The 72,089-nt window shown below is 38.8% G+C and overlaps 1 protein-coding gene across 1 annotated transcript; it reads right to left on the bottom strand.

Moving 5' to 3' along the window:
- Nucleotides 1–44,940: 44,940 nt before the first annotated feature.
- On the bottom strand, nt 44,941–71,354 carry smid (nuclear valosin-containing protein-like smid). Its single transcript, XM_071589966.1, has 17 exons — nt 71,140–71,354; nt 70,910–71,033; nt 70,696–70,802; nt 70,546–70,613; nt 64,393–64,540; nt 63,604–63,771; nt 59,128–59,262; nt 56,665–56,884; nt 55,756–56,038; nt 53,285–53,329; nt 53,122–53,152; nt 52,495–52,755; nt 49,918–50,085; nt 48,890–49,012; nt 46,708–46,914; nt 46,381–46,611; nt 44,941–45,788 (listed from the first exon to the last, which is right to left on the bottom strand). The coding sequence occupies exons 1-17, from the start codon at nt 71,284–71,286 to the stop codon at nt 45,660–45,662; spliced, it is 2,595 nt and encodes an 864-aa protein (XP_071446067.1). The 5' UTR covers nt 71,287–71,354; the 3' UTR covers nt 44,941–45,659.
- Nucleotides 71,355–72,089: the final 735 nt, after the last annotated feature.

Genomic DNA, 72,089 nt, shown 5'->3' with positions numbered 1-72,089 from the left:
AAACTAACAACTAACTCTCCGAACGGATAGTATGTAAATATCTACTTCTCGTTATCCCAGTCATCTCACTATGAAAAACAGATATCGGGGATGAAGAGAGCGAAGGGCGCAGCTCAGGCGAGAGAAGAAAAGAGTGTCTCTAAAAAAATGAGATGGGGAAATGTTTCAAGCCGCGGAAGAAATGCATCCAATCATCAATGACATTGTTTGAAGGATAAATTTCTGAATTGTTTGATAGAGAAGGAATTTAAGAAAACAATTCATTCATGTACCAAGAAAAAAACATTTTCGAAAGTAACAAGGAAGAAGTACACATCCCACCTAGTTAAACACTATTTCATGTAGAACTTGATTCCGGAAGGGGGTATGGTAATAATTCATATATAGCCACCCCTGGAACAGCCGAAAATAATACTAATGGAAGAATTCCACAAAATATTATTGGGTCAGGATTAATCTGAGAAAATTATCAAGAGGATGGACTATTATTGAACAGGGTATAGATTTAAAGGAAAATGCGAAAAAGTTCAACGGGTATGTTATCAGTCTTAATTTAAAAAATTGGAAAACAATGAAGATTGGAAGCCGGCGACATTGAGAACAAGGGGGACTATATTTGACGGGGAGCTGAGTTCGTAAAATTTTAAGGTAGCACTGGAGGGACACAGCGATGGGTAATTGGTTGCAATCGTCTCACGTAGAATACCCGGTTGAGTATTAAGTGGAGTGCGATAACACCTCGTTCACTGGTGCAGCAATTGATACCGTAGGCCAAATATGAATGTTGGATTAACAACCAACTACAAGGCGCGCTGACAAAAGCAATTATTCACATGAAAACATCGATGGGGTAAGTTAAATAATGACCAATTTTGTCCCTGGGATGTTAAATAATACGATCCTGCATCAGGTTCGGGGAATAATGTTTCGGAAGGCCGAGGGATGTGTGGTGTCACAGAATGAATCGCCGCAGTGGAAAATTTTCTTCCCTGGAACTTCACAGCATCAGAAAAATATCAAAATAAATGCTGGGATGATCAAGTAAAATATTTGACCACAAAAAATAGAGTCACCAGAGACCTAGTTCAAGGAAGCCGAAGGGAAATCGGAGCTTTGCCAAGGTGGAAATGCGATACATGGATGAGTGTTGCTCAAAATGCCCGGAAGGGAGCAGCAGGCGAGTCTGTTGAAATACTATACGGGAGAGTAACTGGCGAGGATAGGATTAGAAGACGAACACACGATTATCGCTGAATAATTAGCATAGGACATGTTCTCACAGTTATGATTACAGGGAAACTGGGTATTCATCCAAAATATGGAATTCAAACCGGCGAGAAACATACCCTCACGAGGCGACCTTGTTTTGGAAGACTTCAATTAAATGTGCAATAGATTTTATTAAGGTGTGAAAAAATAGATTTTCAAAATTGCTCACGGAGGAACAATGGAACGTTTAATAGAATAGTCGTGTAATTACAAAGGACAATGTAATCCAAAAAGACAGGAAATTCAATGCCAAAAACAAAAACACGTTTAATGAATGGCACGAGTAGCGAATGAATAAAAATTGAACTCGCTAGGGAAGCGATGACGTAATTATTTCGGATCCCAATGTACTATATTTTCTCGAATGTTGGGGCAACGCCATTTCCGGATAAAAACCAAGATTTTCCCGCTTTGGAATGATTTAAGGATTCATCGGACAAAAATTGACGATACTTATCACGGAAGGATATTTTATATGAAGAAGAGAGATTATCAGCAATTTAAAATTCTTGGTCATTTTCCGAAGGCGTATAAAATACTTGGTGAATTTGCATTCACTTCACGGCACAACATAAAAAGAAACCCTAGAAAGGAGGAAATCATTTCTGTGTGCACTGTGCCAATTCGAACAAAGTCAAGTTGGTCTTCTATCGTTGCACCCCAGCAGGAGCGATCGAGGCAGACATCAGCTGGGAAGTAAGGGACGGGCGACGCGAGAACGCGAGGGAAGACTATGGGGTGGGGGAAGAAGGATTGAGGGGAATGGCGTGATCTCTAGGCGCGAGAGAGATAATAGGTGAAGGGGCGAAGGAGTTAAAATTCTCGCCATGACAACCATAGTGAACTGCAAAGAGTTATTGAATAGGTTGATTCTCCGGACGAAAAGATGCATTTGGACCATGTTGGAGAATTAAGACTGACAATTTAGAATTGATGCAACACTGGCCCCAAAAATCAATATAAATTGAATAACAAATAGAAAAACAAGCACTAATTCACACGAGAGATGGAGAAGCAAATTGATGGTGGATCAGATGAGAAATTACCTTTAAAAAAGGTTTCCCTAAGGATATGCAGGAACTACAAACTGCTTCATCCGCAACGACGACAAATATTTCGGACGGAAAAACGCGCCCAGTTCGATGTATAGGGTGACTCGAGCGAGTGGCAGAGGGTGTAACTGACTATGCAAGTGGGTTAAATGGCGATGGAATAAGGCGTATAAAGGGCACGTTCTGAGGCAAACAGACACCTCAACCAATAACTAAACCACGAAACAGCAAAACCAACTATGACACAGAATTGATAAATGGCAATCTGGTTATTCTGAACAAGAAATGCAATTCATGAAGTGTACGCGGTGTCGTGTTAACGAGGTCATTTCTGACCGAATCCACCCGAGTTACGTAATATTTAAACCAAACTATCTGTAATTAAACAAAGAAGACACCACAACCACTGGTTGATGGAAAGAAACAATATAGACTAGTACTAAACCACGTTCAACAAAAGAATGGATTTAACACTAATGAAAGAAAGATACCCTAGTTTGTGACGAGTGTAAAATATGGTACAAGTGTGCTAGTGATTTGTCACTCCTGAAACAGAACAAATCTCATTTGAAATAACGAAATATACAGATTTTTTAAATATTCTACATAATACATTTGGCTTAGTGAGCTCACGATAACTTTAGTTCTGCCCGACAACGAAACCTTTTGAAGAGTTCTTACGATTATTGACAAACGCGGCATGCGTTTACTTAAATTTATTTTGAAAAATGCATTCAATTGGAGCAAAGAAGCATTGAATGTAGAAATTGTTGGCTTTCATTGAAGACTACTTTATTCCTAGAGACGATGATAATTTGGAATAAAATACAGGCAAATGAATGACTTACATCTTCCTCGACGGATGAAGGCCCCTCCTCGGATGCGATGCAAACGACGACCCTGGACTGACTTCAAATCTTGCTAGCTGACACAGACGACATCCACCACCGACCAAAATTTAGAGACGAAAGAACTACGAAGTCAGCCGCTCGCCCTTAAAGAGGGAAGAGCTAGGAAAAGAGGGTGCGGGCGGGAGGGGATGAAGGGGAAGGGGGGCCGAGTGAAAAACTAAAGCGGCAAGTGGTTTGGGAGTGGGGAACATTTAGGGGGAGGAAGAGGCCAACCAGGATCAAGAGGAGAGCCACACGTGGGAGGAGGCGGAGGGTGGGTAACCGAACGCAAAGAGGGCCGGAGGTGAAGTAAGGATGAGGGAGGAATTCATGAGAAGGAAGGAGGGGCAACCGAATGCCCCAAAGTTAGTGGCATGACCAAGAGGAAGGGAAGGGGGGGGGACGAGGCAATGACTGATGATTGCTCCGAAATATTCGTCACGGGGGTCGAATGGGCGCCGCTGAAGAAGAGAACGACCCCTCGTGCACCCATCCCACTGGTCAGATCACGGCCTCCCTGTCACCCCACGAGGCAACGGCTTGCGGTGACTCCGAACTCGCCGCCAGTTCGAATACCCTCGGCCCGTTCACTTTCCGACGCAATGCATAGTAAAAATATCTTCAGAACAAGAAGAAGTAGGTGAAAAGTTCTAATACTCCCATGTTTAGCTGATGGGTATCAAAAGGTGAACTGTAAATAGAAACAGTTCAATACTGGTATAAGAGCAAGGAGCTTTCTAAAACCAAGCCATGGTTCCATTGGAAAGAATTTCTATGGTAATTTAAAAGGTAGCAAAAGGTGGACTGAAAACTAAATCAGTTCAGTTCTGGTATAAAAGCAAGGTACTTTTAAACCAATACCCTGTTCCGTTAGATATAATTTCTATGTTGAGCTAAAAGGTATCAAAAGGTGGACTGTAAACTAAAACAGTTCAAATCTGGTATAAAAGCAAGGTGCTTTTATAATACCAAGCCATGGTTTTGTTGGATATAATTTCTGTGTTAAGTTAAAAATTATCAAAAGGTGGACTGTTGATAAAAGCAGATGTTCTGGTATAAGGGAAATGTGCTTTCTAATAATTTCACGTTTTCAGTTGCTACATGTTCTATGCTACATAAAAAGGTATTATAAGGTGTACTGTAATAGCATACCATTCCGTTCCTGTAAATAAGAATAGTCCTTTTTATGATGCCACACTACGGTCTGATAATACATCAGAATGGTTTCATGAAAAAGGCACAAAAAAATAAAACCATTCACTATAGTTTGTGCACTGATATAAAAAATGAGACATGGCTATATAAGAACAATAACATAATAGGTATGAAAATTGGTTTAATGACGGTATACAAATACCAGCAAGTGCACAATGGTAACTTTAACCCATTGTGTAAGGCATATGATGCATGCATGTAGTAGTCCGCTCTCTTAACAGGTGGCAAGTCTCCAGTAGAAGAAAAAGAAGAACTGCATATAAAAGGGAGGCGGAGTGTTCGATTTACCTAAGACCCAAGGGTCGAATTTGACTGTGAGTGACGTTAAGCTTATTCTTTCCCTTAGCTTTAATTATCTGATGCGAGTGGCTCCAAATGATCGATTCTAGGTCTTCTATCGCAAGGGTTGGGGTGCGACTTATGGTCGTTCTCCCAATCATGTGATTGTCGAGGAAGTTTCGATTGTTGGAACCACTCAATTCCATTGTATTTATTGTATACACTAATCCCCTCTATTTCAGGCATCATGGCATCAGTGGACCAAGACATCAAATGAAGAAAGAAAACCACGAATCCTAATGGAGAATGGACCTACCACAACAAGCAGCGCGGATGTAGTTTTAGATTTGGACCATTAGGGTCGAAATAGATTGCGATTAAGGTTAGGCGTATTCGTGCGATTAGTTTTAATTATTTCATGTGGTTGGCTCTGAATGATCGATCCTTGCTCTTCTATCGCAAGGGTTGGAGTTCGACTTATGGTCGTTCTCCTAATCATGTGATTGTTGAGGGAGTTTCGATTGTTGGAACCACTCACATCCATTGTATTTATTGTATACACTAATCCGCTCTATTACAGGCATCATGGCATCAGTCGACCAAGACATCAAATGAATAAAGAAAACGAAAAATCCTAATGGAAAATCGACCTACCACAATAAGCAGCGCGGATGTAGTTTTAGATTTGGACCATTAGGGTCGAAATAGATTGCGATTAAGGTTAGGCGTATTTGTGCGATTAGTTTTAATTATTTCATGTGCGTGGCTGTGAATGATCGATCCTTGCTCTTCTATCGCATGGGTTGGAGTACGACTTATGGTCGTTCTCCTAATCATGTGATTGTCGAGGGAGTTTCGATTGTTGGAACCACTCACATCCATTGTACTTATTGTATACGCTAATCCGCTTTATTACAGGCATCATGGCATCAATGGACCAGGACATCGAAAGAGGAAAGCAAAGGACACACTCCTTTGAGGCATCTGTCTTCTTGAAGATTTTTAAGGGCGATGACTTCTATTTGTTGGCTGTACGAAATTGCTCTTCTAAAATGACAGCAAAAGTGAACACAGAAGCAGACGAGTGAAGAGAGAAGAAACCAAAAATGGCGCCAATGTCACCCTAGAGTGAGTGTTCCGATAATATTTTGCTCTTTGCTGTTCCAGTTTTCATAATAAAGTAAGACACTTTTTGTGCAATTTTTCATTTTATTTTCGGTAATATTAGTATCTTTTATGAAGTTATATATATTAAAATTAAATATTCATTCAGGTTATTTGCGTGGAGTTTGCTTTAAAGTTTTATTTCAATCGTTTTTTCCTGAGGGCATTTCCTTAGGAAGACTTTTTTATTCCCTCAATTTTTTAGAAAATTGTTCAACTTTTCCTTTGAGTAGAATTTGCAGTTGAAGTTGAATACTTAAAAATGAACGCATTTAACACTTATCAGAAAATGACTGTGTTGAAATATTTTATATGGAATTTTGTTTCGTGAAAATTAACTGGCTTTGATTTCCCTAATGGTAATTTTACCAAGTATTGATATATTTATATTTGAATAATATATTATTTTCTCGATTAAAAATTTTGGGGAAAGGCAAACAATATGTAATGCCTATTTTTCCAGAGAGGCAAAGCAATCAAAGGTCCAATGAAAAACTAAAAGAAACCTATGTAATTTCAAATTTGAATGTAAATTTTTCAGTTACTCATAAATCAGACATCCAATTTCAGAAATGTATTCATGAAATTGCATTCAATGAAATGTTACTGAGAATCGTGAAATAGATTTAGACTTTAAGAATTATTTCTTTAACCTGTAAGTGATTCATATGTTTCACCCTTGGCTGTTCTTTCACGTGCGATAATTGAAGTAATGTAGCAGTATGTATACGTAGTGATTGAAGGTATGATGTAATTATAGGCCGGGCGCACCAAAGACACGGATGCAGCCTTCCATGGATGCGGTGAAGACGAGCCTAAGAAGAATTTGTTATCGTTTTTGTATATTGTAAACATGATGCTGTAAAATATTCAATTGTAAAGGGTTCATTGTATAACTCATGTAACTACGGTTTCCTTCATACTTCTAATCACTCAGACACTCACATTTTAGGACACTCGCCATCGCCTCATTTTAAACAATCGCAGGATACACATTGTGTGCTTGGATGCGAGTATTGAGTAGTATGTGTGAATGCATTGGTTACTAACTAATGGGTAGATTATTGGGCTTTAGCAGACATAACAACCTTTAGCATATTGCATTAGTATTTCACCTGTGACAACTAACCTGTGTGAATGTGTATGGAATGAGTGGTGCTTGGCGCGTACGAGTCACTATCAACACACTCAGATTTTACAGACATATCACCTGTGTACAATGTTGGTTGTATTTTGCAAAAAATGGAATTTGTGTTAATTTTGTACAAATACTCTTGAGCGAACTTGTGTGGATGTCATGTGAATTAGATTGTAAGGTGGCCTGTGAAGGTTTTGTGGGTTTCCATTCACCCCAGGCGAATGCCGGGCCTAATGCCACTCCCGTGAAAAAAATCAAGTAAACATTTGCAAACAAATATGAGCTTTGAAATTATTCTCCCTTCCATGGTTTAAGAATATTGCTATTTCGATGAATATAAGGCCACTTCGTTTCAAAAAGGATGCCTAAATATATTTCAAATTTTTATTAAAAATAATATCATTTGGTCTCTTTTACATTTTTTAAATAATTGATATCTGCCTCCACATAATAGAACGAATACAGGTGGGGGAAATATGTATAAGTTAAATGGGCAGTTTAAATTATGATTGTTGGAAATATATATAGTTGTAGTGGTAATGGTACAATGGTAATGTCAATGCAGGCAATCAGGTCAAAATCGTTCAGGTTGGAACCAACAAAATACTGGAGAAATTTCCTGCCAAACTATTGTTTGACCATGAAGCATGTGATTGAAAGTTTGATGAAATTGGGGATGCAAAGAGTGATGCTCATTCCCAAAGGACTAATGACCTTAAAAGATGGAGCTTACCAATGTCCGCACAGGACCTGTGCTGAGGTTTTTTCTGGCAGAGAGTTTGCTGAGAAAAGCGAGCAAAAAACCGGCATCAGAATATTCTGTAATAGTTAATTACAGAATTGAAAAAGGGCACGGAGGAAGCCCCCTAGGTTTGTGTAAAATTCATATGAAAAGACACAAAACATCAAATACTTCATACAGAAATGGGGTTGGAACCTTTAGATACGTATATATTCAGGGCTACATTCAACTTAATACAAAAATATAAAGCATTTGGCTTCTAATCCGACATTGGAGATATGATTAAGCCCCCTAATTACATTGGCAGCATCAAAATTTGTCAAGTAATTAAAGAGACTCTTTGATGATAGATTCAAGTATTCGTTTATCCTATGCATTTTTTACAACAACAATGAAAGGGTTGAAACCAATGAAAACAATAAGTGAGTGCTATTGAAGATAGGGGCATACATAATTAAACTCCCACAAAAATCTCCCCAAATCTGGCATCCCAAAGCCGCCACCTATTACCCTTGTGGGCAATAGGTGAGTGAATATAATGTCTATTGTATTTGTGGTTTCTCCATCCGGAATGTGTAGAATACTAGCCGTTCGTATGTTTGAATTGCATGCGTACCTGCCCTCTTTTAACATTTCTTCTTGTCCTCTTTGTGTACACACAGGAATAGCTGCTAACCATATAAATACTTGTAATACACACAGATAATAGCATGAATGGTGATTGGTCACCCCTTTTCCATGCAGTTTTTGAGTGGACCACGGGGTGTCCAGTGCATGAGGAATAAGAATGGCTGGTGCATAACCACCCCCTGCCACACCCCCTTGCAAGGGTATGGTGGTTATTGTTTAAATATAGGTATTCCCTGGCAAAAAGGAAGGGTTGGGGGAACTGCATAGGAATACATTTTCACTGATTCAGCACATGAGAAAAGGCCAATTGACTGAGGTTTAGTAGCAGCTCAAATGTAAATGACTACACAGTTGCAATTGCCCCTCATATTGCCCGTATATGCATGATATCACCCATTGTTTTTGCTTTCACTGTATTCTTCACTCTGCTTGTAATTATCACTCTCTTCATTGACATCAGCATGACTACTCCGCAATCCACCAAAAAGGGGTATGGCAGGGATTGAAAGCACGATCTACGAGGGGTATGGGAAAAGGAAGGAATGGGGAAAGGGATAATATTAGGTAAAAATCTATCAAATAATGTGCAAATTTTTATGCATGCTGGAGGAAGAAATTCAAAAAATGGGTTAATTTGCAAAATAAATTATTTGTTTGTTGCATGAAAAGATTTCATGCATTCTCTTCCTGGCACTCAACTTGAGCGAATGCATTTCCAGATCACTCCTGAGAACTGCTTTGACCCAACTGAGTCTGCTTACCTAACTTTTGATGCTTTTTGATCTAGGGAAGTGTAGTTGAATGTTAACATATATATTGTGATGTTGTTTAGTTTATATAGTTTTGTTTTGTTTATGGCTAGTTATTTTATGTGTAAGGGGGTATGTGTTATGGGGGGGGGGGGTATGTGTTAGGGGTAATTCTTAGTTCTACATTTTTGCTTGTGTCCTGCTATTCTGATTGATTATTGGCGAGTGCTCTTTACTTTTTTCATTAGTTTATCGTGAGACCATCTCAATTAATTTTCACCATTTTAATTTCACAGTAAAAATTGGAGTCACAGGATAATTTGTACTTGCAATGATTTTACCGATACAATAGGGTTTGGCTTTACCCACATTGCACTGGCAAGAATTTAACTCTCATCCTCTGTAAATTTTTATAGCACTCATCCATGGCATCAGAAGGAGGTCCAATTTGAATATGTTTTAATGGATTTTTCTGATACATTTAGGGTCATATCTTCTTCCTAAGGATCATTGCCTTCCTTTTATTAGTACTTTTTACAAAAGGAAAATCTGCACTCCACCTACAGTGAAGAAATATTGAGGAAGACTTGTTTAATTAAGTAAATTATCTATTTTGTCAAAAAATTAGTATGTAAACAGTTTGGTATTGAAGCAGATGTGGAAACTTTGTTCATTCTCAAAGCAATAAATTTTCTTGTGCAGGTATCGTAGGCCACTTTGAAGATGCTTTGTCCAGCTTGGTTTATTCATATAAAGACATAACAAAGAATATCAACAACAGAAACAATATAGTAAGCACTATGCAATAAGTACTTCTTAAGACTCTCCCACCATCTTGGTCAAAACGATTGTTCTTCTTTGGTGTATGTTGAGACCCATACAAGGGATCGCTCACTCTGGATTTAAAAACCTTTTAATATATTTTCATTATTAAAACCATTTTACAGGGAGTGATGCATGATCATTAAATTACATTGCACTGTCAACCTTGGTTGATGAGTAATGCTGCCATTGCCTCACTACCTGCCTTGAATACTATCCTTTTGTAGAAATTCATAATTTGTATTTTTAGCATTGAGTGTATTAAAATAAATCCCTGAAATTAGCATACTATATATTAACAGCAGTATAATAATAGGTGACTATTGAACGTGATTACAGAAATAATTTCAATTAAAAAGAAAGAGTAAATGAATAATTTGAAAATGGACCTTACATTTAATTGCATGTCTTTACAATACATTATGTTGAAAGGCATGCCATTTATTTGCTAAGTAGCACTAAAATCTTTCAGCTATGTGGACATCTTTTATAAACATTGGTTCTTAAATGAACAAATGATATAATATTTTGATGATGGCAGGAGCTCTTTTAATTAATGCTATGACAAATAATGGCTATGAGAATGTAAAGTGAATATAAACATAATGAAATAATATTTCCATTCACTAATGCATGAAATGCAAAGTCTATGACTGCTGCAATCACAATGGAAATAAGTATTGGTCATCACAGGGTGAATAGAATTGGAAGAGCACTGAGACAGGGCTTAACTCCTGCTATATATAAAATCTATGTACAGGAAATGAATAGCTGCACCCCAGCAGGCAAAAATGGTATACATGTTGAGGGCCAGAGTGTAGGCACCAGACCTGATGATGATGTCCAACGATGACACCTTGGTTGTTCAAAATGAAGTGTGTTTTGAATTACAAGGTATTTTATTCAAAGTATTATCATAAATTTTGATTGCTTAGTCTCATTTTTCCACTACCACCAAAGAGGTCTACAGTGCAAGAATGTTTGTATTCCATCAAATAGAAAACCTATGTAGAAGAGAAATCAGCAGTTGTCGCATGAGAAACCAATAAGTAATTCCAGTATATTGTGTATCAACTGACTAATATGAAATGCTGTGCACAATCTCAACAAAAATTATTATTTACATGTATAACAATATATGTTGGCCAATATCAGTCATGATGTCTTCGATATGAACTATGTAGTTATACATAGATGAAAGAAGACTCTTTGGTTTTCCTCATAGAATTTTTTTTTAAACCACCTAGGCTCCATTACAGCACAGCATCTGCAGATGGTAAGCTGTAGATGCTACGCTGTAACAAAACCTAGGTCGTAATAAAAAAAATATATATAGAAAAGCTAAGGGTCTCCTTTCATCATGAAGGATTTCCACCATGTTATGCTTAAAACTGTGTCATTTGGTCATAAATTGTTTGATAATGTGTACAGCATCAAATTAACTCATCCTAATGATTTAGGATAAGTCAATAAAAACCATGACTACAAAGACCATATGATCCATGCATAAAAGTTTAATTGGAATAAATTCAAGCAACGTAAATTTCATAAAATAACAGAAACGGAAAAATGGAATCATAATTGAAATATGTAGCCCCACTGCATCATGTTTTGTGAAAAGTATCAATAAAACATTTAAAAGAAGAGCCGGATAGAGTACCTCACAGTATGCATCTAAAATTAATGAAACTAGATCTCATTCCAAGTAAATGGCTAGACAACAAATGAAAGAGCCACAGTTTAAGGAATTACATATCTATGTACATGTATGTTCTCTTATACCAGCTCTCACAAACACTATTGAAAGCTATATCCAACAAACAGAAGACTAAATGGAAATACAGCGTAGCAAAAAGTTCCAACCTATCTGAAAAAAAGTAAAGAAAGCATTAATTTCCAGTGTAGTAGAAGGCTCACAACATATATTGAATTAAAGGGAATGGTAACTATGGAACTTCAGAGCATGACTGGGGTTCATTCTTCCCGAAAACCCCTGATTTTCAACTACTCCATTAATTCAACTCTTTTAAATAGAGTAACAACCATGAAGGACCGTGGCTTTTTATCTGTCCATAAACTAAATTACTCCGACCGTATACAGACTGTAAAAAACAAAGCAATGCCCCCACTAGGTCTTTTTTACCACTTCACAGAAATTAAGATCCAATATCACTCCATTCATACTTCTCAACAATTGTCCTCCCCATAGTATCATATTGCTCCCCAATTTGGTCCACCTCATCCCCAACTAATCTTAAATCCCTCGATTGCATCTCTCACTTCTTTGCCAAAATAGTCAAACACCGAGTCCTCCACAACACCCTAAACTTGACTATTGATAGCCCTGAACTGCTCTCTTTCTTCAACTTCAAGATATCAACTCAATCCACCCGCACCCACTCCCTACTCCATCTGCCTATTCCTAGAATATCTCTCACTGAGCGCTCACCTTTATTTCGCCTCTCTTCCCTTCTAAATTCACTCTCTTACTCTCTCCATCCTTTTTATTTATCATTCAACAATTTCACCATCCAAGCTCTATCCCACCTTTCTACAAACTAAATTCTTCCACTATCCATGTTTGGTTCTCATTGTTTATTGCAAATCTGTTATTGTCTATTGTCCTCTTTTATGTTTGTTATATTTTTCACTGTAAATTGGGACTACTGCTGCATGTGAATAACGTTTTAAAATAAAATAAAATTAATTATTTCACTTTGCCTATGAAGAGTATGTAAAATGGTATCCTGTAATAAGTTAGGGCCATTAGCAAAGGTTTTTGGCAGCGATAGGATTTTCAGAGAAATGGGAAGAATGTTCGGAGAGAAAACCCGGTACTGCAATAACCTAGCTTCAATAATGAAAGACGCCTAAGGATCGAAAATTTCGGCGTCCCATGAAACGGGCGGAGTGCCGATGAGTGAGTTTACCCGGGAAGAATAATGCACAGTAATGTGTGCGATACTTTATTACGACATCGAAAGCTTTTGCTTCCTTCAATTTCTGAGAAACACTGAACGGAGTCAAACCATCCCGAGTGGTCAAGGCTGTACTAAATTGATGAAGGGGAGAGAGTAAATTTCTTTCCGCAATATAAAAAAAACTGTTCTCGACATTGCGTATAAGGGAACAGGACGAAGGATGCGTGTGAAAGAAAACTTCAAAAAATATAGAGGAACATGGGGATGCATGCTACCTACAGTCACTCCCGTCCTTGCATTCTCGGAACGTTCAGCCCATTCAATTCCTTTTTTCCGTTCCACACTTATGGTTATGTTCGTTCTTTTTTGTCAAAGAGCTAGTCTTAGAATTTCACAGTTTTCCAAGATTATAATGCCGCTCGCAACACTCAGGCCACTGCAATAGTTGGACATGTAACCAAAAAATGAAATGTCTTTTAAGGTTGGATTTCCTTAAAAGAGAATACAAGCTCTTTGATTTAACAAGAGGTCTCATATGAGCATCTTACCTTCGTACTCCAAGCAATTAGCGTCGTAGATTGCTCTTTGCCATTTAATGCACGCATTACTCAAAGGGCTTCACGCATTGCATAATTCGAGCAAACGTTCCCCGGCACAAGAACATAAGATAAAAATTACAACGGAATTAGAATGGGTTTTTTGCAGTCTTTTTAAGAGTTTGCATTGCATTTCTTTTGCAACACATATCAGGCTAGCATAGAGAAATTAAAGCTTTGAGGAAATTTTACTGTGTTCCTTGGAATCATGCCAGTGAAATGCCGATATTCGGCCGTTGAATTCTCAAGCAATTTGCAGAGAGGGGAAGAGAAGCCTGCTATATTCAACGTGTGTTTCCATTTGTTTCTGTGGATCCTAGTGCTTTGTACCGAGCGTCGAACCACTTAGCGAGTCAGTGGGTGCGGGAGTCTCACGAGGTGACATCGCGTCTCATTTCATTTCCACGTTGTATAGCTTCGGGAATTCATAGATTCGTTAAAAATATCTTTTTTGTATGGTAAAGTCAAGCGCGTTTCAATTTTTAAAACTTCTTTTCAATTATCGCCTGCATTGTTGACGCAATTGATGATTTTTTTTATGGGATTCCTGCGATGATTGTAGACTGATTTTGCACAGTATCTTTGAGCAAACGCTTGCTTGTTGCTAATGTTGTTTTTTTACCGTTTGGCCTCTCCTATACTAAGTTTAATTAATATTAATATTATTTTTTACTATAAAAACCTTGGACAAATAACTTGTTTGTTTATATTGTGTATTAGTATGGCATCGCAATCAATAAGATCGTCCACACTACGACTTTACTCCCTTTACTATATCATATGCTGAGGGCATGGGCTAAGTGAGACTTCATTAGTGAAAGTTACTCGTTATACAACCTCCTCGTCATAATTCGCCAACAGGCTTATCATAAATACGAGGGTCATCCGGAAAGTAGTACCCGTTCGTGAAATAAAAAGACAAAAGTAAATATTAACAAACATAAAAAATTTTATTTGAAAGCGGATACTTTAAACTACTTCTCAACATAATCTCCAAGCAAATTAAGGCATTTGTCATAACGTGTGACAAGTTTCTGTATTCCTGCTGCATAGTCCTTCGCCGCCAGCTCATTGAGATACGCGAGGGACCCATCTTGCACAAATTTTTGCATAATGCAGATGGTGTTTAACAATTTCATGAACAATTGTTCGAGAAACATTGGGAAAATGCTCACAGATGTCATCAATTGTGACGCGCCGATCGTTCCTCACGAATTCGTCAACTGAGCTCACCAGTTGGTCTGTAATGACAGACGGTCTCTCCGAACGCTCATCGTCGTGTGTGTTCCCCCTCCCCATGTTGAAGTTGCGACACCACCGCCGAACAGACGACTCGTCCATTACATTGTCTCCATACACCTCCTTTAATTGGCGATGAATATCACATGGGCGAACGTTTCTTGCATTGAGGAATTTAATCACTGCCCTCACTTCACAACTGGCGGCGTTCTCAATTTTTTTAAACATTGTAAACAATCACAGAAACAACACAGGCAATGCTAGCGTCACGCAACTTGGCTCAGAGAAGGCAGACAAGCCACTGAAGCTATCTGACCTCGTCCAGCGGCTACTCGCGTCGTCAGCACTTCATGCGGCACGAACGGGTACTACTTTCCGGATGACCCTCGTACAATTGCTTGTTGGGTCATCTGGATCTTCGCCGTATATCTCACACCCGGTTGAAGTCGTGAGGAAGGGTAGAGCCTAAGTAATTAATCAAGTCTGCACTTGTAATTTCGCTGTCGCTGTTGCAATAGGCAGTCGGAAGGGAACTACTCTTATTCCATTATGTCTTTCAATACCAACTATTTCAAGTTTATCTGTAAATCTTAAGTGGCGAAGCAGCGTCGAGAAGTTCTAAGGTCATCTGATCATGGCACTTTTTCCTGACGACTAATTACATCTTATCAAACCACAGCTTCGTAGGAGAATAAACGTGTAATTCCATTCATACACGGAGTTATTTCCATTAAGGCAAGGAAGGAATGAAAGAGGTCCGTCATCTATTGCCTGGGCATTGTCTAAAGTGAATTCGATGGGATTTTAGTCAATGCCATATGAGACTACCCTTACTATGCGACCATTCATTATTTAATCCAGTCCTGGATATTTCACCTGTGCCATACTTCTGTAGGTTTGTGAGTAGTTTACCAGGAAATAGTTGGTAAAAGGTCTTTTATAAAGCGAATAAAAACCCGTCCCGTCCCCTGGAATAGAATTATCTTCCGAGTGCAAACTTTAAGGAACAATTTGTGTTTCAGGATTTATCTTACGGAAGACGGCCTTGGTTTTCATGCATTCCCGGTACCTTGTAAGCCTAGGGCATCGTATGTTTCAGGGGGGATCACACGTCAAATTCATTTGACAAAAAATTTAATGTACATTTGTAATATGTTATTTAGCGATAGTTCCATCAATGATCCTAATCCTAGATCCTCTAATAATCTTGACTCGCTTTTCAGTTAATAAAACAGTTTGTTTTCTTAGAATCAATTAGTTCAGTTTATATTTTTACAATTAATGTCTTGTCGTTTGTCATGAGATTTGCTCACCAACCATCCCAGTGCTTTATATTTCTTTGGGTGGAAAATGTTTTCCTCAACCATAGACGGTCAAATTTAATGACATTAATTTTAATTCATGCTCCAATGTATTGGATACGTTACCAAGTTTATAACAACAACGCTTTTACCAATCTAGCTCCTCTACGCTGTACTTCAGTCTTTAATCCAGCCCAGAATATTTTTATCTGTGTTATATGCTTGCAGCTTTGTGGGTACTTTAATTTCGATGCTTTCTGGAAGGCCTTCTTAAAATCTACAAATTCTCGTACACTAAGACATTTCCCTCTCCAGAAATAAGAATATCATGAACAAAAAAGCAGCAAGTTGCGTCTCGCAGGATCTACCTTTGCCGAAACCGTGATGACTTTCCATTACTAACTCCTGACTATCGAAGTGTCTCACGATCGGACTAGCAGCTTAATGATCCAGTACCTGGCACGAAATCGATGTGAAGGAAATAGGTCTGTAATTACTCGGTTCCTCCTTATCTCCGTTTTTAAATATTGGTGTTACATTAGCCGTTTTCCAATCCCTGGGAACCTAGTGATCCACTTCCTAAATATTATTTATAGATACGTTGCACTATCTGAAACTAGATTCTTAAATAAACAAGTGGGTATTTCATCGGGCTCGGAGGATATTAGGCCTAATATTTTTCAGCAAGCGTTCTATTCCATTATATAACATTGCAATTTTGTGGAACGGTGGACCGGCATGATTTTGGCAAGCTATCGAAGACACTCGATAAGACATTGGTGAACACGATTCGAAAGAAAGAGTTTGATAAGTTAGTCCTTTCCAAACTGCTGTTTCTCTTTCGACTTTATCATATTTGAGTGAATTAACAGTTGACTTATTTCCCTGGACCTCTCTGACACATGGCCAAAATGCTTTTGAATTCTCTTTCAAATTTTCCGCTAACTTTTTCCTTTTGATTTCCCTTCACTCTTTCCTAAATTAATTCTTGGCATTCGCCCTAGATATCTTATAACCATAAAAGATCTCATCCTTTTTGTCGCTAGAGATACAGGGTCCTTACAATAAGTATCGCGACTGGCTTTAAAAATCAAAATTTATTGCAGTAATCATTACATTACTTAATAATCTTCAAAATACATTCCTCCTGTATCGATACACTTAGTTCGGCGCATCTGCCACTCGTCAAAAGCCCGCTGGAAGTCGGTTTCCAGAATACTGTTGAGAGCCTTCGTCGTCACCGCTTGAACCGCCTCGATGGGGTCAAACCATTGAGGCGGTTCATCATTTGGGCCCCTTTTGAGCTATCCTTTGAGGTAATAAGGTTTCCGAGAAAATCTTCATCTTCCTGGACGCAGCCCAAAATATCTTGCGAAATTTCCACCCGCGACAGTTTTTGTTCCTCGCTCAAGACTTTCGGCATCAGCTTCGCACGCACTTCCCCCATCTCAAGATCCTCTGTTATCATGGTGTGGACGGTTCCGACCGAAAGACCGGTCTTCTCACTGATAGGGGCGATGGTTTAACGCCTGTCAAGAGTCCAAACCTTTTTTACTTTGGCCACCTGAGCATCGGTTCGAGCGGTCGTCGGGCGTCCGACGCGGTGCTCGTCTTGGACGAGCTCCCGACCTTTCTTAAATATTTTGTGCCACTCAAAAACTCTTGTGCGGATTAAGGCATCATCCCAATAGGCCGCTCCGTCGAGGCTACAGCGAACCAGTCACGATACTTACTGTACGGACCCTGTACTTAGTCCCTTATACTTTTCATCTTGGGGTGACGTAGGCTTCAACGTGTTAATGCTTTTCTAAATCCGCGTTGAACCATCTAGGTCCCGTGCTATCTTTTATAAATCTTCTGGGAATGAACTAGTTGACTGCGGAGCGCATGATCTCAAGGAACTCGTGCCACGTATCCTCAGTAAATTTGTAGAGAGCTTTAGCTTTTTAAATTCATTCTTCATTATGTATATGTATAATAGATACAGGTCAACCAAAATCAATAGAGCAGTAGACTACATCAGTGACGCATTTAATAAAAAAGAGTGGACGATGGGAATTCCTCCGATGGATTCCTTGACCTCAACAAAGCATTTGGCAAGGTGTGGCACGATGGATTACTGCTAAAAATGGAATCCCCGAATGAATCCAAAAATGGACTAACTCTTATTTGGGCAAGAGGAAATTCAAAATAAAATGGGATATGGAAACAAGTGGCGAAAGAGTGGCGGGAGCAGGTGTCCCACAGGGATCTGTTCTTGGTCCATTACTGTTCAATTTATTTACGGCGGATTTCCCAAGTGAAAGAGAGAATTGGCAAATACTGAACGCACTATATGCAGATGATGCGGAGATCATAGCCAAGGAGAAAAACTTAAAAATGCCCAAGACAGAGGCAACACATGTTAGACTTAGAAATTAAGTGGTTCTCCAATTGGAGACAACGTTAACCCCATTAAAGACAAAAGCCATGATTTTCACAAAGCCTATAGAGTGGAGCATGGAAGCCACTTACTTAGGAGTTACAGTCGACAATAGGTTAAACTTTAACAAACATGTTAAAACCATAATTGGAAAAGCTTAAGCGAGCCGAGCAGGCTTAGCCCCTATCTTAAAAAATGCGACGCCTCCAAGCACAAAAAATCACATACAAGGCAGAAATTCCTCCCGTATACTACCTTGATCAAAAATTTCCCGGAATTTATTCAGAAAATTAAAAATACAAGTTTATTCATCTAAATCTATATTGTCCCCTTCAAAGTAATCCCCATCGACTGCAACACACTTATGCCAGCGCTTGATCCAATCCTCGAAACATTTTTTATATTCGGTTTTCGGTATGTCCATCAGTGCTTCCTGCGATTTTTCCATTACTTCCTCTCGGCTGCTAAAACGCGTTCCCCGTAATGGTTTTTTAACTCGATTGTCACAGAAAGAAGTCACAGGGAGCCAAATCAGGTGAATTCGGTGGCTGTTGGATGGTATTTGTTGCATTTTTCGTCAAAAAATTACGAATAATGATAGCACTGTGCGACGGTGCGTTATCATGGTGCAAAATCCACGAGTTTTCTGCCCACATTTCTGGTCTCTTTCGGCGAATTGCTTCACGCAAACGTCTCATAACGCCCAAATAATACTCTTTGTTTACTGTCTGGCCTTCTGGCAAAAATTCATGATGCACTACACCGTTGTAATCCATGAAAACCGTCAGCATTGCCTTCTTTTTTGACTGAAAACGACGTGGTTTTTTTGGTCTCGGCTCATTTGGTGAACGCCATTCACTTGCCTGATGTCTGGATTGCGTGTCGTACTCATAAACCCACGTCTCGTCTCCAGTAATGATCCTTTTGATGAATGTGGGATCGGATTCAGCCTCGCAAATCATGTCTTTTGCGACGTCAACACGGTCTCTTTTTTGCATGAAATTGAGGTCTTTTGGCACCAACTTTGCTGCTACACGACGGAAACCCAAATCATTAACCACAATGTCTTGGGCGGATCCATAGGCAATGTTCAAGTCCTCCGCTATTTCTCTGATGGTTAATTTGCGGTTATTGACCAACATTTCTTTTGCTTTATCAATTTTTTCACCGACTTTCGATGTCGATGGTCTGCCACTGCGTTCATCATCTTCGATTGACTCACGACCACTTCTGAACCGCTCGTGCCACTGGTAAACGACCGTTTTTTTTAGAGAATCGTTGCCGAAACACTTTTCCAACATTTCCAACGTCCGTCCGTGCGCCACTAAATCCGTTTTTTACGCAAAATTTAATACAAGTTCGTTGTTGCAAATTTAAATCCATTTCTGCAATTGTAAAAAATCGCCAACACACACAGAGATAGATGTACTCTTGGCTACGTAACTTTTGCAAATGTCAAGTTATGACACTAAGATTTAAAGGGAATATCAACAACAGATGTACCAATTTAACAAAAAAAAACAGAACTCAAATCGGAACGATGGGAGCGCCACACGGTGGTTATTCCGGGAACTTTTTGATCAAGGTAGTATGTAGCCCCAGCCTGGATGGGACTGCTAAGTAAGATTGGATATATCGGAATAACCGAAAGATATATCCTGAGATCCATGCATCGCATTAAACCTTGGGTGAATATTAAGGAAATATATAGTCAAATAGAATTATTATATTAGTATAAAGTCAAATAGATTATAGTTTAGATGAAACAATTTAAAGGCAATGCAATAATTATTATGAAGATCTGAAATAAAATGAAAGCTGGGCACTGGCTTATACTAAAAGAGACGAAGGGAGTGAAAACGAAAAATACCAAGGACCGGTTTTTGGATGGACATAACTACCAAGTAAATATCTCCAAAAAACACAACCTGGCATCCTATTCTACAACAAGTCCCTCTTCATCTCCGAGTACTTTCTTCCACCCCCTGATCCATCCAACATGCCTATCCTATTCCTGCACTTACCTCATGGGCCTAACATTCTCCCCTCTATTACAGTCTTTAACATCCCACTCCCGATCAATACGTCCTTCATCCATTTTTCCTGCCTCCATAGGATTTCTCCGATTAAACCCCTCTTTTGCCCACCATACCAAAGACTTCCTCATTTGTTTTCCTTTCGGTCCACTTCACCTTCTCCATACCCACATTTCAAAAGCCTCCAATCTATGCTTATCCTCCTGCTTCATTGACCATGTTTCCGCGCCATACATAACTACTCATCATATCATAATAATGCGAGTCTTTGAGTTATATTTTATACCCCGATTTGACGAGTCTTTTGTTAATATCCTTCCTCAATGTCCTATTCCTATTTTCTTCAATATACTCATTAGTGTTTCCCAATTTACTCTATCAAACGCTTTTTCGAAATCTACGAAACAGGCAAATACCTCCTGGTTGTATTCTATATTCCTCTCGATTAATAATCTCATTACATTACGATTCAATGCAAGATTGAAATGATTAAATAAATTTAGATCCGCATGTTTCAGCACCTAGGTCTCGCAAATTATTCGTACTCCTACATACATGAGTCGCTTGGATCATGCATATAAAATTCGGGAAATAGATGCCAGAACTAGCCGACTCAAGGACTCCTCCTTCCCACGGACAATACGGGATAGCAACTGCAGGGTTATAGTTAGCAAAAATTCCACTTGCCACCCTCAGCGTTTAAAAAATAATAAGTTGTATTTAAATGCATGCTCTTCCAATAACCTTATGTGTTTTGCTATAATAACCCATTATTTCCGAATGACCTCATTCGTGTTCCGTTCATCTGTTTTTAAGTCTCTTTCCTTTCAATCCCTCGTCCCTCTCCGCGGGGGCAAATTCCTGCTACCTGCAACGTTGGGTCGCATTCCATTCCCTTTACAGACTCTTTGGGGGTAGAGTGTTTTGTGGTGCATTTTCATGTGGTAGTGATGTTTCAATTTCTTGCTTGTTGTGTCCTGGCTTCCGTGTTGTAGGATGTCTTTCGTGCTGCATCATGGGGTGCAGTTTTTTAGTTGTTTTGCGGTATATGTGTTTGCATGAGTATTGGATGAAAGGATTTTTGCACGAGTGTGCGCGCTGCTGTGGGTGTAATTTTCCGTGTTGTTTTTTTGCATGTGGTATTTTTCCTTTTTACGGTTGGTGACCTAACACCCCCCGCCACACGCCCTTGCGGCGGCTTGCGGGGTATTATGTAGATGTAGATTACTGCAATGGCATCACGCGTACCTCTCCCCTTCCTAAACCTAAACTGGCCATCCCCTAAGTAATCATTTGCCCTACTTTCTATCCTTTTGTTTATGATCCTAAGAACAACTTTAGCTGCGTGGGATATCAAACTTATTGGCCTGTATTCCTCAGAAGATGTAGCCTTTACCTTTTTCTGAACAGGATCTAACACTGATCTCAGTCTTCCGGCCAGTTTCCTTCCTCATAGATACTACGAATGAGCCCATGTAGCCACATCTTCCCACGTTTTCCTAAACATTTCAGTAGTTCCGCAGGAATGTTATCCACCCCCACGGCCTTATTTAGTTTCATCTCCCTTAATGCCCTTTCTATCTCATCGTCGAGTAGGCCTGGACCTAAGATATCTTCCTTTACGTCATATTCTTTTTCTATGTCTAACTTTGTTGGTCTAAGTTCTTTACTATACAGTTTTTCTATATATTCCTTCCATCTCTCTTGGATATTTTCTGTTTCATATATTATCTTACCCGCCTCATCTATAACTGCTAGCATAGATCTTCTCTCCTTACTTTTCGATAGTAATTTAAACTTTCTTTGCAGCGCACCAATTTTCTTCGTCCTCTGCAAACTTTCCATATCCTCACACTGCGTCTTCCACCATGCTACTTTTACTTTATTTGTTACCCGTCTCAATTTATTATTAAATTCTTTGTACTTCATATTGCCGAACTCTGTGTTTACATTCTTCCATGTTCTTCTCGCATTCATCTTTGCAATCATCTCATCCGTAATCCACTGTTTCATGGGCCTTTTTCCGTTAACGGTTCCAATAGTGCCTTTTGCGGCTATGAAAACATCATACCTACAATCAATACATATACATACTGTTACATTACTTTAATTATCTCACGTGAAAGAATAGTCAAGGGTGTAACATATGAATCTTTTACAGGCTAAAAGAAATAATTAGAAATATATCATTTCTTGAAATTCAAATTATTGAAATTAAATTTAAAATGCCTCGCCTTTCCACGTAAAAAACTTTTCAATACGAAGCATTTTTAAATTAATTTCAATAAGAAGAATTTCCACCAAGTGACACGAGAAACTGTTTCATATGTCAATACTTGGTAAAATATCCATTAGGGAAAACAATGCCATTTAATTTTCACAAAACCACACTTCATATAAAATATTTGGCCACAGTCAACTTGTGATTAGTTTTGAATTTGTTCATGTTGTCCTCTTTAACATCCTCTATAATTTACTCTACAGCCTGTTGGCACTCCTTCCTTTTCATTCCATTAAATGCTTCCACATTTCATTTTCTGACCCGCCGCCCCTGCCTTATCTTTTTGAAACGGACGCTACATTTCATGACAACTAAAATGTGGTCAGAATCTGCATCCGCTCGCGGGAAGCTGTGCGAATTTATCACACTTGCTAAACCTGTGTATAACCAGAATATAATCTAGCTGATACCTTCCTGAGTCACCTGGAATTTTCCAGGTATACCTGCGTCTTTTGTGGTGTCTAAACTAAGTGTTGGTGTAGACTAGCCCCTGTCTCCTGCAAAACTCAACTGCTTTCTCCCCGCGGTCATTCCTCGTGCCTATGCCGTTGTCCCCCACCTCATCACCATCTCTTCGTTCGCCTACCATCGCATTACCATCATCAAATGTTTCCCTGCAGTAACACGGGGGTAAAATATTAGTGTGAAAATTCGTATGGTGTGTATTAACCCCCTGCCACACACTACGGTTGCCTTGCAAGGTACTGCAAAATGAAGAAGTCGTCGCTACTTACTCCACCTAAACTTATAACCTATCTTTTTCCTGTTATTTTGTTGAAGACTTGGACAAACACTATCAGAGTAATAATTTTATTTTGATAACTTAGATGGGTAGCTAAGGAAACATTAAAGATCCAATCTCATCCAATGTTATCTTAATATTCCGTTCTCCTAAGATTTAAGTTTACGGGAAAACTATTCTTTCTTTTCCTTTATTATTTCCATCCTTGTATGTATGCATTAGATTTGCATATGCTGTTAGAGTAGTTAAAGGCCAAGTATATTCTCTGGGGCAATGAATGTCATTGGATTGAGGGATAAATTCGTCAAGTATAACACTGAAATTAATTTTTGATTGACAATTGATTTTCTATACGAAGGAATCTTAATGCGGAAAGGAATATGTTGACTAGACTGAAAATTTCAATATTTGGGCAGTGTGAAATCGGTAAATGCCTTGAGACACCATCAGCCGTTTAATGAGAAAATTCTCGTAAGGGAATTAAACATTAAATCAAACTAACTGCCACAAGGTACTCTAGGGAATGCTGCGACGATAGCATTCACATTAAAAAAGAGAAACTCCGTCTTTTACATAAACTACGAGGATTCATGGTTGGGGAAACTGCCTTGGAATCCTGATGATGAACTCGCAGGTGTTAAGGATATATGTGTTCGCAGGGAACGGGGAAATGAGCTGGACAAAGCGGAAGGAAGGCTACGAAGCTTTCATTGATGGACGCAGGAAACGACAAAAAGGGATGTCGTAGGCCGTGACAGATGGGAGGGATCGACAGTTTTACGGGGTAGGAAGGGGATTTTAAATTATCGTCCGTTACTTAAATTCACTATCACTTTAATACTTCGCTTAATCCTCGAAAATTCAGTTTTATTTAATCAAAATCCGTTCACAATTAAGTAGTCTTTGTACAAGGTACTAGGAACACTCCGGTTAAAGATATTGAAATTTACCACACGTTGATGACTTGCTACTTCTGTTCGGTATGCCAACGTGACACTTTGCAACAAGAATGTACAAAAATAGTACAGCCCAATAGAATCAAACTGAGATGCCGAAACTGGAATTTTATCGAGCATTAAACAACGAGATGTATTATGGTGGTTAAGCTAACCGATTGATATCTTTGTATATTTCTCCACCCAATTCAGAATGGTGCTTATACCCCGCACCGTTACCGTTTTATTATTCCGTGGTATTTCTTCAGGCGCCGTTCTGCAGCATCAGATCTGGATCCCCTCGTTCTTCAAGATGGATAATTCATCATCCGCTAGCTGAATCTCAGCTGAAATACATGGGTAAATGAATTTGGCCACTTTCTTTACTGTTGGAAGTAAAAGGACCGATTTCCAGCCGTTACCTTCGTATTGTACATGGCAATATTGTAGTTTATTTAAGCGATGAATATCCAGGAGTTATCCTCGGGATTACTTTGTAATCCTGGCTTAGTTGGTGGTTGTGAAAAAAGTTAATATTATTTTTGGCGAGTGTTGGCGCAATCACGTGCCCACAGAATTTAAAATTCCTGCTTACCATGTTTTATATTCTTTATGTGCTTTTTATCTCTCAAAATGCCAGTTTTGTAGTAATCGTTTTGAGAGTTTTGGGGTGCGTCGACAGCTAAGGTCATTTTGCACCACTCATTAAAATTAACACGAAAATTCCTTTTTAACTAGGAATAAATGAATACGATTAAATATATAAATAATTTTTAAAATCAGAAGGCGCCAGTTTTGTTATGTATTGGAGTTGTTCCGGCTAATTTTTTATCTATCTTTTTAAAGGGCGCTGTTCAACACAGGTTGCCATTTCTCTCCAGGTTTTGTTAAAGTGGTAAGTGGGTATCCATTGTGTAAGCGTCCTGGTGTTAGTCGTGTCGCCGATGTATACTCTACAATATTTAAAAATACTGTTCAGTTTGAAATTGAAGAGTGCCACTACTAATATTGAAAAAGTACAGTGTCTTATTGGAGCAAACTGTCTACTAAACATTTGGCGGTGATTATCCAAGTCTTTTCAGCAATAATGTTAAGGCACATTCAGAATATCAAAATTATGTGACGAAATGTCAAACTGACGGCGCTCGAGTACAGTGTCTTATGTGGAGCGCCTTTTTCCGGCTTTAAATTAGTCCGTTCAGGTATTGAACGGAGCTGGTACAGAAAAATGACCGTACACTATATGCTTACATCACGGATCCCTCCTACGCGAGCCTTTGACAGTTACGCTTTCGAAACTAGTTTTTCCATGGAAATGAAAAATGTGACTGAATTAAGGGAATTGACTAGAAATAAGGATTATTAGTACGCGACGGTTGAAATTATCACTTAAGTTCTCAAATATATTACGAAGGAACCTGAAAGCTTATCTTACGGTAGATGTTGCTTGACGTAGATACTGCCAGTGCCATTTCTGCGATCATCAAAGTCAAAAATATTCTAAGAATATCAGCAAACTTGTGTACGCAGGCTAACTTATTGAAGCTCTTAATAAGTCTTGTTTCGGAAGAACAAAAATAAACAATCGCTGAATGCAATTGATAAATTGTGATAGTAACTACAGAAGTCTACGCAACCCTCCCAATACATTTACAATAGGAATGACAATTGATATATCAATCTCCTTTTCAGAGCGGGCGGGGGGTAATAGTTACAACATTGCATTGCTTGGTGCTACAATTGCATCTTTTATTTGTATGGAGGAAACATTCCGTACTCTTTTGAAAATCATTCAGTATCCGTTTCACATCTAACGCCATGCAGTAAAGAATAATTCAACCAATCACCAGGATTGTTTCATACCCGATGGCAATACTGCAGTGGTTTATTTCAAGACACTCAACATATTCCGATCTGAAGATTTTCATTTGCAAAAGTGATGGAAGTATATGTTGACCACAGTAGCAAAAATAATACAAAATAATACCGCAGTTTTTTCAATCTTTCGTGCCTTATACGTCAAGAGCTCCTGGAAGGGAAATTGAGGTGGATTGTTTTAAAGGTTACACTGACAACCAGTCGCAGGTTTATAATGACAGTAGTAGAAGTGTCATCGATGAAGAATGAACAACTTCAGTACAAACTGTGTTGAAGATAACACAGAAGTGGGTCTTGCCATTACGATCCAACTGAAGGAAATTGAAGTTTTTCGGTAATACATCCAATATGAGAGAATCTTGTGGCTAATTACACACACTCGCATGAACAATTGAGAGTGTGTCTTACCTACTGCCATTAGCCGTGGTTCTTAATGTTTTGGCAATAGTAATGCCTTAGTCATTTGGAAATATGACGACCACGTATCTTGCGCACATAAATGTTACTTAATATATAAGCATATGAGTTGTTAAAAATGTTGCCTTGATTGTCACAAAAGAATTCATCAAACAAGTAAATTAAGTGGGTGAGCAAGTTAACAGGTATGTATATCCTATTCTCTGAACTCTGGATACTGTCTTATTTCAACCGAGTAGGCAGATAATTACAGTCTTATGTAGACATTATTAACGTGCGGCAAGTTTATGACAATTGCAATAAATTTTATTTAGGTTCACCTTACCTCTTGGTGTAGTTAGGGATGGGAGATCTTACCTGATGCATCTCTAGATTAACTTTCACATGAGTCGGAGCCTTAAAAATATGCCAACTGAATAAAGTCACGATTGCATGACTAATAAGGGTTTGCAGGGATCACGTGGCAATATATTGGCAAGGAAGCGAATAGGTTAAACGATGCACAATTGTAATGAGAAGGTTGAGATAGCTTGACATAGAAACAGTCATGGTTCACTACAGATTTGACTGAAGAGTGTGTCATAGTCGAGGTTTTTTGAAATATAAATTTTTAGTCTTAAAGTAGTTTCAACATTAGTTATTTTTGATGCAAGAATGCATGCAATATGGTGTGTTTGTTTACTATTGTAGTGGAAAATATAGATATGGAACTATTCCTTAGCCTGTCCTTAGGTTGTGATAGATGTTGCCATTTTTGCACAAAAGTTGTCGTTCTGAAATAAAACAGTCCCATTGAGAAAATGTTCCAAGAGAAGGCAACAAGGGCGGAGTCATTTAAGACACCTTTTGCGTGCATTTTCTGTGGCAGGCTCATTCACAAGCATTTAATTGCGAGTAATTAATCAAGTTACTCTTAGGATGGTGTTAGCTATTAATTCAATTATTGCCCGCCACGTATGCTCCGTGAATATGTCTGCCCTGAGAGGGTAACTCAGAATAACAATGTTTTCGTTGAATGCAGGCCGTATTAAGTCATTGAAAAGTTTAAAATTGGCGAAAATAAGGAAAGAGTGGATGAAGAGGAGATTTTAATTTCTACATAAAGAGGACAGAAACTGCATGTTAAACAAAATGCAGACACTATTGCTGCAAGGAGAATGAAGTCGCCGTCACGGGTATAAAATTTCAAAATTCTCGGAGCCAGAGAGGAAACACTGTTTCCTCCACCAAACCAGTATTGACATTGACAAGTTCGATATATGAGAGCTGCGACTTTGACAATAGGGATTGCTTTTGGGAAAATATCGGAATGATGTTAACTGTGACAGCCCAATTGCTCGCGTGGATTAATTCACCATCAAAGCACCTGAATTGGCTCTTTCATTGCGGTCACTTGGCGCTTAATCGTGGCACGAATTATCGCAGCAATAGTATTCAATGCCGTCTTTGAAACTGGCACCAATTCGTTCGGGAATATACGGTCACAGTTCTACGTGGAAATCGAAATTAACGACTAGCATTGTTTGTTGATGATTTTTTGTCTTGTAGGTTCTAAGGTTGACTCTGTAAGTATCTATATAGTTTGCAACTCTAAGGCAAGCACGGGGTACAGGTAATACGATGTTGCGATAAAAAAGACAACCGAAAGGCGAATCACTTTGCGCATACGTCCGCTTTCAGGGGATACCGGTTAAGAGATCTTTTGCAAACATTAAAACAAATTGTTTATTTTAACTGTTTCCAACTACGTTTCTTACAATGTGTACAGAAATGACCGTTAAGTGAATGCGACAGTCAAAGGGAGTGAGAAGGAAGGAAGACGAAGAGAAATAAGGAGGGAGAGAGATTGCACGCACGAGTTTCCTTTTGCTGACCCAAAGAGGTATCGTGCACAGCTCGTTGGAACCCAATTTCCGGCATTCGTCAAAAGGTGAGAACGAAGGCCGATGGCCGGTCCATCACGTCCCTCCTGTAGATACTACAGAGAGGTACGTCCTACTGATGCCATGTTACAGCGGTCCATTAAAACAGGAATCCGCCGCCTTCGGAAAAACTCAGTGGAAGGAACGTGAAGAAGGATGATTGATAATGGAACAGGAGGAAAGAGAGCGATGGGATGATGCAATATAACAAAATATTAAGCACAATCCACGTGTACTTGATACTTTCTTATATAATTAATTTCAGTTTAATAAAATAATACCTGCGTATTGCTATGTCACGCAAGGATAAGTGCCTGACGCAAAGTTTGTGCTATGTCGAAGTAAGTGTCACACCCCATTCACTTTAAATTTCCTGCCTAATGTGATCGCTAAGAGTCTCTTTAATTAACCCCCCATTTCTCTAAGTGCATTGGTGCGTCCCTTAAGCCCCATCGGGGGCCCTACCGCGAGGATTGAGGCCTTGTCTCGAGCTAAGGGGGCTTCTACACACTGAACCTGTAGGTAAGGGGGGAGGAGAGGAGACGAATCCTTACCTTGGTTACACCTGCAAGGTCCAACGGCGGCAGTTCGGTATCCATCGACGATCCCTCGGTGCACACGCACGTCACACACAAGCACTATTCACTAACAGAAAGCACCATAATGACCATGCACCACACATCACTGACACTAACGCCATTGCCTCCCGCCAGCAATCGCTTGGGTCATCGTGGTAGATTCCTTCCTCTGCATGGGAACTGGCAGGCTCTGCGTCACTAGATGGTGTTAACATGTTATGTGTTAATTGTGTTATTAAATGCCTTTCACTGTGAATGGTGATTGATGCAAGTTGCGAGTACAGAAGGTTTATCGGAAAATGCATATGATATGAATAAGAGTAATGAAAAGGCAGAGTGCACAACAACAGAATAAGCTTTGTTCTTCTAGGGCTATCCGCTGACTGTGAGAATATGTGCAATTTCCCATTTAATTTCCATGGATTGGGAAAAAAATTTCCCTTAACAATTACGAAGATTATCTTGAACGTACAGTAGCTGCCACTCGTGCAGCATGGAAATGGAACAGCTTCGAATGCATGGCAGACGCGTCTCGAGGATAGCGACACTAATGGTATTTGGCAGCCGAAAGACATGCCCATGAAGCGAGGAGAATTGATTACGTCAACTTAGAGACAAATGGATAAGAGTGAGGCGCTGAATTTAGGCAGAAACGATATCAGTTACATCAAATTGAGAAATAATTAGCAGAATTGCGTAATTTGATGAGAAATTGTAGCCAACAATGCCGCTGTCTAATGCTAGAGTGAAGAAATGAAAAAATGGCTCAATATTGCGCGGCGATGGAGCGAATGGTTGAAATTGCACAGCTGCCAAGTTAGATGAAATTCGAGCAGCACCCTTTAAAATTGAAGAAGAGTGTTGATGTGCAGCAACATGTTATCAGAGGTTATTCTGCGAAGTGCGACGTGCGAAAACATCTTAGAAAATACAATTGTGGTAAGAATTCGGGTGAAGGAGTTGCACTACGAATTGAAGATTTAAGGAAATTTTAAGCACCGCTTCCGGTTTCCGTGGGGTGCTAATGCCTTTTAGGAGACCAGAGATGGACAAATCCTGCCTAATTACCAAGGAGTCAGCCCCGAATGGGCAGTGATGTGACTCGCCGAAGGAAAGCAGATTCCTCAATATCAAGCAACATATTTCCCGGAATCTGACGACCTTTGCCTGCTGTTGCTGCAAACTTAATGAGACGGTACGTGGCTCGGCCATATTTGGGAGGGGACCGAGTGCATTCCTTTGCTAGCATCATTCGGATGACGAGAAGAACTGACCGCAATCCATGTTTCAGACGCACAATGATGTGGCGAGTGCGTAAATTGAAACGAAGCTGCTTATTGGAAGCAACACAGGAGTGGCAAGATTTGAAACATCTCGGGATATTGTGGTGAATTGAGGATGAATAGAGTAAGGCATGCGTACGAGTTGGCCGACCAAGGGACTTTGCTGGATGATTGTTGATTACGATGATGCAATTAAAGCCTCCACATAGGTGTTCAGAAGTAATAGCCACTCCCTATCTCCATGAATATCTGCCATTCCATTAGGAAAATGAGGAATTGCAGGGGAAGGAGTGGAGGAGAGGGAGTGATGAACGCTGCGCGGGGTAGAGAAGTTTTGCATCATCGCATGATAACGAGAAGACTGCAAACTGATCTCAAGTGAAATGCTTCAAGCCGTTAAAGGACCAAACGCAACCTTGAATCACACTTCGGTTAAGTAATGTGATGACAAATGGGCACAGGCTGAGAAGTGTCTGCGAGACTTTTACGAGATTCCTCCGCGATAGGACTTCCAGATATATGCAGAGATTGCATATTTCCCGGAATACTCCGCGTTACCTCTCCCGTTGTGAATTATTACGAGGAACGTGGTAAATACTGATGGGAAAATTAGGGATGACTGAACAACCAATTTGTATTAGAACTGATTAAGGAAAAAGTTAAATTGCAATTTGAAAGCCGGCGAAATTGAGACGAAATGTGACGAAATATTCAAGGTGCTGTGTTGGTAAAACTGAGATTCCAATGGAGGAAAGTATCTTCGACAATTCGCCGATTACATTGAATAATTGGTCAACAGGTCAATTCTTCAACCATGACGATCTGCAGTTACCTCGTAGAAATGTGCGAGAAGTATATCGCTGCCGAGATAGACAAACTGGGAAAAATCAGCTGCAGGGTAGACGGGCGAATGGGAGCATTATTTGAGTGAAGACATTTGAGAGTAAACAATTGTTGGCGACCGATTTATAAAAAAACAGTTTTGCCATTATAATGAGATTCCACGCCAGGTTTGTGCAGCAATGATTGAAGATGCAGAAGGTATCGAGACAACGCTAATACACCACAAGAAGAGTAAATGCTGCTGCATTGATAAATTTGGGTCACTTCTGCGACAGCACAGCTTCAGAATAATATCCATGGAATAATGAGAAGGGGATCGGTCAAAGGGGAGCAACTTTCGGTGAAATGTGAAGAACGATCATCATCTGAAAAAGATGCCAAAAGATAAAAATAAAAATGACGGGTTGAGACAGAGTCGAAGGAAATCAGAGGGAAATTAGGTCTTGTCTGAGAGAAAATGAATTTGTGAGGGTGTCTAAAAAGACGTAAAAAGGAGCAATAGTAGGGGCAGTCTAAAGGAAAATTTTCTGGCATCAAGGGGAAGCGAGTAACAGGGGAAGATAGGAGAGAAATGGTGGAATCAATACGGTGGGTGGCATCTGAGCAACCGTCTGATAACATGCACACATGGGATATACGAGGATGAGTTACACCAAAAAAAGCCGAACATTCGCCTTGCGGTAGGTGCCCGCCGCTACAAAAAAATAAAGTAGACCTCCGAAAAAAATGTATTCCTTCACGAGTTTCCCCCGAAGTAAATACAAAACTTCCAGATAAAATGTGAGAAAGAAAAATGAAATAATAGAAAGTGAGCGTGTCGGGAAGTGAAATTATTCAGTTGGAAAAATTGCAGGACAAATGAGAGATCATAAAATCTCCAATAGCAATTCTAGTGGGAGCTGCGAACGAAGAACAGGAACTGGCATACCGATAATCTTAACTTCAATAGCGTAATGGTGTGCGTGGCGGATGGATAACAATTGACGAACATGCGGTTTTCCGAAGGCCATTATTGAAGACTTCAGGCACAGCCAAATACTAATGGCATGTTCGTTCAGAGTCCAGTACGAACTCTCGATAATTGGGAGGATTTAACTGCGTAGTGAAAATGTAGCGAATAAGTATCAGTTTCCAAAAAAAGAGTTATTTCTCCGCGGAAGAATTAATGCTGCTGTAAATCGGGATTGCATATTTTATTGTGAGATGGAATGTGTTTCTATTTCCCAGAGATTGTGCTTTCATCTCCGAAGCCGTAGAAAAAACGAAGTCTGAGAAGGAACAAGGTGGGGAGACTGCGGGTATTTGTTAAACAGATGCGCCCACCGGGAAGAAGAATTCATTGCGATGATCATGTCTAGGCGGTTCGAGCGTATAATATAGTTCGGTCCATCATGAATTGGTGGCCACACTTTGCAGGGACCCGTCAGGTGGGAATGAAAAGCACTTGAGAAGAGGGAAGTTTGAGGGAGAGAGAGAGAGAAGGACGAGCCGAGCGGAATCGTGCGTCAGGCAGGGACAGAGAAAGGTTTGCCATTAAGCCAAACTTCCACTGCCAAGTATGAATGTAGATGCTGTTGAAAGGTAGGACAACAGCCATGATATCATTGTGAACATTGTGCTCTTTTGTATAGGGTATGCATTTAAGATGAGAATATGTGCGAGAGGAGTAGGATACAAGATTTGAAAATTCTTTGTTCGGATAGTTTTCCCACCTCACGATTTGAATAAGCATTTTCCAACGGGCATTGCGTGAAATTTACAACGCAGCGCACGCATCGAAAGCTGAGAACACAGGAGTATTCAATGATGGCATTTACTCATGTAACAGGGAGGAAAGTAGAAAATGCTGCGGTCCATACGCATAGGATAGAATTCTCAGGGCCAATTCGCATGTGTACTTTAGTATTCATTACAGCGGACCGTATTTAGAAAACAAATATGAAAAGTATGGCAATTATGGATATGGAGCAATTACGGGGCAATTATAGAACGGTTATAGGGCAATATGGAAAAGGGAAACCGCGCAAATTGTTTCATGGCATAGGAATGACATGCTGGAGAATCACTATTAATGCAACACCAAGTGTCATTACATTATACGGGAGATATGAAAGAAAACTTTCATATACGCTCAACACCTCTGTAAAAAGAAATGCAAAATACGTGCCAAGGCGAAATGGTTGGTAGAAAATTAGAGGAATTCTCGGAAAGGCAGCCATTAAGGAGATGTTTCAATTACAATTAGGGACAGGTGACATTTAAGATCGGAAATTACGAGGAAGATTCAGGAAGTCTCATTACAAATCTTGGCGGAAGACAAGGATACGGAAGGGGTGTATGACAAGGAAGAATAGATGCAGTGTTGAGAGTACCCGAGGAAGATGGAATAAAGAATGAAGGCAATTTATTTGTAAATCGTTGAGAAACGATTATTAAGTTATATATGGAATGTGAAAGAATTGCGAAGGGAGTTCTAAACCTTAAAAACGTAACCTATAGGAAGTATTCAGCAGAAGCACGAGAAAATCCATAAGAATGTATTGATAACAATATCAATTAAGCAAGGTTTAAAATGCGTTCAGCATGACTTGAATTTCATCAGAACAAAGTTTTGGAAAACTAACAACTAACTCCACCAACGGATATTATGAAAATATCCACTTCTCGTTATCCCAGGCATCTCATTACGAAAAACATATCGGGGATGAAGAGAGTAGGGCGAAGCTCGAGCAAGAGAAACATAGGGTCTCAAAAAAATGAGATAGGAAGAAGTGAACATCACGTGGGAAATATTTCAAGCCGCGGAAGAAATGCATACCTACTCCACTCATAAATGACACATTGTTTGAAGAATAAATTTCTGAAATGTTTGATAGAGAAGGAATTTAAGAAAACAATTCATTCATGTACCAAGAAAAAAACATTTTCGAAAGTAACAAGGAAGAAGTACACATCCCACCTAGCAAAACACTATTACATTACACTAAACTGGATTCCGGAAGGGGGTATGGTAATAATGCAAATATAGCCACGCCTGGAACAGCTGAAAGTAATACTAATGGAAGAATTCCACAAAATATTATTGCGTCGGGATTAATCTGAGAAAATTATCAAAAGAATTAACTATTATTGAACAGGGTATAGATTTAGAAGGAAAATGCGAAAAAGTTCAACCGGTATGTTAAGAGTCCTAATTAAAAAAATTGAAAAAGAATGAAGATTGGAAGCCGGCGACATTGAGAACAAGGGGGACTATATTTGACGGGGAGCCGAGTTCGTAAAATTATGAGGGACACAGCGATGGGTAATTGGGTTGCAACCGTCTCACGTAGAATACCCGGTTGAGTATTTAGTAGCGGGCGACAACACCTCTTTCACTGGTGAGCAAATGATACCTTAGGCCAAATACAGGGTTCGTCCGGAAAATAAGTGTACTGATTTTTTCCCGCCGCTCCAGGCGTGCCCAGCACCGCTCTGACGGGCTGCGATTGGAGGGCAAGCGACGCTGAAAAAGGCAGTCTGCTCTGAGCTGTGGTGTAGTGAGGAATGAGGTGTAGTGAGGCTGTATGAATGGTTGATGAACAACTTACTACAAGGCGCGCTGACAGAAAAGCAATTATTCACATGAAGACATCGATGAGGTAAGTTAAATAATGACCAATTTTGTCCCTCTGATGTTAAATAATACGATCCGGCATCAGGTTCGGGGAATAATGGTTCCTGCATCTAAAGGTCGAGGATGTGTGGTGCCGCTGAGAATTAATCGCCACAATGGAAAATTTTCTTCCCTGGAACTTCACAGCATCATAAATATATCAAAATAAATGCTGGGATGATCAAGTAAAATTTTTGACCACAAAAAATGGAATCACCAGAGAACTAGTTCAAGGAAGCCTAAGGGAAATCGGAGCTTTGCCAGGCTGGAAATGCGATACATGGGTGATGGTTGCTCAGAATGCCCGGAAGGGAGCAGCAGGCGAGGCTGTGTTGAAAAACTATGCGGTAGAGGAACAGGCGAGGATAGGAGTAAAGACGAAAACACGATTATCGCTGAATAATTAGCATAGCACATGTTCTCAAAGTTATTATTACAGGGAAACTGTGGGTATTAATTCATAATATGGAATTCAAACCGGCGAGAAACATACCCTCACGAGGCGACCTTGTTTTGGAAGACTTCAATTAAATGTGCAATAGATTTTATTAAGGTGTGAAAAAATAGATTTTCAAAATTGCTCACGGAGGAACAATGGAACGTTTAATAGAATGGTTATGCGTCACCCCGTAGCAGTTACAGAGGACAATGTAACCAGAAAGACAGGAAATTCAATGCGAAAAACAAAAACACGTTTAATGAACGTCTTGGGTAGCGAATGAATAAAAATTGAAGTCGCTGGGAAGGCGATAAGTAAAGACATTCATTCACACTCAATGAAGTGGTAATTATTTCGGATCCTAATGTATTTTCTCGAATGTTGGGGCAACGCCATTTCAGCATAAAAACTGGATTTTCCCGCTAAGGAATGATTTAAAGATTTATCGGAGAAAAAACTGACGAGACTTATCACGGAAGAATATTTTATTTGAAGAGGAGTGAGGAGAGGAGATCAGCAATTTAAAATTCTTGGTTATTTTCTGAAGGCGTATAAAATACACACGACATCATGAAATTGAATACACTTCACGGCACAATATAAAAAGAAACACCCTCGAAAAGAAGAAATCATTTCTTTGTGCACTGTGTCAATTCGAACAGTGAAGTTGGTCTTCCATCGTTGCACCCCAGCAAGAGCGATCGAGGCGGACATCAGCTGGGAAGTAAGGGACGGGCGACTCGAGAACGCGAGGGAAGACTGGGGGGTGGGGGAAGAAGGATGGAGGGGAATGGCGTGAGCTCCAGGTGAGAGAGAGAGAGAGACTACGTGAAGAGGGAGAAGGAGTCCAAATTCTCGCCATGACAACCATAGTGAACTGCAAAGAGTTATTGAATAGGTAGATTCTCCGGACGAAAAGATGCATTTGGACCACGTTTGAGAATTAAGACTGACATAATTGACAATTGATGCAACACTGGCCCTTTAAGTGGGTCGGCGCTGAATAGCAAATAGAAAAACAAGCACTAATTCACACGAGATAGGGAAGCAAATGGATGGTTGATCAGATGATAAATTACTTCTAAAAAAGGCTTCCTTATGGATATGCATGAACTACAAACTACTTCATCCGAAACGACGACAAATGATATTTCGGACGGAACAACGCGCCCAGTCCAATGTAAAGGGCGACTTGACCGAGTGGCAGAGGGTGTAACTGACTATGCAAGTGGGTCAAATGGCGAAGGAATAAGGCGTATGAATGGCACGTTCTGAGGCAAAAAGACGCCTGAACCTATAACTAAACCACGTAGCAGCAAAACTAACTATGACACAGAATTGATAAATGGCAATCTGGTTATTCTGAACAAGAAATGCAATTCATGAAGTGTACGCGGTGTCGTGTTAACGAGGTCATTTCTGACCGAATCCACCCGAGTTACGTAATATTTAAACCAGACTATCTGTAATTAAACAAAGAAGACACCACAACCACTGGTTGATGGAAAGAAACAATATAGACGAGTACTAAACCACGTGCAACAAAAGAATGGATTTCACACTAATGAAAGAAAGATACCCTAGTTTGTGACGAATGTAAAATATGGTATAAGTGTGCTTGTGATTTGTCACTCCTGAAACAGAACAAATCTCATTTGAAATAACGAAAAGTACAGATCTTTTAAAATATTCTATATAATACAGTTAGCTCAGTCAAATCACGATAACTTTAGTTCTGCCCGACAACGAAAACTTTTGAAGAGTCCTTACGATTATTGACAAACGCGGCATGAGTTTACATAGAGTTAGTTTAAAAAATGCATTCAATTGGAGCAAAGAGGCATTGAATGTAGAATTTGTTGGCTTTCCTTGAAGACTATAAATATATCTACCGCCGTAAGCGTTATTTATCATGAACACGTGGTAGTACGAATATCTCCCTACTTTATTCCTAGTGACGATGATAATTCGGAATAAAATACAGGCAAATGAATGACTTACATCTTCCTCGACGGATGAAGGCCCCTCCTTGGATGCGATGTAAACGACGACCCTGGACTGACTTCAAATCTTGCTAGCTGACACAGACGACATCCACCACCGACCAAAATTTAGAGACGAAACAATTACGAAGTCAGCCGCTCGCCTTTAAATAGGGAAGAGCTAGGAAAGAGGGTGCGGGCGGGAGGGGATGAAAGAGAAGGGGGAAGGGGAGAGTGGGTTGGGAGGGGGGAACATTTAGGGGGAGGAAGAGGCCAACCAGGATCGAGAGGAGAGCCACACGTGGGAGGAGGCGGAGGGTGGGTAACCGAACGCAAAGAGGGCCGGAGGTGAAGTAAGGATGAGGGAGGAATTCATGAGAAGGAAGGAGGGGCAACCGAATGCCCCGAAGTTAGTGGCATGACCAAGAGGAAGGGAAGGGGGGGGACGAGGCAATGACTGATGATTGCTCCGAAATATTCGTCACGGGGGTCGAATGGGCGCCGCTGAAGAAGAGAACGACCCCTCGTGCACCCATCCCACTGGTCAGATCACGGCCTCCCTGTCACCCCACGAGGCAACGGCTTGCGGTGACTCCGAACTCGCCGCCAGTTCGAATACCCTCGGCCCGTTCGCTTTCCGACGCGGCCAACATTCCTAATAATCTTCATTAGTTTCAGACCAATTCTTGTAAGACCTTGGCATGGATTTGGTATAATTAGAAGCTCTTAAAAATTTTGCAAACTTACATGAAATCCGATAAACTGATTCCGAACTAAAACATTCCAAGTCGGGAATAACGTTTGAAGTACGAAGTAAAAGAATTCGTAAGTTGTTAGATCGTCTTCCAAAAGGGAACAGCTAGGGGAAGAGGGTGAGCGGGAGGGAGTGAAAGAGAAAGGAGGGCGAGAAAATGGAAAAGGGGTTAAGTTGGGTTGGGAGAAGGACGAAGGTAGTAGATAAGTAGAACCAGGGATGGGGGTTGGGAGACTGCAATCGAGGGTAAGGGAGAGGGAACATGGATGAGAGATCATATGGGGAAATGCGATAACCATAAGCACGGAAGGCAGCGGCGAGTCGGCCGGCCTGAGTTCGAGCGGCTTGGAAAGGAGGAAGTGTTTTGTGAGGGTGATGACGGAATCCGATGTAGAAGAATCGCGTCGAAATGCCCTTGTAGAGGGTCGAATAGGTACCGTGAAAAAACAGACAGACGCTTACTGTCCTCCCTGCGGCCCCCCGACCCGGGCCTCAAGCCAGGGCACGGCCTCCCCTTCGCTCCATTGGGGTAAGGCTTGCGGTATCTCAGATCTCAACGCGCGTTGGAATTTCCGCTAACACCCCCGACCGAAGCCAATTCAAATTTCGTAGCGGCCGATGTTACCAAAAGTCCTTATTAGTTTAAGATCGTTCCTTGTAACGTATACAAATGGATTTTGAATTAAAGATGAGGAATTTCGAGTTCTTAGGAAATATTCGGAACACATCATTACTGGAAATCCAAAAAACTAATTCCGACCGCCAATAGGCCAAGTCGGACGAATATCAAACTCACTCGATTCCCTCCAGGTAGCTCAGGAGTTGGAAAAGCGAGCTAGGTGGGCATCAGCTGGCAAGGGGAGGGATTCGGAATGGTGGAGGGACGGGCGATACGAGAATGCGAGGAAAGACTCTGGGTGGTGGGGGAATACGATTGGGTCGTAGCTGGAGTGATCCAAGATTTCATTCATAAGATACACTTTCTTCCCACCCATTGGAGGCCTATTAAACTGATGATTGTATTGAAATCAATATTGGACGATGATGAAGTCAAATAAAAGGTATGAGCAAACAGTCAACTGGAAGATAATCTTCGGGTGGAGCACGCGGAAGGATATCCAAAAGTTTTAGACGGTGGAGTGTAGTTGAAATGTTGAAAGATTTTCGCATATTTTATTCGCAAAAATATAATACGCATTATGCATTGGCAGTCAACGGGATGAGCTTTCATTGGTCTCCAAGGTACCCAAATCCACAAGTAAATATTTCCGGCTAAAATCAGCGACCCGTACATATCCTACGCTACTCAGGTGCATGACGTGAACAGAGGGACGGGTTCGACAGATTTATTAAAAGGGTAGGTAGCTCAGGGTCGCGTTGAAAAGTAAAGGTGATCATGGTCACCACCATTATTTTAGCGCTGAGGAAGAGGCATGGGAATAATATAAATTGTGTGTGTAACTCATAAAATAAATTACGTTGACGGATGATCAAGCTTTAGCTAGCCAGTAATCCAAGAAATTTCAAGAATTGCTGAGCGCATTAGATAAGTAGTGTGACAGGTAACAGGCGATTGTCCAATCTGTATTGAAAACAATTTTTTCCCATGATTTCAGGAATCTGAATGGTCTGTTTACCTTTGGACTGCTAGCATCGCGCTTCATCCATTAACAAGAACTTATTGGAACAATAAAAAGTCTCGAGTGATTACTCGTAAGAGGATATTGGGCATGACTTACATATTATTTCGCAAATTTCTTGTTAAATTGCAAAATTACTTCCCTGGCCGCAGAATTTTTAAACTTCAGTTCAATAAAATATTCTCATTGTAGAAAAAACAATTGTTATTTTTATAAAAAAATTATACAGGGTGCGGCAACATGACTTCCTTTCTTGAAAGCATTTTGCGTCTGAAAAAAAGGAAGTTATGTTGCCGCACCCACTATGATGACATTCAAAATTTAAATAAGTATTTTAACTTACTACTTCAGCAATCCATCCTCATTATCTGTGACCACAATCACATGATTTATTTTAAAAAATTGCAAATTATGGCGTACCTAATCATGGCTGTTAATTGTTAATTTGAAGGATTTATACCATGGTCAGCATTCTTCGTAAAATATTGCTATAGTATAAAAGTTAGGGAACAATATGTCATTGAATAATTGAATGTTACTGCTCAGTGAACCACTTTTTTCCTCTTCTTTTTTTGATGCGCTTTTGAAAACAAATTCAACATGTGAAATGACAATTTTGGCATGTAAATATACTTGTTACATATTGAAATGTAATGAAATAATTGACTTTGTAATTCCACACACTTTATTTAAAAACACACGACCCAGGTTTCGACGTTGAACGTCATCATCAGGTTCAACGTCGAAACCTGGGTCGTGTGTTTTTAAATAAAGTGTGTGGAATTACAAAGTCAATTATTTCATTACATTTCAATATGTTATGCAAATTCCACAAAGTTACGCCTGAGACAACAAATACTTGTTACAGTTTGATATTGTAAAGTGTGAACATAAAGGGTTAACATATTCAGGGTGATATTGAGGACAAGGATATTAGAAAATAAAAAGGGGAATATTGAGAGAGGAAACATATTGTGAGGTAGAAGTACAGTAGGGAATTAATGGTTGCAGAGTAATATGCTGCAGAGTGGTGGCAATAATATTGAACGAAAAGTTAGGAAGGGCAGTGTTAACAGCATGATAAGAGAGAATATTATTGGAAGAGTTAAAATCTGAACGAATAACTTGGTCACTAATCAGTTCTAATATCAGTTTCTTGGAAAGGAGAGGGGAGGGATGAGAGTTTACAGACAGATGCTCTTCTAATGAATTAAGGAAAATTTCAGCCAGGAGTGAGGAAGTAGGGGAGTCATAGCTAGACCATCTGCTTAAATATAAATATTGTGGTTGTAACTGAAATAATTTTCATTAACTGCCATTTTGAAGAGGGATATAAATTCCTTGGAAATATTTTGGGCAATGTTGGAGTTCTAGAGTAAATTTTGAGTTTTAAATGAGTCTTCCGTTCTGGGTACACTAGTGAATAGGTTATTTGTATCAAAAGAAATTAGTGTTTCTTTTCCTGGAACATTGATTCCTTCCAGTTTTTCAGAATACTCAGCTGAACTTTTAACTCTGTATTTGAGATTGAAACATGAGTAGTATTGGATCATTAGGTTTAATTTGCATGATGGAAGGTGTTAGGGGGTGGACACAGCTGAAATCACATTTCAAATTGGCATCACCTTGATATATTTTCAGTAGCCCGTACAACTTGAGAGCAGAGGGGTTCATTCAAACTCCTTCCATATGGACACAAAATTCCACAAAGTGAAGCCTAAATGCATCAAGTATACTTTTCCGGATTAATTCAGGGACTATATGAGGGACCAGTTATGCAAGAAGATTTCATCAAAAGAGTTTTTCTCAATCCCAAAAAAGAGAAAGGAAACCATATTTGAAGATTATAGAATGAAGATATTTATAGATCCATAGCCATCACAGGGCATTTGCCATCAAGTATCTAATGAGTGACCTTCAGAAAAAACATGTTTATTGCCAAAATTATATGAAAGGCATATTAACTGTAACTCCCTCATGAAAAAATTGTTGAAAAATAAATATTCCAACATGATCATGTAGAATATACTTGCGTTTTTTAAATATTCAATTGTTTCTGGCTCAACCTTGTGGAAATTCATTAAAATGAATGAATTTCCACACGGTTGATGTAGAATATAGTTGATAATCAGAAAAACTTAAGCAGTTTGGTCAGCATAGACAAATTATGAAAAGCTAATTTTCAAATCCAACAAAAGGTAAAGCAGACCCAATAAATCTGAGATTGCCATGATTGAAATGATTGGCTTTATTTGAACTGGGGTTGTCTCTCTTCATTTGGCAAAATTAAGTTTGTACATAAATTGATGGGAGGAAATATTTTTAATCTCAATAATACATATAGCATCATGAAAAAATACTACAAATATACCATTCTGCTCTCATGGAAGAAAAATTGCACATCCACATGAAAGTGATTCACTTGGCAGATGAATTAAATAACTTCAAATAAATAAAAAGTAAGCTTTGAAAAGTTAAAGTATCTTTGTCACTAATCAAAGTCTAAGGAAATGCACATCATCAAACCTCCACATAAAATCAGCTTAAGTTTTTTTTTGCTAGTATATTAAGACATATTTTGAAATTATGTACCACAAATTGCATTACAACAGTTGTTGTCACTCCTGCTTGAGGAATCACAAAATAATGATTTCTGTGAATGCTCAGATGACTGCATTCAATAATAATCACCTCTTGTTTCACTACAAGAGGTTGAAATATCAGACATAATCGCAGATGAAGGGATAGCTTGTGCTCAAGAATGGGAAATATTTTGGTTGATATTTATCACCTCCCATTGTAAATTGATCGCTGCTTCCAGAAGAGTACTCATTCAACTCCATTAAAATAATTCAATGATCCAATATAGGGATTCAGGTACTAATGGAGAAATAGATAAATGGGACTCCAAGAAAAGTATTGAAAGGATTTGGACGGGGAGGGGGAGCTGGTAATGATTGTTCATGGAAGTTTCATTTGCAAAGGTAATCAACATACATTCGCCTTTCATAAATCAAAAACCCAGTTGATTCTATCAGAAAGGCCTCCTCTTAAAACAATGGCATTATTCAAATTTTAATAACTTTCCCATCCAACCCTAACATGTCTTAGTTTGAACACTTCACCAATTAAAAATGTACTTTTCCTTCTCAGTGAACTGTAAAAGCATATGCAATCAACACTTCAGCCTCAGGTCTGAACTGGAGCATGGACATGAATGAAACAAGAACACTGTACCATAAAAATATTCCTTTGAATTCCACAACTACAGTATTTGTTAAGTATGCACATTAGATCTTGGTAAAAACCAGGGCGAGCCAAACGGCGCAATCAGGCTTTTATCATTAGTCATTTGTTTGCATCTCATACCCAGAACTAGGGTCATATCCACACATCATATCACCAGTAATGAGCCCTCGCCCGTGGTATGGCTTCACCCAACACTGCCATTCCATTCTGCACCCCAAAGTTAAGTAATCTTATCACATCAACCCTCAATGTGACCTAGAAGTACACAATTTCTTGAAAATTTGTCAATATGGTACAAAAGTTTGTACCTCATGTAAATGAAATCTAACAGTAAGACTCTTGAATTTATACAAGAGTTGCTTGTCTTGATCATTAGCATAAAATACCCTTAACGAAAAGACTCGGCGAGAGAATTCTATGGGCAAAAATGCCTTTAAATGGACAGAGGATGACTTTGACGAAAAAAATGAAGATATGGTAACCAACATCTTCCCCACGAATTAGAAACAGTGCGAAATATGAGACATAGGTCTAACTCCATAAAACCAGCAGTTATTTCCTTTCTACCTTCTTTATAAATGTTGTGGAATCAATTGTTTGTATGCATATATTCTAGCACCTTTTTAACAGGCCCATGACATCAATTTTTAATTGCCATTTACTGAGTGCCTTTTTTAATATATATGATAAGAAAGGCAACAATGATAAATGAAAACACTCGTACATAAGCAAACATATGTCCTATGGGTACTATTAAGCTTGTAAGGGGCAGATTGGTCCCAGCCTCGCCACTCACATGTAACTTTCACCATCATGAGGAAATGTAGATACTAAAATATTTGTTGCAGATTTGGGTTGTGAGGAAATGAAGTTCCGTATCACGTGCCCTACCACCTCCATGATCAACTGCAACTAACGTGCCAGTCATATTAGGCCTTTGCTTCCTCACTTAAGTTAATAGTCCCCTATTCTTTCGTTGAGGTTGGTTATCAAGAAGCAAGACAAGACGTGAAATTATCATTGGAAACCTCCAGGAGGTTGTGCACTTACAACATAGCAAACAACATTCATCATCTTTCGATCATCCATGAAATTCACCAACAGAGTTGCCTGTGGTTCATTCGGACTACTCATCTTCTCTCAATGGTCCAAGCGTTAACATAATTCTGTTCACCAATGGTGTATTTACATTTATGTTCACCTATAATTCCCATTCAATGACAGTAACTTCTCTTTTCCAAAAATTGAACTGGAAATTTTCTCACTTGAAAACTTGATAATGGAATTCATAAATTTTGAACAAGACTATAATCAGCAATAAGCACATCTATTAAAATCACATAAAACATGCAGAATCCTATCCTTTATTTTTCCCTTCCTTAGAAATATTTACAACGCGATCATCTTTCATCAATCGCCTTTTCACTCATTTTCAATTGGTCGATGTCCACAAATTATAAATCACATTTACCATGCTTAAAGGATTTCCACGCACATCACTGGCAATATGTGGAGAAGCTTGACCTTCTGCCAAGGGCATGATCTCACTATCAGTGACAGAGAGTGAAGTTATACCAGTGTTGCCATCACCACTGAAATGAATCACCCCAGCAATAGGAATATGATGTTCTTAATTCACATACTTTATGCAACAATAACATATAATTTATAGCACCCAATCACACTATTAAATAAACTAAATTCTATAGGAGTAGTAATCATAAACCTAATATTCAAAGGGTTCAAATGCAGAAACGAAAATTACCTTTCAAACAGCTTGGTTTTCAGTCAATGTCAAAGGAATAGCACACGCCCAGTATACACTTAAAATAACTATGTACAGAAATTTAAAAGAAAAAATGGATTGCAGCCACAAGTATTAAAATAATTTTCTATTGACATAATAAACTCAATACACCCATGTCCCAAGACATTTCAAGTACAATAAATGGACACCAACATGAATTGATCAGATTGCAAGACTATGTAATTGTGCTTCCATTTTATAGCAAACTTTTTTCTTCATTTTCAGCTAATATTATAATGTGAATTGCAATCATATATCTCATATTTCAAGTACAAATCCCTGTACAAGTCCTTTGGGGTTCAGCAAAATCCATAACTACCAGGATTTAATATACACACAAGCTTGATCTGAAAATGCCCACTTCTTCACAAAAATGCCATGCCTTCCATAAAAACAGTACTTTTCAAGTGTTTCAATGTTCCTCTAAGGTGAATTCAAATGCAGGCCTCCTCTTGTTCATAGGTACTGCACGCAAACAACAGAGAAGTTCCTTAGCTTGAGGTAATTTCATTTCAAGAGTTACTTCTATAATTAAAATCTACACTCAATGAAACAAATTAAAATATCCAAAAATTGAATGGAGGAATTGACTATCAATTGGTCTGCCACAAATCAGTTGTAAATGACCACCTCTGTGCCACAAAAATGTTCCAAGTTGCGGTGACTCACTTATGCTCTATTACCCAGACATTCAAACATACAACACGAATAAACAATTAAAGCAAGGACTCAAGAAAACAAACACGAATCAACACTTTCATCCTCTCATCGAATGTTCTGGAAATGTAATCACTTGGCTAAGGGGGATGAACACATGGACTCCATCGGTGATTCACCCTCCTCCAGCATAAACCTACAGTGGAGTGGGTGTTGGCCAGAAGAATAGAGCCTCCTTATCCTTTCATAATACTTTTGATCCTAGAACACAAGAGAGATTAAACCCATTAAAGCGTTAAAAGGCAAAGCTCATCACATTCCATGCAAGAATATGCCAAGTATTCATTAATCTTAAGTCATTCAAATATGTCGCATACAAGAATTTTCATCAGTGATATAAGAAGACATGCAGGTACGTGATTATCATCTACATTCACATTGAAGAGCTAATTTGAGGAATCTACCCCTATTCTATTATCAATTCCTTATTTGCTAAAAAAGATAAAAGGGGGAAAAATTAAAACGTTAGCGCAGAGATTAACAGCAATCCATGCAAGGTGGGTCAAAAATAAGACCAGTGGAAACATCATCCTAAGGGTGAAATGGGGAACCATTTGATGAAAAATGAAAATTCTGCCTATGAGCCGGACATACTAACAAAACATGAGCCAAGTATGGCGTGACACATCTACAATTCTTGGTTCCATTTTGGGTAACTGTCCAACAAAATTTCAACTTTATTGCAGGCAGAGCCTTATCAAAAAATGATGGATCATTATTCCAGGCTGACCAGAGCAGAGGTATTACATTCTACATAATAAGAATGGAGCAACAGTGAAAGCATCTAGCTCACCTTCTCTGGAACAGAAGGCCGAATTCTTTCAAAAGCAGCATGGAAATGTTTTTCACAGACCATGAGGTTACTGCTATCCCCACTACCGGAAGCTACAAACTCCTTGAGGGCGGCCACCCCAGCCTCCCTCACCAGGGCCGCCATGTCTGCCCCTGTGAATCCATGGCAGCGCTCACTCTGCCCAATTGCCTCGATACTGACGTCTTGACTTAGCACTGGTTCCCTCCCATTCTAACGAGGAGGGGGAAAAGGCAATAACTTAGATTACATCAATACAACGTGCACAAAAGAAGGACAATGAAATGATCATCAGGATGCCAAAAATACCTTGCACAGAGCCTTCAATATTTCCACCCTGTCGCTTGGTGAGGGAATTCCAACATAGATGACCTTATCGAGGCGTCCGGGTCTCAGAATGGCAGGGTCAATTATCTCTGGCCGATTGGATGCAGCCATTAGATAAACTCCTTTCCTGCCCTCCATTCCATCCATTTCGGTGAGCATCTGGTTTACTACCCTGGCACTTGCACCACCCTGATTGAGAAATGCATTGGTGTAAAACACATTCATTTTTAAATAGAAAACCTACAAATTATAGGAATTGTGCTCTCGTTTGGACCAAGGAAGAATGCCACATGTTTGAGCAGCAAGTGGATCTCTTCTCGTCACATTTTTCATGAACTGGCACAATCTTTATATAATCCCCTTCTAGTACTTCTGCTACTGACCAAATGATTTCCAAAATAAAAATAACATAACCTATAATTGCACGAGTTTATAGGAGTGGGGTTTTCTATATACCCACATGAGAACTCAACACCTTTTATTTTCAAAGAAATTATCAAAATTCTATTCAGTCTAAATTCCAATCATATAATAATAAACACAGTACATACAATCAAATATATCATCCACACAGAGTTTTCACTGGATATCATTGTTTTAGTGGGTCCAAATCCAGATGGAGGATACAGGGATTATTGGTGACATCCGTGCGCAATTAGTGAAAAATATCATTCCCACTATGGAGTTTATCCACCTGAATATCCACCTTTACTCTAAGGTACCAAACTTTTGCCAATTGGTTGTAGTGTGGAGGCCCACTGCTTCATTCCACACCACTCAATTAGCCCAATCAACTAACCGCTCATGAATGCTCCTTCAAAGTATACCCAATTCTTTATCTTCTTGCAGAATACTGAACACACTGAAAACTTCTAGTTTAATAAAAATTCCTCCAATAGATATTAATATGAAGTTAAAATATTTCATTTATCTTCGACTCTCCACTATCTATGTACTAAATAGTAAAATAACGTAAATTCTACAAAGATTCTTTCAAAGTTTTCCCCACTACTGATGGCCAAGCATTCAATGATGGCCAGTGGCCCAACCATGTCTTTTTTTATAATTATGAGCTGCAGTGAAGGAGAACAAAAAATTTTTTTAAGTCCTTTGGTTTATTTCATCCCACATATTTCAATAGAGGAGAGAAGAATCAAGTCATGCATAAGGCAGATGGAAGAGGCTACCCTAGGAGATGTAACTTTGCCTCCAAATGAGAAAGTGGAGCACTGGAAGGTTATAAGAGTGCAGTCATTTCCTGGAGAAATGGGAACGGGAAACATTAGGAAAGGGGGAAACGACCAGACAATTCCTACCTTGCGTGAAGGAAAGAATGAAGATCAACTTTAAAACTTACGAAGGAATTATGCAAATTTTAACAGGACACAAGGAGTTTAGATCACACCTCAAGAAAACAGGAAACAAAGGAGGGGACGTGTGAATGCATGATGGAATAGGACACGGCAATACACTGAGTCCTATATTGCCCAATTTGTGCCTAGGAAAGACGAAAACTGGAAGCCATCCTTGGATATTTGCATTACGTCCAACAAATTGGGAAATATCTGCACGAGCAACCGATTAGGAAAATAAGAGAAGTTCTAAATATGGCATGGGAGTTGAGAAGGTTGTCGAGATAAATTAAAAGAAAGTAGGAAACAGATGCAGGTTATATTGGATGACAATGGGCATATTGAAGACTGTAATAGAGAGGAGAATGTTAGACTAATCAGAGGGACTCGGGAAAAATATAGTAATACCTTGACGGTCAGATCTTAATAAAAAATAATACACATGCAACATGCACAAAATTAAGTTACAGGGAAAATTTATTTTAAAATTAACTTCTTTGTATTTTAAACATGCCATTGTAAGTTTTGTTGCACTCTGATAATGAAAGCAATAAAACTATTATTATAATCAATCAAAAATTGCAATCATTAGAGGAAACATATCCTTGCCGAGGAAGATTAATTCAACTTATTGTTACCTCATGAACCCTCTTCGATTCCCTAAGATACTTCCAAGAACAAACATTCAGAAATGTGTCTAAGGTAGCTAAAAATTGAAGGCGGGAAAAAGAGACCGCAGGCTGCTGTTTTTTTTGAGGAAATGGAAAACAACACCACTGAGTACCAGCTGAGATTTCTAAAGAGAAACTTACATCTGCTGAGTCTGTTCTCTTGGGGCAGAGGGCATCCAACTCATCAAAGAAAATCACGCAAGGAACTGAGCTCCGGGCTCTCTGGAAACACTGCCTCACAGCTCTCTCACTTTCGCCTACATACTGCAAACCAAAATTCACATCCATTATTATTATATTTGTCAGAGCGAACGTTTGGGAGTTCTGAAAGCTTGCCTTTCACCATTTGCCAATTCGTGACCAGTGCTCTCAGAGTGGTCATTTCTCTGACCTTGTGACACCTGAAGACACCACCATAACAAGGATTTAAAAAATCCTTGGTCTTTCTGACCAGAAATATTTTTCCAGAACATTTTTTTGGCAAATATTTTGCATTTGGAGGCAAATGCATGGAAACAGAGGAATATAAGCCTCTATTCACATAATTTGAAACTGGATAGGCAGTCTCCAAGCCCAAGCCTATCTGATACCTCAATCAATTGAAGACGTTTGTTTCACTTGATAGCATACCTTAGAATTAGCTTTCTCATACAGTTGACACATCCATATCCAGCAAAGGTAGGAATATGTGCACTCACTGCATTACAATGTAACATATGCTATGATATGGCTCATTTATTTCATTATCATTAATATTGCATGGGTTCAACAGTGTATCCCCTAATTCCACAACATTTTTCTTATTGTTGAATTACATATTCGCGAAACCATCTGTGATAAGGCGATGACAGTCTGATTGACCAGCCAACCTTTTCACATGTGCCACCACCAATTACTCTGATTTTGAATTGCACTTCACCCTCCCCTTCACCAAATCCCTCACCACTGACCACCACCTCCTCATCAACCCCCTCTCCACTTGCCTCACCCCTCCAACCCTACTGACCCTCATCACTAACTCAATAAACATATTCAAAGAATGGCTTTTGACCAGATGAAGCCTATTGGTGTCCTAAGGCATTACTTCAGACACTATTCTCAATATTACCTATTATACTCATGCTGATGGCCTACACATAGAGATCATGATATGAAATAAATAGTCTTACCATATTTAATAATTCTGGCCCCTTGACAGAAATGAAATTGATTCCTGCTTCATTGGCAACTGCCTTTGCCAACAGTGTTTTCCCACAACCTGGAGGTCCACAAAGGAGAACACCAGCAGCGGACTGCAATCCCATGGCTGCAAATTCACGAGGATGCTTAACTGGTGCCTGGAATATTTAAATCAGCATTTCCACATTAGATTCAAGTTATTTGTTCTCTATAGAATTTGCAGCATCCATGATACCACTTAAAAAATGTAAATTGGTTTATGAGTATATCAAGGCATGTTCAATGTGTTGATGTGAAAAGAACTCTTGAATGAATGCTTCTTTTTTTTAGAAATTTTCCTGTAGTTCCCAAGCAATAGATATACTTTTTCACCTTTACAGTTTTCAAAATAATGAACAATTTCATCATAGGCAGAGGTACAAAAATACCAAATAAAATTCATTTGGCGGAGTATATGCAATACTGACTGAAACTTTGTAGAAAAAATAGAACTTCCTGCAGGTGCTGCAGTTTTATTCAGAATAATAACTAAAAAACAAAGAATACAAAGCTGAAGCAATTCCAATACTTTTTGGCAGGAAGCTCTTTGCCTCTGTGCCTACTCATTTCATATTTTGGAGAAAACAGAAGTGCCTTTTAACAAAGTTTTCTTAACTGTTTACATTCCAGCATTAAAAAACTGTTTTTAAAACTCTTTGCCTACATGAAATACCATTTGAAATGATTTATCTTTTAACAGGGTCGCACCCAAAAGTGGTAGGACTGATTTTCTCTGGCGCGAACGGAGCGGTGGAGGGGGGTCTGTCTAGCAGGGTAAGGTGGAGGGGGCTCTTAGCAACAGACCGACACCAACCTCAGTCGCCTGCGGGCTTTCATTGAGTGAGGACACCATTTTTAGTGAAGCAAGTTTTTTGTCCGCATCGAAAAACAAAATGAATCTGAATTTAGAGCAACGTTATTCCGTGAAGTTTTGTGCGAAACTCAGGAAGACGGCAACTGAGACCCTCGATATGATCAAGCAGGCTTATGGGGACGCTGCCTTAAGCCGTTCCACAGTATTTGAGTGGCACAAGTTGTTTAAAGAGGATAGGGAGCTCGTTGAAGATGACCATCGCTCCGGACGGCCGTCGATGGCAAGAACCGACACGAATGTGGACAGAGTGAGGACACTGCTGAACACAGACCAACGCTTAACCAGTGAAGAAATTGCAGACCAGCTGGGTCTGTCTGCATCCAACGTCCAACGCATTATTTCACAGGATTTGGCCATGCGCAAGGTGTGCGCCAAGATGATGCCGAAAATTCTGAGTGTCGACCAACAGGCAACGTGTGTGCACATTTCCAAAGAAGTGTTAGCCATTTTGCACCGAGATGAAAATTGTTTGGACAATGTGATAACTGGTGATGAAACATGGGTTTTTCAATATGACCCCGAAACGAAAAGACAATCCGCAGAATGGCACACTTCCGCGTCCCCACGTCCAAAAAAGGCTCGCATGAGCAAATCAAAAATCAAAACGATGTTGATTGTGTTTTTCGACGTCATGGAGTGGTTCACAAGGAGTTTGTCCCACCAGGGGAGACTGTGAATGCGAACTTTTACGTGCAGGTTCTCACCCGCCTCCGAGGGGCGCGTGAAAAGAGTCTGACCGGCCATCGAAAACTGCTGGGTGCTTCATCATGACAACGCGCCGTGCCATGGCGCGCTCGTCGTCAGACAGCTCCTGGCCAAATACGGCGTTGCCACGTTGCTGCACCTGCCCTATTCTCCTGATCTGGCACCACCGGACTTCTTCTTCTTCCCCCGGATGAAAAGACAGCTCAAGGGACAACGTTTTGACTCGATAAAGGCCGTTCAAGAGGCTTCGACGAGGGTCATCAATGGCATCCCCAAAGAAAATTTCCAGCGGGCGTACGGGGAATGGGAGCAACGTTATACTAAGTGTGTAGCAGCTCAAGGAGCATACTTTGAAGATCATTAAGTCGATGTAAGTATATCATCAATAAAATTCTTGTAAAAAAATCAGTCCTACCACTTTTGGGTGCGACCCTGTATATAAAAACATATTTTTTTACACATGATTTTCACATATTTTGTATACTCACAAACACATTAATTTCAATTTTCCTTCAGGTTCCAGGGCCTGAAGGCATAAACATGTTAACATATAAATCATTCTATGAAGGAACATGCTAACATTGCGCTCAATTGAAAGTAGGGGATTGGAATGTTGGTGGCAGGTTTAATGATTTTACACCTCAAGGGCCTGAGTTCATATCCCGGGATGGCAGCAGGATTTTTTGGTGATATCCTGATCCATTTTTGGTCATCATATGTAATGGCATACTTTAAGTAACATATGCCATCCATTAGATGCGACTTTAAACAGTGGACCCCTTGGCCTGTAGATAATAGGTGCCAAGATTGGAAAATTGATGTAATGATATAAATTACAACCAAAAGTACGTTATATATGATTTTGAAAAACAGATTTTTTAATAAAATAAAATAAATATACAGTTCCAGGAAATTTGTCGATACATGAGCTACATAAATTTGAACTCACCAAAATGTTCATTTGAAGCTCCTCCCTCACATCAGCTAATGACCCAATGTCCTCCCATGAAACATCCGGAACCGTAGCGAACCCTTCTCTCTTCGCTGATGGCTGGACAACCTTCAGGGCTGCCTCAAAGTCTGAGGCCTCAACAAAGAGGTCCTCCAGGTCGGCACTCCCAACCGAGTCACTCACACGCACCCATGACAGCCACCTCTCCAAGTCGGCACCCACTTCATCCCCACCACCCTCCTCCACCTCCATCTTCTCCTCAAATTCCGCCTCTACCTTGGCTTCCTCCCCTGCCGCCTCCACACCCCCCTCCTCTGCCACCGCCTTCCTCCCTTTGAGGGGCGACAACACCACCACCTCCCCACCATCCTCCACGCTCAAGACCGTCGTCTCCGTAGTGCGTGACCCATCTGTGTTGTCATCCTCCTCTCTCTTGGGCTCCCCCTCCGCTTGCCCCTTGGTCCCCTCTGCCCTCCCGCCCCCACTGGCCGACAGCTCTGCCCCTGAACCTGCTGCTGCTTCCACCCCTGCCCCCTGGCTGCTGCTGCTGCTGCCCCCACCGCCTTTCTCTTTGCTACCTCCACCACCTTTGTCCCCTCCCTCGTCCTCCACCACCTTGCTGGCCTCCTCCTTGCCCTTCATAGCATCATCCTGGCTCCCAGGGGCCTTGTTCCCCCCTTCCGTCTTGCCCTCGCTTACCTCCCGATCGCTCTCTTTGGTGCTCCCCTTTGAAGTGCCCTCCGCCTCGGCCACATTAGGATTCCTGTTCGTGTAGCTTGAAGTGGGCCTTGAGGAGCTCTTCTTTCTGTTCTCACCCATCTTTTTGAATACCCTGTAGGAGGGAAAATGGACATATTATTACCCAGAACCCAAATCCACTAAGACATAATATATTTGAAGAATAAATTTTCATTTCATCGCATAATTTTACCAAAATTTGTATTGCAATTGACAATGAGGTAGTCTTAGAAACAACATTCCGCCCCATATTTTTTTAGGGACCTTCTCTAGGGAAACAATTTTTCTAGGAACCTCGGAAAAAAGGTGTAAATTGTGAAGGAAAGAGTAAATACTGAGAAATTAAAAAAGTAACTCACTTTCCGTTTAAGACATGCACCCATTAACTCAAAAAATGGTAAAAAAAATAAAAACCACTCTAACAGAGTACATCTAAAAATTGTATAATATTATCTATTCTCTTAAAAAACTCCTTTAAGGGTTATAATGTTTATTGTAAAGGAGAATCTCCAGTTATTCAAAACTGTTTATAACATTGCATTCTTTTCAAAATGAAGCAGTGTGTGTCAACATTACTCTGGAGTCCTTAATCAAGTAAAATGCATGAGAAAATGTGACATTTCATGTTTGAAATTAAAAAACAAGTGGGGATGCTATTTAAACCATGATATACTCATCACTCCACTCATTCGACCTCAATCTAGGAGACAATATAGCCTCTAAGATCTTGTTAATCATACACATTCAATGTACCAGGTGAAGCCATTAATGGTGCAATGTAATGCTAATAGATTTTTGTAGCGTTTACAAGGTTTTTCTAGGACAGAATATATATATATATATATATTCCACAAGGTAGCTTCGAGACTTAACTTTAGTCGTAAGTAGAAATTTAAACGAAAAATAAAGTATTTACAGGCATTTATAGCCAAAGGTCCAATGGTTTGCTGAGAAGTAATTCCTGGATAAGGAGAAAAATTCAGTTTTTTTGCGTGGCAAAAGAGAGAATTATAAAATGTAAAGGAAAACGAGATATTGTGGTTGAAAATCAAACACTTCAGCATATATTTTAGGAAAAAATAAGATTGAGGAAGTTCAAATTATATGGATATGCGTAAAAGGTCTCTGCAAAGTCAAAGAGATAGCACCACTCGTTACTTTCAGTTAGCAGTGTCTTTTGAAAGAGCACACATCAGGTTTTAGCCAAATTGGTTATAACTCTTGCGTTTAGCATTCATTTGAATCAAGCAAGTGGACTACTTTCCAAAAGGTGGATGAAAGAGAATTTCATATATTGATCAAACATTTTTTTAAGATAAGGGAATCACCTCAGGAAGCTAAAGAGAAGCATGATTAACATTATGGTGAACCTGCTCTTTCAATTAGAATGATACATAGCTGTTTCAAAATTGACAAACGTAACATTTTACATGACCTATTGAGGTAACTTCTACAGAAATCCATGATATGGTTATATGGATGGCTAACCGATAGGTTAAGCCATGTGAGATTGCTATGGCTACATATCTGTGCGTCATCTTAAATACACAAATACAATAGCAGGGAAAAATTAAATGATTACTCATAAAAACAATCTTTTTTACTATTGTAGTCTTTAAAAAATAAAAAATAAACTACTTCAGCAATGGATAATGTCTAAAAAGCATTGCCAAGTATGATTTATTTTGGATGTGGATATTCAGTATTAACAGGAACTTCAAAGAAATGATGGAACTTTTCGCAAAGTATCGGTGCACTTGCATTCAAAATAAACATCCGATACTATCAAACAAACAATTATAATAGAAGATTATTGGAATATATTAAAGCACTTTATGACGGAAGACAATACAGCACTTTTCTCACTTCTTATGCTACATGCACTCACACGATAACTTGGACACGAAGATTGTCAACACAAATTTTACTATAAATGTGTGCTGGGATGAAGTCTCCAAAATTAAAAAGAGACATTCAAATGATTATTTAGTATGTCCTTTCAAGTCAATTAGAATATTTAGCAACGCCTATTTTGTAATCATTTATGTTCACAATTTCAAAAGGACATCTTTAATGTAATAGATAAATGGTAAATCTAGCAGCAGTAATGACAACAGTTGGTCCCAAGAACTCCCCCTCCTCACTCATTTTTGTATGTTCTAGAATAATATGAAAAGTGATATGAATACGACCCATTTGTGCTCTCATTCCTACGCAAATTGCAGTTGAAAAAATTGATTTTTTTCAGCACCGGATCTCCTTTACGCACAAAAGTTACCAACTGACATCAAACTTATCCGCGTAAATTTTTACTCGCTTTTAATGTAGGGTAGTCTACTTGGACAGTTACAAATTTTAATTTTAGTCTTTCATCAAACGTACAAAAGAGGTATCAAAACTGTGATAATCTCAATTATTTCAATGTTGATACAGTGACTTGAAGGATGGAGGGAAAAATGGATGGGTTATCAAAGACAATCCTAACAAGCACTCACAGTATTTTAAATTTCAAAATCTCACCTATCCACAGCTTTCATTGCTGCCTCTCTTGCCAACGCTTGCAGATCAGCACCAACATAACCAGGGCTATTTCTGGCCACCACTTCAAGATTCACATCTGGAGATAATCTCAAATCGGTGCATAAAACTGTGAGAATCTTCTCCCGGGCCCTCTCATCTGGAATGCCTATGCAAACTTCACGGTCAAAGCGTCCAGCGCGGCGAAGAGCTGGGTCAATGGCATCCGGCCGGTTGGTTGCACCAACCACCAGCACTTGGTCACCACCCTCTTTTTTTCCCAATTCTGAAAGAAAAAAGATCAAGTTATGAAACCGTTTAACTAACCATATGAATGAAGTTCAGGACAGCTAAGTTAAATATTTAAGTTTGGGGGCATAAACTGTTTGTGGGCATAAAGAAGGTAGAACAGTTAATCTAAAGGAAAAGTGAATCGACAAAGATGGTCAAAGTAGTAACAACATTAAAATAAGAAATGCATCAGGTAAAGAACCTAGTACAAGACTAGGGGGAGGGTGACAGGGACCTTCAGTAAAATAACGACTGGTGATACGAAGGATACGGGTTCAAGGGATACGGCATCAAGGGATACGGCATCAAGGGATACGGGTTTGAATTTTGGTCAAGGCGAACGATTTTTACACTCTGAAATTGTGGCATTGAAATCATTTATGCAATTTCTTGTGTACCATAAATATGAACTGAAGTTTAAAGAACTCAAGATGAACTCTAAAACTTCATTTAATATTTCTGTGCATAGTAACAAAGAAAATCAGAGCGCCTGGGCTAAGTTGACATCCATGGCTACTGCTGAGTTTCAACTCCACTATCCAAAAGGCTACCCTTGCTATCCTAACCCAATATCTTTAAATATAAAATCATCACTCTTTTTTAATGGAAAGAGACCCATACCATCCAAGGATGAAAGGAGCTGAGCCACTATTCGTCGCTCCATTTCCCTCTGAGCAGTGACGCGATGTGGTGTGATGGCATCCACTTCATCCAGGAAGAGTACACAAGGGGAGAGCGACACCGCCTTCTCAAACAGTTCTCTTATTCGCTCCTCTGACTCACCAGACACACCAGCAACCAACTCAGTGGCTGCCACTTTGATCAGCGGAAGCTGAAGTTCCTGTGAAAATAAATTTTGAATCTCTTACATGGTGCTATAAAAATAAAATTCCTATTGATGAAAAGAAAACCCCAACTCCTGCAGTGTTCTTTCACCCTAAAGCTACTGTACTCCATAATATGAATACCAAATTACCCTCTCAAGATGAAGTCTCATATGAAATTACTGAAGTTCATGGAAACCACTAACCACGAGTTGCTAAGGTATTTATGTTATCTAATTCCAAAATATAGTACAAGATAAAATCTATAGCATAGATAACTTTGCACTGACTCCATGAAATGATAGTAGTTAGAAATTCGTCAGCATGTAACTCAAACAATCCATCTCATGTGAGTGAATTGAAACTATTTATAATCGCAGGTAGAAGTTGGTAGGTAAGTTTAAATACTCTTCATATTGCACAAATTGGATTATGCGGAATATTGATACTTTGATGATTATTCCTTTGTATAATAAATAATATCAAAATCCTACAAAGAGTACAATATATTACTATCAACAGTTTTGCAATTAATATCCTTAAACCTATTTCTTAATATGCCTATATTGATGACTATAATATCCTGTAGAGTAATAAGGACTAGCTAATGATAGATTATTAAATCATCATCAGTAATATCGAGAGCTCAATATAGTAAGAAATTTATTAGAGACTCCTGTTATAACTATCACTTTAATAATCTAATAATACCTTTTAGGACTTAAGGAAATGTTATTTTATATAATCAGTCAAAACAAGGCCATACGCTCAATTTATCCTTTCCATTAATAATCAGTGACATAAGGAGTACTTGGACAGAAATGACCCCATGACCACATTGCACATATTTGAGTTCAAACTTATAGAACAGTCACCAAGAAACTGGAAAATATCTTAAATCACCACTATATTAAGAATTGGGTTCGTGAATGCAAAGCTCAAAATGAAACAATCATGATCACATTCTGCAAAATGGGAAAAGTAACTCTTCAGCTATGCCTTGTAGTCTCATGTGGGAGAACTAGAGAAATTTGAAGAAGAGGCTCTATGAGAAAATACTTTTACCTATGTAAAAACAAATTCACAGCATGGCTCCAGGAAAGCTAAAGCTGTTGAAAGAAGGAGATGAAGTTTTTTCCATCTTAAAAACCAGAACTCAAAGATATTAATGAAGTAGCTTTTCATTTTTAAAATATATTATCAATCAACATGACAATAACAGCAAAGCATATTACATGCTGTCACCTTAAATATAAAAAAAATATTTCCAGCTAACCCTAATAAATATAAATATATTTCGTATAACTACAGTAAATAAAAGTACATTTCATATAATTCATTTTAAGTGAACTACCCCATGCAAGTATAATTCTGATATCTTCCACGAATTCAATAAATGTTAAATTCAGTACATGAATTTAATCAAATTATTTGCAATAAATGAAAATATGATCTTACACTCATTTTTTCACCAGAGGGAATCAGAAGGTCAGTGCCTACAGTCATTTATCATGTAATTTCACTGACACCATGATTTTTTTAATCATATCAGTATTCATGACTTTAATAAGGGAATTATCAAAGATATTTGAACATGTTAACTTAAAACTTTTAGTTAGCATCAAATTATACACAATTCATTTTGTCCTATTTTAATTTGTTTGGGCATTCACTACAAACTAATTGAAAAAAAGTAAATGGCCTAAGGCCTGCTCTTATCACTGAGTAAGAAAGTGTGCCATGCTGGTTTTATGCAAAGTGAAGAACAAACAGAAGTCAAATTGCTAAACAGATATGAGAGAAGAGTCACGGGGCTTGGGGGACGGGAATTGGTCACAAAAGTCATGGGTGGTGAATGTGATTGAAAATCCCGTCAAGACAAGGAATAATGGGAGTTCTCAAGGACATTGGAGCATAAATCAAGCAATGCATTTACATGACAGTGGTAAAAGTACTGTGCAGGGATACGGCTGTGTGGAATACATTAGCAAAAGAGTAACTTGAAAGAAATAATAAAAAAGGCTTTTATTGGACTGTGCCTACCTGGAGATAGAAGGGCTTAAAGGAGATATACGAAGGTACAAAATAAAAAATCAATTTCTCCAAGTTCATTTGATTTGTTACACAAAGAGTTTGTACTGTACATGAAATTGAAGGAGTGACTAGAAAAGTTGATGATGGTTACTTACAATAGTGCTATATCTCATTGCAGTCAGTAAAGCAACAAATACTAAGAGGTGACACTTGAACCATAACATACCCCAGCAAGGGCATGTGCCAGAAGAGTCTTCCCACAGCCTGGAGGTCCATGAAGAAGAAATCCTCTTGGAGGCTTCATCCCCAGTTTCTGGTACACTTCTGGATTCTTTAAATGTATCACCAGCTTGCATACTTCCTGCGAATCGAAAAGCAAATGAAATTATTCAGTAATTCAGGAGATATGAAGGAAATTTTTTTCTCAAATTTTTATACAAATCTTACTATTTATTTTTAAGCATCGAATTCGTGGACAACTGAGACGAAAATCAGTTCATCAAAATTCACCATAAAATAACCATTAATAATAACAATGGCAAAGAGTTTAACAACTTTTAAGCAATACATACAAAGATAAAATCTTACGTTCATAAGGTGCAACAGACTTGGATATCATTTCATAAGCTTAAAATGACTATAGATACATTGGCTTAGATACATACATTACACTCCATTATTTCCCAGCCAAAATAACGGTTATGATAATTTCATGTTACATTCACAGTTTTACTATTCATGATCATAAAAACAAGTCAGAATGAAAAGTTAACACCAAATATAAAATAAATCAAAACAAAAAGTTCTAAAGCAGGAATGCTCTAAAGAATTACACATATGTTCGGTGCTAGTCGAATACAAAATGTTCACATAAAATTACAGGTATGATCAGTGTGAAAAGTATTTGGCAAAATTGCTCTTTAATTCAAATTTATTTCTCAAAGAACAAAAATGTTCTCAAGTCCTCACATAAAAATTTTGGAAAGTCTGTCAGGCATATACAGCCCATCGAAAGTACCACACTTCAGTGCATAAATTCCACTTATCTTAGTTCAATAGTTTCAGCCTCAACTTTGTGGAAGTTCATTTTAATAAATGAAAAAGAAACACTTTGTTCCAATCCACCACTTAAAAGTGGTGGATTGGAACAAAGTGTTTCTTTTTCATTTATCCACTTATCTTCTTTGCATCCACAGCATAGAAAACAGTCTACTTAATTTTAATGGAGCCTTTAAGGACACACAGGATTCTTCTTTAGAATTCTTTCACCTACTTGATTAATGATTAAATAACCTACACCAACGTCCAATGATACAAATACAACAAAACCAGGGTAGGGCATGAATTTTCAATGGTGGTTTATAGAATAATAAATTGAAATGGAATGCCACAGGGTTTCAAAGGATAGATATCTACTCAGCACACAGCACAACTGGAATTGCACTAGATGCATTCTAGGTAGTTCTAAGGTCTCATATTTATTCTGTCGACTTACACCAGAAAGTTGAAATTTCTGTTCCCTCTCTACATAATCACCCCTTGCATCCATTTTAAATGACACAAGCCATGATTACCAGGATGCCAAGAATGCCTCAAGAGGGGATACTTTATGCCAAGAGGAAAAACCGGCTGTTTAGTTTGCCAAGGCTTCTTGTAATCGTTCTTACATGATATTTAGCATTATTTTACAGAGGTACTGAAAATGCTCAATCCAGCAGCAGCTACAAAAACTATATGCACTGTACAATACAGCCATATATGTATTTTAAGTTACTTTATGCTAAATCTACTTTACGGAATTAGTGCAAAACCCATGCATAAGTATAGTACCAAGCAACAAGGTCACCTTCATTTCGTTTTTAAGTCAGAAGTTTAAGGAAAACTGCCTGTGGTCTCAATCATATGGGATTGCAGTTTTATGATAATCTTCCAAAAGGGCAAAAAGTCCCCAAGAATACCTCTTTATTAAATCTACGTCAAAAGCATTTTCATAAAACAAATGTTTTCACTCGATTCAGGCATACGAGTGGGAACCCAAAAATAACAGGAATGTTGTTATAGATTCATTAGTTCTCAATATATTTACATTAAATTTTGTTCACTTTCAAAGTATTCCCCATCAAACACAATGCACTTCTCCAAACAATGCTTCCATTTTTCGAAACATTTCGGAAATTCATTTATCGGGATGTCCTTTGGGCCTTCTAGCGATTTTTGTTTTACCTCCTCCACAGTGTCAAAACGCTTTCCTTTCATGTCCCTTTTGAGTCTACGGAACAAAAAGAAGTCACGGTGTAGTATGGGTTTCTCAGAAACCCCCACTATCAGTTAACTCTCCCAAGGAGTACCCCCCAGCATACCAGACAATGCATGGTGATGTAGGGTTTCTCGGAAACCAAGACAAAACAATGTCCGCTACCAAATTCCCTTGTTGCTACAATGTAGTTACTATGTAGCTACTTTGAAGTAATCCCTCCCCCTGAAGGCGCGATGCTTTATAAAGTGAGACGATCCTGGAGCAGGGACCCATTCCCTTCCCCATTCCTCACCCGATTCCCTGCCTCTGAGTCCGCCGGTCGAGCGTACGACCACATCAGAGACGCCCAGCCTTACCCTGCACCTCTCCTGATGTCCCGTGTCGCCTCTGTGTCCGTCGGTCGAGCATGCGACCACACCAGAGACACCCAGCCTTGCCCCGCTTGCTCGTGCCTACTCCCCGGTGTCTGAACCCCATAGCTTGAAAAGGGTTCAATAAAGACTCATAAACCGAATATGACTCCCTCATTCTGTGTTGAAAAAAAGTTGTTTCATTGAAACAGCTCCCACCAATGGTGTCGCGGCCGCTAACCACACGACAACAGGGAGCTACAGTAAATCCGGTGAATAGGTGGGGTGGACAATCGATGTCATGTTGTTTTTTATCAAAAACTGCATCATGGAGAGGGCGGTATGAGCCAGCGCATTGTCATGATGGAAGAACCAGTTGCCTGTGTGCCAAAGATCTGCTCTAGAATCCTCTGAATTGAATTCCATAACATTCCAGACATCTCACAGAGTTGATCAATGGTTCTGCGACAGTCTTCACGAATGTGGACATTGATTTTGTTAACATTTTCGTCAGTTCTTGATGTTGAAGGGCGACCTAAGCGGGGTTGGTCTTCAAATGACATTTCACCATTTTTAAAATGTGTAAAACACTCGTAGACTCTGGTTTTGCTTAGGGTAGCTACCCCATAAGCAGTCTTGAGCATTACAATAGTTTCCGCGGTCAATTTCCCCAACAGGAAACAAAATTTCACTGCAGCACGTTGTTCTTGATAACCCGCCATCACGTTTTTCACCGAAATAAAAAAAGTTGTTTCATTGAAACAGCTCTCACGGACGGACCGAATCAGTCACAGCGACAGTGCTGCACATAATGACGCAGGTGGCATGAGCCTGATGTACGACCGGCCAAACAAAGGCTTCCCCCACTCTTGCTCCCCACCACAGCCCAATTTCCATTACTTTTGGGTCCCCCTCATATGTCTACTTAATTCCATTATTTTTTCTGTAACATTAATACTACAATATCTAACAGTATTAATTTGTCCATTGACTTTTGTACCAATCCTCAAAATGCCTTATATCTGTATTATATTCTGGATCTTTGGGCAATATAAACTCTATTATTATTATAATTTTATTTCCTCCACCAGATCTTTCTAACTACTTCCAGTCCTGACAAAATATTTGGGTGTCCTTAGAACTTCAATGCACCTCACCTTGTCACACGTCTTGGTCTCTCCAAAATTGACAATAACCACAAAGCTCCTGTACTTACTCAACATCCAATATCTTCCATATCTGCCCATGACCTTTTGGCCTCAAACCAACAATTAAAAACTATGCCACCTCCCTTTATATCCTTCACAATTTTAGATTTCAAAAATTTCAGGAATGAAAACTTAGAAAAAAAGTTAAGCAGCAAGGTTTGGGAAAATGTCTTTCCCACAGCATGCATTTTCAAAACTGACCTATTTAGTATAAACCTTACCAACTGTGTGAACTCACATGTTACTATACATGATGAAAATACCAAGCACTTATTCCTAACTGGGGAAATAAAGATCAAATTCAAGAGAGAATGTGAAATTTTTGTGTGGATTAGGAATCTGATTGTCTCCCATAACTTTAAGTAATTATGGAATGGATTTAAATGCAACAATTTCAAAGTGTGCATTCTGATATTGTTGCATCAAAATGCATATGAGCGGTGACTCCGTTAAAATTTACTGTTGCGGGATCTCCCACTGTTTCTCGGAATTTATGGAATGGTGTCGAATAATTAATAACAGAACCAAAAGAGCAATATTTTGCAAACCCTATTCTTGATTATCACATTTTTCTGACACATTTGTTTCCAAATTTTATCAGTTTGCAAAGCAATACATCAGTTGAACTACTGGAAGTAGAAGAGGAGCAACTGTATGCCCATCAAGACGCCACATTGTAACATCAATCTCAACAAATTAATCATGAAGGCTAATCAACACACGAAATATGCAACTAATTCCAATTGAAAATCAACTGGTACCATTAACTGAGAGTACTTTTCATTGTGAATATCTTTAAAACACGTCTATTTCAATAAAAGTTTTGTCTCAAATTTTTCATGCTCTAATCTTACCATAAGCATACACATCCACCTCCTTAGCCTTACCTCCAAGACCTTCTCATTTCCGGCAAAATCGCGGAATGTGATTGTCTGCGCCACTTCTTTACTCTTCTTAGCCACACTGCCCGGGGCTCCATCTGGGGCCTTCCTCTTCTTCCCTCTGTCTAAAATGCCCCCAGATGACGCCTCCAACTTATTCGGCTGGTCTGCACTCTGCTTTGGGGTTTATAACATGAATTATGAAGTAAAATTTTAAATGTAAGAATTTCATTACATATCACAATCGTAGCCATTCATAATTTTTCCCACCTTGACAGAATAAAAGAAGGAAGTTTAACACATAATGTCACACAAATTATTCAAAATTCTATCAGATAACATCAATAATTTATGGCCTAGCTTCAAAACCTCTTCGAGTTCCACAGATATACCCATGTGCTACTAGGTAAATTTGTAGAGCCACTTCATATTAATTAATCGTTTAATGCACTCAAAATAAGGATTGGGCAAAAAAATTGACAACCTTTGTCATGCAGACAAGAATACCTTGCTAATTGTGAGAATTAATTTGCATAAATTGCCTTAAAAAAATTGTGAGAATAAAATTCCATAAATGGCCATAAAAAAGTCATCCACTAGAGGTGGGCACTATATTCGGACAATAAATAATATTTTCAAGAAAAAGATAAAAACAAAAATTTGAACTAATATTAGTTTTTTTACAAATGACTGAGCCTTTTATAAATTGTTATGGCAATTGAATCAATATTTAATTTCAATTTTGATTACATGCACCCGATTTGTGTAACACTTGTTAGCTAAAAATCCACGCACACTTTTTGATCCTGATGACTCATTCTGGAGATGTGAGTTCCCATGATAATATGAATCCTGGGCTCCATCTCCATCTTCTTCCGGGACATCCTCATCACTGCTAATGTCAATCAATTCCAAGTCATCATCACGGGGCCTAAGGCCTTTTCTATTATTTCAGAGGAAGGAAAACTAATAATTAGTTAAACATTAAGACTCTTTTATGCTTGAATTGTAAAAATTTAAAAACATATTATTATATCACTGAAACACTTCCAGCTTGTGCTGAAATCAATGTTTACAGTGTAAGAGCTTTGCTATCATCACAAGAATGTTGTTACTGTTGATTTTAATAAAGCTATTTTAACATGATTTATGATGTTGACAAATTTGACAGCACATAAATGGCACCAAAAAAGTATTTGTACATCTTATTTTAAGTTTACAAATAAAAAATTGCATACAGTGCAACATTCTAAAGTTTAAGTTAATAAGCATGAATCTCTCTGATGTATCTATAGTAACAAACATAAACATTAATCGTACATATTGTCACAATGTTCATCAATATAAACACATACAAACTACAGAGGAATTTTGCAATATATATTGCAAAGTGGAATTTTACAAAATATGTTGCAAATTCCTCTTTGGAGCACAATATCTCCGAGTTATCACTTGAAATGACTCAATACATATTTAAGCCATAATTCCATGACATTAATGAAATGTATAGGCACACTGATATTTGAGCCATACAAAGTATTATATCGGTATTTTGTGCATCGAAATAAAACAAATAGAGAGGTGCCCCACTTTAGATATTTTTAAAAATTAAAAAATGCGTGCATGGTCTTCAGTGAGTAAAAGTTATCCTAATTTAAATGCAAGAGGAATCTATGCTAGCTTAGCACAGACAGTATATTGGATATTGTTCCCTATGTGAGAAACAATCTTGGTCTTCTATATATTAGGCTAATGAGGAAAGAAGAAATCAATTCCTTACACCAATGTTGCTCATATTATCATTCCTGGGCGTGAACCATTTAAGGTAGGTTTAGAGCAGACACATACTAAAGACCACCACAATTGTTTGCCCCAACTGAAAAGACAATCTGGCATCCTACAATACAATTAACCCTTCTTCCATTCTGAATTTCTACCACCCTTCATTGTGCCCAATATATCTCCTCTTATCCTCCCTCTGCCTCACATGCCAATCATTTTCCCCTCAATCAATGTCAAGCATTTTATCGCCAATCAAAATGCTCTCCATCTATCTATCCTGCCCCCCTTAGATTTATCCCAACAGCCCTTCCCTTCCCCCACCATCCCTACTGCTCTCTCATTTGTTTCCCTTTTTATCCATTTAGTCTTTTCCAACCTTCTCCCCATCTACATCTAAAAAGCCTCTAATCAATGAATCATTCTCATTCAACAACTGAAACCAATCTTAAGTTTCCATTTCACACAAAACTATCTCCAAATCAAAGTTTTCACTAATATTTTCTTAAAATCCTCACTCAATGCCCTGCTTTCAACCACTTTCTTGTAAATGCTACTTTGCTTGGCCTAACTTTATTTCTGCTTTGAACATTGGAGTCCAAAACACTTTCAAGGTATGTAAACTGCTCCATCTGCTCTGGTTATGCCCTCCAAATTCATTGTTTACTTGCATATCTTCTTTCTCAAAAACTTTATAACCTTCACTATGTTTACCATGTAATCATAGTGAATAATCCCATACATAATTCCATTCCTATTTCCAGCAATTCTCACATCACTTTTGGCATGTCCTTGCAACATGCATTGAAAAGCATGAGTATTACTGGATACCCTTGTTGTACTCCTCCTCTGAACACTGACCAAGCTAACTCTCCATCCACCACACCCATCGAAGGAGTTTAACACATGTAGGCACAGGTTTTGCAAGTCTAATGCACTCACAACTTCTTAACGCATTCATTAATAACACCCAATTTACACTATTGAACTCCTGAAAATATACAAAGCAATAAATAAATCCTGGTTGCATTCCATTCTTCTTCCTATCAGTGACCTCAATTCTGCAATGGTATCACAGGTGTCACTCCCCTTTCTGAATGCAATCTCTCTCCACCCATTTATTGATGATTTAAAGAACCAACTTATCTGTATGGGAAATCAAACTTATTGTTCTTAAGCCTTTACATGCAGCTGTTTTTCTCATTTTTGGGAGGGAAACTAGTACTGATCTGGCAAAGATTTCAGCCCTATTTCTCTCGCATAAATACATACTATGGATTAACCCCTTTAGACTCTTTCTTTGACTTTTTCCTAAACTCTAACATAGTGCTGTGGGGATGTTATATATCCTCAAAGCCTTATTTCATTTCAATTCACTTATTCTCCCTGCTCTCTTGCATCAAGTATGACGGGATAAATCTATCACCATCAAGGTAATATTCTCTTTATATGTCCAAACTTGCTGTCATAATATCTTTATCAAATAGACCTTCTTTGTATTGCTTTCATCTCCCTTCAAACTTTCCAATGCTAAACAATAACTTTCCTTTCAACTTTGTCAGTGTGCATAGATTTTTTTCTTTTTCCTTCATCATGGTCCTCTCATTTTCCTCTACAGAACAGCTAATCACCCTTTCAATGGAAACTCTCTGTACTCTTGCTCTGCATCCTCCACCATACTTCATTTGCCATAATATTCGCACCCTCAGTTTATTATTTAATTCTAATAACTTCTTCCCAATTTCGCGACTACATTCTTCCATTTCTTCTTTCATCTATCATCTTACTCATCATACCTGTAATTCATGTTGTTTTTGTTATATTCCTATTTACTGTTCCTATAGTTTCATTTTCAACTTTCAATACACCTTTTCAGAGATGTTCCCATCTTTCTTCAGCTAAGCTTATCTCCCTACCATCACTCATAAATTTTTCCACTGTTACCCAGTACCCCTTCCTTTTCATTCAATGTAATGCTTCCACATTTCTATTCCTCATCCATTTACCCTGTTGTATACTCCAAAATCTGACATCACACTTCATAAGAACTACTTTATGGTTTAAATACACATCCTCTCCAGATATACAGCAAACTAACAATGTATTTTCTACATCTGTGCCAAGCCATATTACATTATTAAATGATATTTTTCAGAATTTCTGGGCATTTGCCATGCATACTTATGCCTATTGTGGCCTTTAAACCAAATGTTTACTATGAGAAACCTTATCTCCCACATAACTCTACCCTTTTCTTTCCCTTCACCTTGGACTACAGAACAATAAGTTTGTTTTGCCACGCAGCTGAAGTGGTTCTCAGGATCATCAACAAAAGGAAGGAGAGCAAGGTAAATGATTACTTAGGGGATGATCAGTTTGTGTTTAGGAAAGGGAGAGGTACACATGATGCCAATGAGATAACTTATCAAGAGGAATATAGAATACAATCAGGATGTATTTGCCTGTTTCGTAGATATTGAAAATGCATTTGATAGAGTGAATTGAGAAAAACTATCTGTGGAGGAAATGATTAAAGAGGCATGGGAAGAACTAGCAATAGGTATAAATGTCGGGGGGGGGGGGGGGGGGAACATAAAATCAGTTAGGTATGCTGATGACCAAACTTCAGTTTGTCAGTCAGTCAAGGGGTTGCAAGCATTGCTGAATGAATCGGAAATGCATTGCGATGGATAAGGGATGAGAATAAATGTTGATAAAACAAAGGTCATGAGGTTTTCTAGAAATATAAAGGCTAAGCTTAGCATTAAAAGAGGATGGCAAAAACTAGAGCAGGTGGAACAGTTCACATATCTTGGAAGTGTTTTGGACCAACATGGTCACGGTAGTAGGGACGTTAGGAGAAGAATTGTGCTCCAAAAAGAGGCTTTCACAAGGAAGAAGGAGTTGACGACCGGGACGTTGAGTAAAGACGTTAAGAAAAGACTCGTAAAAACTTTGATATGGAGCCTAGTCATGTGCAGCATGGGAACATGGTCACTGAAGCAGGATGATAGAAATATGATGATTCAGGATGATAGATTGAAGGCTTTTAAAACATGGTTTGGAAAAGGATGGAGAAGGTGAAGTGGACCGAAAGGAAAATAAACGAGGAAGTGGGGGTATGATGGGGGAGGAGAGAGGTTTGTCGGGAGAAATCATAAGGAGGCAGGAAAAATGAATGTAATACAGACTGATTAGTAGTGGGATGTTGACAACTGTGATAGAGGGGAGAATATTAGGCAAACGAGGAAAGGGCAGGAATAGGATAGGGATGTTGGATGGAATGAAGGGTGGAAGGAAATATATGGAGATGAAGAGGAGCTTATTGTAAAGTAGGATTTTCGGTTGTGTTTTGTCAGGAGAAACAAAATATTAATTTGTTAGTTGTGCCCATCCAAAACCTACCTTAACTGATAGATAGCCTAATAATAATAAAGTTAAAATTTGATGAGGCAATGGCTCTATTTAGTATAAAACTTTGTTTTTGAAGCAAGATTCTTCAATGTAGATGGAAGGCTTTTGATATGTGGGTGCGAACAGGGATGGAGTAGTAGTAGTATTTAGGGGAGGCGACCGACAGCTTGGGTCATTTGCGCCATAGGGGATGGACAGGAAAGGATGAAGGGTGGAGAGAAACTCGGCGTCGGCATTAGCCTACTCTTTACGAAAGGCGCCAAGGGGTCCGCGGCTTAACGTCCCATCCGACGGATGGCGTACTCACTCAAAGTGCCCTCCACAAAGCACCTCAAGTAGGGCTCGAGATACCTCTGAAAAATATTCAACACCACCAGGATTTGAACCCGGGCCCTCTGGGTGGGAAGCCAGCATTTTAGCCCTCGCACCATCTCAATCACCAATTTATTCTTTTCATGTACCAAGCCAATATATCGGCTCCAACATAACCTACTGTTCATGATTAGTAGACTAAAACAATTAAAATTATTTTGTAAGAACATGTAAAATTCATTCACGATTATTACCTAATTCAGTTAATATGCAATAAAAAAACTGCAGATGGATACCTTTGAAAATTACTTCAAAATATTGCATCCTTCAGATGACCATTTGATTAATCTACCCTCTGAAATTTTCGCTAGCTCCGCTGGCAGGATATTGCACTAATAGGGTCAACCACCGATCCTTAGTCACACAAATGAATGCTGAGTAAGCTGCCTCCTCCACTAACTACTAGTAAAAAATAATAAAAAATTGAGAAAATATCAAAATGCTAAGCTTTCCAGTTCTACATAGAAATTTTAACAGAATAGAATGATTGAGGTGAGACGGGTATGGGAATGGAAGATATGATAAGGCCATCGACATCCATGGAATATGGTAGCGGAGAAATGATTAACAACTTGATGATTAGAGTAAAAACCAAAATAACATATGGTGGTAGATAATAGGAAAAGTTCAATATAAGACTGGGTCATCAAAAACTTGTAGACTTGGAAAAATGGTGTCACCCCACAATCATATCACCAAGGATGCAGATGCGAGAAACACTGTAAGCAGTATGCCTACTTCATGTCCTAACATATGAAATTTCTATTAAGAAACGCCAATTCAAGCTTAAGAGGCAAGTAAACACTCCATTAAAACATATGTAGACGTCAGTTGTTCTCAGATAATGCGGCCACCAAAAGGATCAAATGCTGATAAGAAGTGAATTAAAAATACCAGCAAGAGGTAGAGACGTTCTTATTAAACTACTCATTGGCATAAATGCCATCAAGATAGTACTATAACCAAGAATTGAGACGAAGAACTACAAAAGTTGGCCATGAATGAAATATTTCTAGCTAATAGTTCAGAATGCATAAAATTACAACAAAATAATGAAGAAGCTATAGTAAAAATGGAATGGATAGCTCCAACTGACGACTAATGATGACTCATTTATGTTTAACTGCTTAACTATTTCTAACATAAGGAATAAAACTAGCAATTCGCTTTTCTTATAAAGTTAACTTAGCAGATTGACAGATTTGCGCAATTAAACTTTTCCGAAAACACACCAAAACCACAGTCTAGCGAAGAATCAATCCTACCCCACCAAAGTATCGTAGAATATTCAGAAAATGTACATAGGTCACCAAGACAACCCACAATTATTACAAATTTCTCCGTTCCCATCAAACAAGTTCTCTTCAAAACCTTTACACGTACCTTGAATCACCTGCTGAGTTGTGGGTATAGAGTGATTCCAGAGTGTTATTCATCTCATTGCCGCCGTCCTACAATAAAAGTGAAGATATGCATATACCCAGCGTTAAATATAATCATAGTGAAAAATAATCAAATTCTTTCCTTGCTTACAGTCATATACTCTAAGTTATCAGAATCTAAGGCGTCACTTTCTCCGGGCGAGTTGGAATGATAGTTGTCTTGACCAATACTGTAGGTCTGGATAACTACGTTGAATGCTACAATTTCAGATGCAGATTGTATTAGCAAAGTTGAGCTATTTTTGTTCATAGGTTGATAGAAATCTCAAGTATCAATTCACTCATATCTATTTTATGTCACTGACCTTTTTCAACACAGCTCCGGAATGCATCTCTTTTCTTTTTCCTGTAATCAACATATTTATCTTGAAGCTCTTTGGCCATTACATCAATATCAATATACACCTTGTTTTTATTGTCCTCCATATACTATTCAAGAAGAATCATATAGGAATAAAATTAATACGCTTTGAGGATGACTAAGGTTTCAAAATATTCAATACTTTCAAAGAAATATCATTTTTTTCCAGCTTACCTGCCTAACACGAGGGACCATCAAATGGTCAGCAAAGTACGGAAGACGTTTCATTGGTTTCATGTACTTAGATTTCCTTCGACCAGCACTACTGCCTTGAAGGGGTACATAATCGTGAATTGCATGCGATTTCCCCATTGCAAACATTTAACTCACAAAGTCATCAGAAACCCGAAACAATCGTCAATTACTCAAAACAAAATATCGTTGCTCGATTGTTACCTAGCAGCGATCTGCAGTAGATGCAATGGAGTAGTAGTAGGAGATCCAAGTAAAACAAATGACGTTCAATTTCTTTCCTTGCTCGAAGGTATTACATATAGTTGAGGACGCTCAAGAGCCTAGGATGACGTCAAAGGAAAGATGTTTCCATTATCTGACGTGAAGAGGACGCTGGCAATGGCGCTGATTTAAATTTGTATCTTTCCGCCCATTCCTTTCAATCAATTTGACGATCAATAGAATCGGCACGATTTGCTAATGACTTCGTATTCAAGATGAGAATACAGAGCCAGAATCAAATATTTGATCATAGAACTAATGTCATCTTCAACTCAGTACGAGCGATCTACTTCTAACAGCATCATCAACAAGCACTGAAATAAGTGAGTATTGCTCAAGTATGCATTTTCAAATTGAAAAAGGGGTACATTTTGCTTTACCTGGATTTAAATTATTCTCACTGAGAACAAAGATTCAAAATAATGAGCCATATTTTCCATGATATTTCAAAAAATTTTTTTTGATTTCGCAGTAATGAGATGCAAAAAGGTTTAACATTATTTTATTCTTTCACTTCCAGACAATCTTTCAGGGATGGGAAGTAATGTAGATAAGAGCGTGAAATTACAGACATTTTTCAAATTCTCTTTTGCATTTATTGATATATATTTCTGATAACTGGAGCAACTCAGGTAAGATTATGCGTATATTTGAAAAGATTTATGGTA

Source organism: Hetaerina americana, unplaced genomic scaffold, assembly GCF_022747635.1.
Source record: "Hetaerina americana unplaced genomic scaffold, ioHetAmer1.1.p SCAF_4, whole genome shotgun sequence".
Taxonomy (NCBI): Eukaryota; Metazoa; Arthropoda; class Insecta; order Odonata; family Calopterygidae; genus Hetaerina; species Hetaerina americana.
Note: the sequence above shows the minus strand (reverse complement) of the source record. Positions and strands in the feature narration are given on the sequence as shown.

Coding starts and splice junctions, on each gene's coding strand:
- smid (XM_071589966.1), bottom strand. CDS start 71,286: ATGTTTGCAATGGGGAAATCGCATGCAATTCACGATTATGTACCCCTT. Junction 56,885..59,127: donor TGGCACATGCCCTTGCTGGG/GTATGTTATGGT, acceptor TTATTTTCACAG/GAACTTCAGCTTCCGCTGAT. Junction 46,915..48,889: donor AGAGAACAGACTCAGCAGAT/GTAAGTTTCTCT, acceptor TTTCTCAATCAG/GGTGGTGCAAGTGCCAGGGT.